Source organism: Vanessa atalanta, chromosome 24, assembly GCF_905147765.1.
Source record: "Vanessa atalanta chromosome 24, ilVanAtal1.2, whole genome shotgun sequence".
NCBI classification, from domain to species: Eukaryota; Metazoa; Arthropoda; class Insecta; order Lepidoptera; family Nymphalidae; genus Vanessa; species Vanessa atalanta.
The window spans coordinates 3,354,245-3,415,192 of NC_061894.1; the positions used below are offsets into that span (position 1 = coordinate 3,354,245).

A 60,948-nucleotide genomic window follows, 5' to 3' on the forward strand; every position below is an offset into this window, starting at 1 on the left:
ATTTTTATGAAATAGGTTGTCGGAGTTGCGGTGACATGGTAAGTGGTCACCACCGTCCATAGACAATAGCGCTGAGACAAGACATTTTAGCCATTCCTTACATCGCAATCACGCCACCGATCTTCGGAACTAAGATATCATGTCCCTTGTGCCTGTAGTTAAACTGGCTCAGTCACCCTTCAAACCGGAACACAACGCAGCTGTTTTACGGTAGAATGTGTGTCGTGTTTCCTACTCAGACTTTTACATAGCCCTACCGTTGAGTAGACTTCAGAATCTCGGTATACATCGAACAGACTATTAATTTACGCTTAATTTAATCTCGTTAAAGTGATGATTCAAAAGTACTTCAAAAGAAACTAGAAACTCATTTGAACGTGTTTAAATTAAGTGTAATAAGATTTTATTGAAAATATTATTTAGTTATAAACTGTAATGTAACATACGTTATTGTGAACATTGTTTCAAACGTATTAAATTGTGATTACCTAGTACATTACTGGATGTAATCTTTTAATGTCTCATAAGAAATTCAATAGCGTAACCTTAATTTTGATAAAATAATTTCTTTGAGACACGCAACATTGTAATTGGGAATTTTAGATAAATAGGGTGAGGTCGTTGCCGTAATAGCCCTAAAATACATTTATGGCTAATGCCTTAAATGGACAAAAAAAAGTATGCGTCATGCGCTTTATTACATAACTGCTATGTCGCCATGAATTCAATGGCGTAAAATAATTATAGGTATTCGTACACTTCTTCAAAACTATTATAAACTGTATATATCTATAACCTTGCTATTAATAGACCCAAATATGAGCAAGTGGTACGTGAATTTTAACTGAGAGTGTGTTGAACACCGGACAAGCCGAACATACATGAATTCACAATTTACACACACGAAAATTCAATGTGGCTTGGTCGGTATGAAGAGCTGGGATGGCTAAGTTGTTAGAAGGTATTTTAACCTATGATCTTACGCGACGCGTCTTAATAAAAACCTTCGTCTCAAATGGAGTTAAGGCTCATCAGCGAGGCTGACAGATTGTTACATTACCTTTTTTGGTTTTTCCGCGGTTTGTATTATCTTGGTATCATCTCGGCTTATGAATATGTCAAGTCTTGTTAAATTATAAAAAGTATGAGCTAAAATAAAAAAAACAGTTTACCTGTACGAGTAAGTCGTGAACTCAAATGAAGATTTTTGATCATTCATCAATTTATTTGTCACGAAGTCAAAACAAACGAAGTTGTGAACGCAGCTTGTAATAAATAAATCTGTTCGAACAATTTTTCATTAATTTATGATCGTTATCATTGTTAGAATATCAATCAACGTCCGTCGCCTCAAAAATCACTTCTCACGAAAGATTTGTATCAATAACGCTCAATCATTCGGGAACTCTTAAAATTGTATTGTTAAAAGGATTTTTTATTAATAATATTAAAATAAATTCCAATAATTTTCCTCATATAAGTATATATATCAACATTGGTAAATGTTCTCGTAAAAACGGTAAACTAAAAAAAAATATCCGTAAAGATCCTTAGTAGTAAAGGTAATGCGCTTTTTGTACTGATAACCAAAAAATAAATAAAGGAATATTGATACATTATTTATACTGACATAAACTTTGTGCAATCTTGATCTCACCCAGAGCAACAACAGAGTTTTGCAAAATGTTACCAATTAAAACTCTTCCATTTTGACTCCTTTTTATAGCGTTGGTAGGCGAACGGGATTTTGTTCCACCAGATATGTGTTCACCGCTGTCCATAGACATTGGCAGCGTATGAACTTTTAACCATTTCTTACGTATCCAATGCGCCACCAAACCAGGGTACTGTGATGTTATGACCTTTGTGCCTGTAGTTACATACTCATTCTTCAAACCGGAGCACAAGTCTCAAGACTAGTTTTGATATTGGCAGTCTTAATAATTTTAAGATTGCATTAAAACTATTTACTCAAAATATGTTGATGACGAATATTTTTTGAATGAATATAACCCGTGGTTCGAATTTGTGACATCTGGAATTACCCTTTTATTAGCTAGCCACTATACCAACAAGGTGGCTTGTATACGATGGGTTAATAACGCCCGACTTCTCTAGGACTACCCTTGCCCCGTCTCGTCACGATAGCATAAAACTTAGCACTGTCGTGTTCTCTGTAAATAAACAACCCTTTTCAAGCTAACGAACACATAAAAGAAGAAGGTACATCATGCTATACATGCTATATACTAAAAAGACATTAAAGTAGCATTTACTATCGTTATTTACTAAACTGCTGAGTTATTTTCTGAGCAAATATTTAATATTTTATAACTGTCTCACTTTATTGGCTTGACGTGCTTTTAAAATTGTTTGTTGAAAAGAACTTTAATAGAAACTCTTCAGTCATACGCCTTTGGTATTCTTGAGCTTGTATGTATTTATTTAATAATGTAAATAATTTTAGATTGCATTAAATATACAAACTCTTGTATAAGATTTTGAATTTGTATGTGTCAGATAAAGTTATGCCACGTGTGTATTGCACTCTATCAGCGTGATGAAATTAAATCCAATCTTTCTGCTCAAGAGAACAGGATTTTTTTGATTTGGATTTTTATTGACTGTTAACTGGTAATCCTGGATGTCAATCAAGGAATACGTATGTCTAAAACATTATTTTGTTGATTGTAGGTCTCCAAATATTCCATTATTATACAGTTTGTGAATTTAAAAAGATACTTTAAAATTCTTCAAGCAATTGATACTGGCTTCAAACAGATTTCTAATATTTTTTTTTAAATAAAATTTATGTCTTGTTTTTTTTTTTATTTATATAACCTATTGTAACCAGTTGTATTGTTGACTAGTAAACACTCCATTTTTTGAAAGTCATCATCCTCCTGCCTTTATTCCAATTTTATTTAGTGTCGGTGCAGCATGTCTTCTTCTTCCATACTTCTCTGTCAGACGTCATCTTACAAGTAACATTCTTTCCATCCATATCGTCTTTCACACAATCCATTCATCGTTTCGTCATCCCCTTTCTCTATATCCATCTATTCCTCCGCATAACATGCCCATACCATGATAGCCGGCTTCCACATAACTTCTCGATTATCAGTACCACTTTCAGACTTCCTTCCTCGGAAAAGTATTTAATAATATTTTAAGGAAAAAATAAATAAAATATTTTTAGTAGTTAATATTTTTAGTCTTTTAAAGATCCAAAGGTAACCAACCCTAAAAGTTGTACCAAACACCTTGGAGAGCGCCATCTAACTCTAATGGAAATAATGATTGGAAAACGTCGAATCGCGTTCTACTCGTCACACTGATTAACTTTGAATTAACGGATATAGGTACTTTCCCGAGAATTTATTTCGAAATATTCAGATTTATTCACAATTCTTTTTTCATTCGTTTTTGATAATTGCATTGCAAGTTCAACTTTTATAAATAAATAATTATTAGAATTGTTGTTGGTGTTATATTTAAACACGAATTTACTTCCTAGTAATATGGCTCTAGTTGATGTTTTAATAATCTATGTTAAATTACTACCTGCTAATTAAAATTTTAAGTAGATTTGACTAAATCTGGACATGGTTGTTTGAATGATGATTGGTTCAATCAGATATTTTTTGGACTTGGAAACTTTTGGATCGACTCGTGGACCGAGGAGCTTGTAGTATTCGAAACCGAATGTGTAACTCAAAATAAATTCATAAATTTGGCAGCATACTAAATTTAATTACACATTAAATAATAGTTTTAACAGTTTACTCGACGGATGTAATATTCACCTTAGCTATATCTGGTCATAGTTAAGTAAAAATTTGGCGTGTCAATGAACCGACCAACTTAATATTCAGCTAGATTGCTTAGAAAAAAAGCCATTGAATAGAGTCATCGTATAATGAAACTGCTATCACAGTATTAGCATACGTTTCAAATTAAAGTGCCTTCAAATTCCAGTTTACATTGACCCACTCTTTTTATTATACCGATTATTATTATGCATTTTATGTTCCCGACCTAAGAGCTATCCGCCTTCAATAATGGAGCGGTCTAGAGGTCTCCTGATATTGGCTTGGTTTTCTTTGATGTTGATTTCTGCTTGTGTCGGCGTAGGGCTCGAAAGACAAATTAGATCCGCTCTTTACAATTTGTGGTTTAATAAACAGCGAAAAGCGAAATTTAGGGTATAAGGTAAAATGATAATAATGGAAGTGTTTACTCTGAATTGTTTGATAAAAGCCCAACACTTAAAAAAGGCGCTAAAGAGCTATACATTTTAGAAATTAGTCTTTTACGTAATTGGAGACATTTATTTATTTTGGGACGGCAGGTGAACAAATGGGTTACAAGATAACACGCGGTGCCTTAATCTTCCTTTTCCCTCTGCCCAAAGACTGGAACTCAGCAATAGACAGTATAATAGCATTGATAAAGTATTGAATAGACCTGCGCAAAGTTGACATTTCAATCCTGTCCAAAATATTGAAAATACAGTACTTAATATCACACAGGCGAGCCCTTGTTTTTTAATATATATTTTCGTAACACTTTTCATTACATCATTGTAATGTAAAAATGTAAATGTTTTGATTTATATTAATTTAGATTATATATGACTAATATTATTACTCATAACTAGTATATTCAGAAAAGTAAATGTACTCGAAAAATGGTACACTAACAGAAAGGGTGATTAAAATAATTAAGTTTGTTAATAATATTTAGTATAAATATGCTTCAGTTCCGTATCATTTGCATGCGTAAATTCAATCATGTACAAATTATATAAAATAAAAGAAAATATACCTTAGAATTTTTCTACAACTAAATCCCATTTGTATATAAGTTCCGCCGTTTGAATATGGTTACGGTCGGGGCGTAACCATATTCAAACGGTGGAACTTTTTGTTTGAGCTCTTTGCGACAGAACAAAAAGGAATTTCTTAGTAAATATTTCAGGTTGGAAACTAATAAGCTTATTTTTCATACTTTATTTCTTTGTACAAATAAAATTTATTTCTATCGGAATCAGAAGGCCAAGTCGTAAGTAATATTTACTTCTATACCGAGCAAATAATATTAGTGAAGTGCAAAAAAAAAAAACAAAGCATTCTCATATTTATTTTGTACAATAATTAATTACAATCAGCAAAAGCTGATTATTACATACACATGTAGATATGCTTTAATATTTTACAAAGTATATGTACATATATGCGTTAGAAAGGTAAAATAAAGTTACATGTCAGTTTTTTTTATTTTAAATAAGATGGCGGATTGGAATGTTCCAGCTGATTGTATTTGGAACTATCGCATAATAATTATCCTAATAATAATCTTTCCTCGCTACGCCAATACGCCACCAGCCTTAGGAATTCAAATGTCATGTTCTATATGTCTGTAGTTATATATATTCTTTTAGTCAACCTTCAAATTGGAACGCAACAATATAAGTATTGCGGTTTCACGATAGAACAAATGATATATGAGACCTTTTAAAATATATTTTTTATCCCCAGGGTTGCCAGGGCCTAAAACATAGAAGTCAGTCTCAGTGTTTAATAAGGCTGAAATATAACATAGAAAAAAATAATGGCACGATGATAACAATATTTAAATAATTATAATGATACGTGTAAGATTTACCAGTGCTGAGAACGGGCCGCTGCTCAATATCAGAAGAATTTATTAATTGTAATTTAAAAATAGTAGAAAAAAGAAATCGTGAAAAAAAATTTATGAACAATATTGATTTTAATATATTTATTAACATAATAATTGATAACATTAAGTGCTTAAATATATACAAATATGAATTAAAAATAGTTACTGTTGTAGATTTTTGGGGAATGTATTAACGTAATTTTTTGTAATATTTTGAATAATCGTCTGTATCTCGAAAATAGAAAGTAGTTAAGTAACAAGTTTTTAAGTATATAAAAATTATATATTATTAATAAATAAAATGTTATTGATTTATATCTATAAAAAATAACGAGCTTACGTTCCGCTGCTCCACTAACTGCGCACAGACTAAAAATAATATTTTTCTTTTATTTTTTAAGAAACGTTATATGCATTTATTCGGCAAATAATTGACCAATCAAAGGTCTTATAAATAAGTGATGGGTAACCTTAATATATAACGCTGAAGAGTTTGTTTCAACGCTAAAATTCCACAAGATATTAGATTTAAAGAAAATTTTCAGTTTCGCACAGCCCATTTATTAATAATAATAACGGCGGCGGAGCAGTAACGTTTAAAGTGGGTTACATCGAGCCGAGTATCTCGTCTATATTATGGAAGCGCTGTCTGCGTTTGCTAGACAAAAAACGACGATAACAATACTTAGCAATACACAGCGCCCATGTCGCTTAAAAAATATCAATATGTTCACAATAAACAGAGTATCATCATTGAGGCATTTGGAATAGCTTATTAATATAGTATCTGTTTTCTTTAAGAGATTCCTTCTCTTTTTGTGAACAACTCTCACAACTGATTTCGATTCTATAAAAAAGTCGCAAACATTTGCATCTTTGCCATCTCATACATTTTTAATAAAAATAAAATCATTATAAGATACGGCACATATTTTCTATATAAGATTTTATATTCTAATATTAGACTTATATGAGAAATAAAATTTGCACTGACTTTTTTACATTTTTACGGTGCACAGTTACGTTACACCCAGGTAAACCACAGTGTAACAAAAAGTATGACATAAGTAGGACATAATGAAATATTTGGCACGCGATCGTATGTATACACGACATTGTTGTCAGCGTATAAGAGATTAATTTTATTATTAAAGTATCAAACTACATAGATCAATCAAAGATCAAAGAGAAGAGATTTAATTCATATTAAATTATGGCGGATGACATTTAATTATATATGTTTTAAAAGAGACATTGTTATTATGTTTATTGCTGATTCTTATGTAACAATTTTACAGATGTTTAGTTTAAAACCCAGATTAAGATTCAAACATGTACTTGAGTACATAGAGTAGGCCTGAGCCTATAAATTATAATAAAATATTGGGTTTTTCGGTCGAATTTTTAGTAGCAGCCCGTATTCGTTGCCTCCGAAAGAACGTTAGCCCTGTTTTTGAACTCTTTCGTCGTAGTCGTGTCGAATTATTATTTTCCTATTTGAATAGGAATCGAGGATGTATCTGTGTCTGTATATACACTTCTGTGTATAATTTGTCCTGCGTATTTGAACAGTTTCCATAAAAAAAATACGTCGTAGCCAAAATCGATCATATGAGGACATAAAAAAAATAGTATTTAATATTCAAAAAAGTATATTTGGATTTATTAATGCGTTCACCAAAGAAAATTGACTACAGAAATACTGTAGAAATAGTATATAGCGTCCAATATCGCTCGGCTACTATTAATAAATTTTTAAATCTGTACAGTAAATTAAGGGCGTTTGAAGCCAGATATCTGTTTCCCTTCACTGAACCCTTGGCATGTTTCTGTCGAAAGTAACGGTGAAAAACTATCTCAATTATATTGATGAAATCCAGTCAGATATTCCTAGTTTCAGATTCCTTAATAACTTTTATTTAAAGACGTTTTACGTAATAATTCAAATAAGACAAAACTTGTATTGATAATAATTTCTTGAAAATAGTGCTATTGAACTTGAAAAACTTTAGACGGAGTGTGGTTCATATTGGATAATTTAAAAGTATTAAATAGTATAAAGTATTTTTTTTTTATATAGAATGCACATAGCGACGTAAAGAACGCAAAGCAAGATATTCCTTCTACGTAGAGTCGAATTTACTTTTCAAAATTTCACGTGTCTAATTTTGGCAGGCAGCATTAAGTTTTCAATTAAACAAAAAGAACCATTATTCATGTGAAGTAAAAATATAATAAGAATTTTGTTTAAATAGTATTAAAAAAATCAGCTTTAAAATAAATGAATTCAAATGTTTTCTTCAAGTTTAAATGGGATCCATCTACTTCTCGTAAACCTCTCATAATATACAAATCGGTACTCGATATCTTTTTTGAATTATTATTATAATTATAATTTTTTCATTGTGTGTTCCGTCATCTTTGATCCTTAGAAAAAAAAACAAATACCTTTATAGACCGTAGCCGAATATTCTAGAAACCAATTCTAATAGAACTTATGTTTGACGTCTTATCCTTTTTGTTTTATCAATTAATATAAAAATTTAAGCACGATTATTAACTTGTTATAATTTTATCCCCTCTGTCAGTTTGTATGTGTACTTATTTTGTATTACTTCATGATAAATTTGACATTTTTATATTTTTTCTATTTCATGAAAATCTATATTATTTTTTATTGATTTTTTAAAAGGTAGGTAAAGGGCAGTTAAATTAACCAACTGATGGTAAGTTTCTACCTCTGGCCCTAGATATTTGCACTGTAAACACTCGAATCACCAATGTGCCACCAACCTGGGTAACTAAAAATTTGTTTCTTGTTCCTGAAATATACTGGTTCAAACTTCAAACTGGAATATAAAACTGAAGATATTTTTCTGTTTGACGATAGGACAAATAATGAGTGGATTGCACATATTTTACCACTAAAGTAATGGAGTGTTAGGGCTGGAGTTACATCAAATAACCAATACAGGTAGAAAAGCCTAATATGTTATTGAAACGGAATAGTAAAAATATATAACATCTGAGCGAGATCATTCTCTTCTATTAAGGGCAACAATTTACTGAATACGTCATTGCTCTGGTCCGATATTGGATATATTAGACCAATTAATTTTATTCCGGCATATATGTATCTTTTCCTTGCCCATGTCCCAATCTATTTTGGGTCGACGCAACATGTACATCCCTTCACCTCCTCTATTATTTGTCATCTGATCGTTCAAATCCATCTCTATCATATCCCTCACACACTCCGTCTATATCTTCTCAGGTCGTCCTCTACCCCTCCCTCCCTCTACGCTCATGCTCATCACTCTTTTAGTTACGTACCATGTATGCATATGTATATATTATAACATCAAATTAGGTAACTAATAATGCTCTCTTCGTGGAGATTTTTTAGGTAAAAATAAACTCTATATTATATATTTGAATAAAGTCGGCAGGGGAAGTTATATTTAATATAACAACGGGACACTAAGTAATACCTACGCAAGTTGTCTCTCAGTTTTTGAAGTTATCTTTTATATAAAAATATACGTGAAATAAATATTTTTTTACCTAATTATTTTACCTATCGTTGAATCTGTTTGCGTAATATTTTTGTAAAATTGCCTTCGTATTTTTACTTTGACGTCACACAATAACTTATTTATAATCGTGTTAAATAACGTTTTTTGCCGGTTCTTCTCGGTAGAATCTACATTCCGAACCGGTGGTAGGTTTACTTTAAATAGTTTGTTAATGACGATTCCAAAGTACTTGTAAAAACCTATTTGAATAAAGTATATTTTGATTTAGATTTTTATATATCTTAATAGATATGGTAACGTTCAGATGTAAGGTCACTTTAAAAATTAGATTTAATAGATATTATATTTAAATATCAGCTCGCTGTTCACACCCGCCGTCTTCACCGCGCGTCAAATTTAAATTATTTTTCGCGCTTTCGCGATGTGTATCACTCGAGATGACAGATGCATAAATACACAGATAATAAATATTAATATAAAATACAAATCCAATAGTAATTAATATGTTATTATAGATCTGTGTACAGTACAGACATAATAGAGTAATTTATGTGTGAATAATTAATATTTTAATCGCAAGTCGACTTTTGACAATTTCTGTACCCAAATTTAACGCAAGCCTTACTCTTCATTGGAGAGAGAATTATTTAAATTTATTAATTCCCTAAACAAGCAAAATTCGTTTTTAATGTAGTTAGAAAAAATTATATTTGTTTAATTTATTTTCTTATATTGGTAACTTTTAAAACAGTAATTAGTAACATTTTTATAAATGGACTATGTTATGATTTTTGTAAACTCGTCGGAATCTCTGTTATGGAGGACCCAGAGTGTTTGCCCCGGCTGCCCTCCCCTAAATGCCTGTATCTAATATTATTAATCTTAAGCCATTAAAGGATTATATTATTTTTACCACACCGCATTTGTGATGTGATGTGACTTTATCCATTTTGAAGAACAACCCGAAAAAACAGACAGACGAAAAAAAAATAATTTAAAAAAAAAACTAATTATTTTAATATCACAGACTGTCTCTTTAATCCTATTTATTTCTAAAGATGTCTTGCGTATATAAAAGTTTTAATACGCAGTCAATTTGTGTGAAAGCCCTTACGACATAATTATCTCGATAACATAATGTACCGCACTCGGCTTTACAATTCACGTTGCTTTTAATTCATTATCAAACAAGACGGGATCGTAACTTAACGAAATTTACTCTCAATTTTTGCGAGTGATTTTAATTATTAACTTCTGACTGATATACGGAGCTATGAAAATTATTCAACCCAACATTCAGTATAAGTTGATTAAATTTCTAATATTAATTATTATTTGTACTGCTATCATTTCTTTTATTTTTTAAAAGGAAAACTTTTTACTTAGACGAAATGCTATTTACAAAATCAAAAGTGTAAAGCTAATATGTATCTCTTTTTTTACAATTTAAATTAGTGTGTCATCTGTGGTCAACATTCGTCCTAATTTTTGAACGAAATATAAACATTTAAAAAAAAAAAAACTTGGCACCGAGTGTAGTCGGTAAATACCTCGTGAAGCTATTAGTTACTTTGATGTTTTATTAAAAAAATCTTCAGTCAATTTATAATGTTATATTTGGTTAATATTAATATTTTTATTTTTATTTTTCTTTAAAATTTGCAACGGAATAAATATCTATTTTATTTTTAAACAATACCTTATTTATAAAGGAAGTAACATTTTATAATAGACAAAAGAGATCAACATTTAAATCCCATAGCTTCAGATGAAAGTTGTGGAACTGCATTGCATTTCAGTGCAAAGAAAAAAGCTAGAAGTCTAGCTGCGTACTTCCTATCTTACATACATACATACAATAGTGTACTAACACGAGATCTAGCTTGAGATTTGCAGATCGAGCTTAAAAAAATTATAAACCCAAAGTTGCTTGCCGGGGTTTCAGGACGTAATTTTGAGTTCTCATTGACTTGGACCATCTATATACTACAGTACTGTTATTTGGTTTTGGTCCTTTTTTCTGCATGTAAGTTAAATATTGGTGTAGACTATGTATCTTTTTATTTAAAACAATCAAGTTTAATATTTTAACTAAAATGGAAGTATTCCATTAAAGAGATAACCTGTTTAAATAACTAATCACATATTGTCATGTAAGGTATAAGATTATATTAATGAGTAGCATGAATAGAATTATTATTTGATGATTTCTAAACGGGATATATATATATAAATTTAATAGTTTTTTATTGACATACTCTGTAAAAAAATGGTGCAAAAGAGTAACTAGTGAATATCTTGCCAGTTGTTCTCGGAAAAATCTTCTTTCCGAACCGGTGGTAGTAGTGTGGTTTACATTTAAATGAGCACTGTAATATGACGATCAAAAAGTGCGTTTACCTTATTTCTGTAATGCAAACGAATAAATTTATAAAATTTTGTGACGTTATGTGCTTATGAGATCTTTTTTTTCTTTTCAGATCTCGAGGAAATGAATCTTACGCCGTGGCGTTAAAGGTGAAAATCTAATAATGGCAGTGAACAGCCCTAGTGGATATCCCCCACTCTCTCCGAAGCCTCTCACTCCAAAAAGTCCCCGACATTTCATTTTTCCTCAAAAGAGTCCATCCATTACTTCCAGTACATCGTCATCTGGGTACTATACTCCTCAATCTGGCTGTAGCTATGATAAACATGTTCCCCCAAAGAGTCCGATCGCTCACGGGCACAGGAGTCCGGTAAGTCCAAGGCACTTCCACTTCCCACAAGTTGCTGAACCACTACCTGAGCGCACGAGTCCATGCAACTTCGAGCGATCCCATCACGGCCTTCATTACACCACATCTCTGAAACACAGCCGCCGTGAGAAGTCTAGATCACCGAAGCCTCCACCAGTGCATATTCATACCAATCCTGGTTACGTATCACCTAATCGAACGAGGAAACTATATAGCTCTACCTCCACAGTGAGCTCACCTCGACTGGTGACATCGCCAAGTATAATCTCAAGCCAAACGGATGATTCTATTGATGCAATGCTTGGCACACCATCTGCGGTCATCAACGACGCTGATGATGAAGCCACAGAAACATCTTCTCGGATTAGAAAGTCCACATCTGATCTGACAGATTTAACAGACGATACTCCCCAAACTCGTTCTACGAGTATAAGTAGACCATGTTCTCCGATGCGTCGAGGGTCGATGAAAGGTGGACTGGCTTATCTGGCGAGTAGACGAGGTTCACGAGAGTCAACGGTATCCAATTGTGATTCGGTAGAAGATATTGGGCCACTCAATTTCCAAAATACTATGCGTGGTCGTCAAAGGCGGACCTCAAACTTTTTGGAGTTGCCAGGTGAGCACATTTAAAAGAAATAAAAGTGATCTTATATTTAATTTAAGCATTATTTACGTTAATTTGCTAACACACACACATTTATACATATACTAGCGACCCGCCCCGGCTTCGCACGGGCTCAATGCTGATACAAAATATACTACAGAATGTCTTACGACGCTCACAGTTTTTAATACAATTAGACAATACAAACCGTTATGTCCCTGCGTTTTAAATCTGTAATTTCTTCGAAAATATTCATTTAAGTTACATGCTGTAAATGCACAATGTATTTAAGGTACTTCTTAATTGGATAAGGACTTATGCTGTATTGCTTAAAATCGCTTTGAAAATAAGCCATTGTTTCTCGTAAAAAGCAAGTTATCGTGGGTTAACCCTAAGAGATAGACATATACCAATTCCGGACTTTTTTGAAGATCTTTTTAAGGTGTATGGTACACTGTAGTACATTATTTTGATGTATCTAGTAGGGCCAGCGTTTGCAATGTAAGCGCAAAAAAATGTGTTTTTTTACGACATCACTCTAAAAACCTCTAAATAATCAGTGTTTCACGACTATACTGAGCATTTATTATACATATAAACCTTCCTCTTGAATCAATTCATCAATTAAAAAAACCGAATCAAAATCCGTTGTGTAATTTTAAAGGTCAAAGCATACACAGACAGCGGTAAGTGAATCTGTTTTATACTATGTAATAATAACAATACATAATAACTAGTTTTTACGTCGAGGATAAAATAAACTTTACCTACACTATGTAAAATTCGTATTAAAAAAAAAATAGTAACCACAAATATATTTAGGTTTCGCCACATTCACCAGGCAAACCAAAATACAACCTTGTATATTTTCGTATTAGTATAGAGTTTCACAACGAAAACTCGTCACTGTATCGGGGACAAATATTTACCTTAGAATTCCATCCAATAATTTTGTCGTTAAGGGCTTTTCGAAGAGGCCAATGCCCTATTCGATCATGGTGAAAGAATTTTATTTGATCAATAAAAACATTTACATTTTCGTTTTACTTTCCACATTATAATTTAATTTTTTTCATTACATTTTTAAATTATTTTTCGTCTACAAAATAAATTAACACAATTTATAAATAACATAATTTTGTTATTTAATTATGAATTATTTAGAACAAAATATGTAAGGGAAAGATTGTCTCATTGGAAAACCATAACTAGCTTCATTTGAATTCAATAGAAATCTATCATTTTATCCTTTTATAAAAATAAATAAAACAAAGTTTACTTACTTTGAGAAAGGCCTTGATGCAGACCCGAATGATAGGTAGGTGACCGGTAGATCCCACCCAATCATCAGATATTCTACCGCCAAAAGCAATTCTTAGTAGTAAATTCATTGTGTCCCGGTTTGAAAGATGATTGATCTAATGTAACTACAAGCATAAGACTTAGCATTTTACCATCCAAGGTTGGTGCCGTTTTATAGTGTCAATATCTATAGGCAGTGGTGACCACTAACCATCAAGTGGCCAATTTGCCCATTCATCTAGGTATATTATAAAAATCATACGCATTCAAAGGATATCAGAAGGAAGAACTTTTACGACTAAGCCACTGAACCGAATTTGATGAAAATTGATATGAAGCAAGGTGGAACAAGGTGCTTCCAGGACGATTTATGCTTAACACTTGACAATCAAACGCGAGCGAAGCCGCAGGCGGCCACTAGTAATTAATAAAAGTTAATTGTGATGTTCTATTGTTCGTAGACGTTACTTCATACACAAAACAAGATTTTCTACAACGACAACATTGTCACTAAAATTGTCATTGATTTACAACTAACAAAAAAAAAACATGTCCAGAAAACAAAATAAAAAAAAAAACTTTAAGTTTAGTAATTTGAATGTAATTGATATTACAGGGCTAAAATTTATTTAGTAAATATATAGCGCGATACTGCGCTATCAGACGCTTTTTTATACTGCATTACTGGTTTTATCCACCTTAGTAAAGGAACTGGAGCATTAAGTTTCTACCCATTGAGTCCATTGTAAATCGTGTTCACGAAACCATATAAGTGTTTTACTAGTTGGGGATAAAACTTAGTTCTATCTGTACTCGTTAGGTCTTTCATAATGCTTCTAAGCGGCCGGTATTATTTTGAAGTAAATTCGAAAAAAATGTTGCGCTTGAAATAAATCTTTAGAATTTATATGAATTTATCTTAGATTATTTGTATATGAAGACTCACATCGCAGTACAACAGAACTGAAAACAAACGAGACAACTTTTTTATCTTGGTGTGCGTGACAACTGTCACTACTTCAACTACGTTTGGACTACGGTCGCCTAATATCACTTTACTAGTGTGCGTGTACTTAATGACCCACTGTTGGGCACGATTTTTTCAACGCTTCAGTCTATCGAGACCTATGTAAATAATCAAAATAATTTATACGGCTTTACCCGTGCGTAAATTGATAAAATTTTACCTGTAACACACAAATCGTGATCGTCACCCCCAATTTTACCCCTTGGGGGGTGAATCAAAAAAGTTACCTATGTCAATCCCCGTACTCAAACTAACTTCATACCAAATTTCATCTAAAGAGGTAGGAAGAGGAAACAGATTTACTTTCGCGTTTATTATAATATTAGTATAAATGTCCGCCTCTGTTACACAAATTAAACTTAAACATCCATCGGTATCTGTCATTATACAATATTGCGTATAACATGAGTTAAATTAAAAGTAATTAATAATAAACCGCGGAAATATTAAACACCCTATATTAAAAAAAGAACATCATTATTTGTAATTAATTGGGCATTAAAGAGCTTTGTTCGTATTTTAAGCGCTCATGCATCGTTCATCCGATCGAGTTGAAACTTTGTGCAGTTAAAACACTCGCATGAAGGTTTCTGGTAAGTAAAAAAAAAATAGAACCTTGTGATATTTAAATTTGGAAAATGGATACGGCATTGCAACTTCTAGGCGTTTGTAATAATGGCACTAAATGAAGATGCCGATATGACAAAGCGGCTGGAACACGTGAACCGTACTCGTAATTTCGGGTTCACAGCCAGATAAACATCACTTATTTTTTAGTCTCCATTGAATTCTATTTACTTATATTCTTTGTACAAGCACTTGTGGCTTGGTACCAACCACTCATCAAATATTCTACCGCCATACAGCAAAATTTAACGTTGTTGAGTCCAGTTTGAATGATGAGGAAGTTAGCGTAACTACAGGCAAAAGGAGCGTAACAGCTTAGTTCGTAAGGTTAGTTGCGCTTTGAATGAAATGGTTAAAATTTCTTGCGGCACTAATGCCTACAGCTGTGACAATTAACGATCAGGTGACCCGCTAGCCCGCTAGCCCGCCTTATCATTAAAACAAAAGAAAATTGATATAGAGCTAAGTTTATGTATCCTATCACCTTTTTATTGTAGAATAGTTTATTCGTAGTGTCACCTTAACTTTCAAAATATCTATAGCAGCAAACTTCAGAAATAAAAATTTACATAACATAGATAAGCAGCCTGTAACTTTCCCACTGCAGGGCTAAGGCCTCCTGTCCCTCTGAGGAGAAGGTTTGGAGCATATTCCCCCACGCTGCTCCAATGCGGGTTGGTGGAATACACATGTAGCAGAATTTCGTTGAAATTAGACACATGCAGGTTTCCTCACGATGTTTTCCTTCACTGCCGAGCACGAGATGAATTATAAACTCAAATTAAGCACATGAAAATTCAGTGGTGCTTGCCTGGGCTTCAACCCCAAAATCATCGCGTAAGATGCACGCATTCTAACCACTGGGCCATCTCAGCTCAATAAATATCAATAGCGATCCTCTTTTCCTACGGGAGTGATTTACAAACAATTCTTTGTTTAGGTTTAAAGTATCTAAATGTTCAGCTTATTTCGGTCTTAAAGCGGCTTATCCGACTTAATGATGAAACGTCGGTATCTCTCTAGTATTCATATATTCAGATGAAAATATTTATTTAAAGCTTGTTGAAAATCTAAACGTTAATATAATTTATACCACATGAAAATTCATCAAGGATTTTGCAAGTCGTATTATAATACGCCAGCTCGGTGACTTCCTTTATATATTTCATCCAAATCAACGTAGGTATAGGTATTTTATGCAAGTATATTCTTTTAAGCACTGTTGAATAGTTTACTTATATTAGGTAGTATTTACTCTACATTTATGCTACCGCTAAGTAGCGATTTATTTTGCTTTGTTTAGGTTTATCGATATCGATATCGATTAGTAAGCCAATTTGATTATAAAACAAGGGATATAATATGCAAGATTTTAAACATCAATTCTAACTGACTTTTAATTGCCTCCAGTAAGATCTTGGCACTTCTGCCAGTCTAAGGTAATTACCGTTATTTTACAAACTACCAAAAAAACTAAAATTAAAAAAAAGTACCCTTTTCTAATTAACAGGCATTCATTAAGCAAAATATATTTCAATATTGTCATTTAACTAACGGATTAACACAAAACACCTAAACATTACATAATTATATAATTTAAAATAAAAATACTTACTGTACAAAACATTTTTCGTATAGGAATTACTACTTATCGAAGAAACGAAGCATTCTTGTTATGCGGCCATGTTTTTGAATTTTGATTTGTATTTTACATGACAAGTTAATCTTTACTATTCTTCATAGTACAAAATTATTTCGCTTAAATTTTAACTACGCAAATAATTTTAATACGGTTTTATTTAATAAACAGAGCGAAGGTAAGATCTGAATGTGAAATACATGAATTTTTATAGTAGAGAAAAGCCAAGAATTTCATCATTTCTGTGCCGGAAAAAGCTAATATTTTTTGTTTTTATATTTATTCTTCAATAAAAAAAAATTATAAATACCCTTATGCTACTCGCGTGAAGTAGGCACTCGGCCCGGGTACCTCGCCCATACTAAAATTATAAATATAAAAGTAACTTTGTCTGTATGTTGTTCTTTTACGACCAAAGTACTGAACCGAATTTAATGAAATTTGATATGGAGCATGTTTGAATTTGAATACTCTATTCCAACCATGAAAAAAGCCAAATAAACAAAATTGGCGCGATATCATTGGTCGAGAGCTTGCTAATCTATGATATTCACTATGGATTTGCGGAAATGGCGTTTTGTACGTCGAAGAAACTGTTATCGGAATTTTGGCAGTAAAATTAAAGTGGAAATAAGTAGTTAAGTGTAATAAATAAATATATATTAATCATAAACTCTTAGTAGAACACAATATGGCTGAGTTATTAGCAAGTCGTACGAAATACGTAAATTTGATTTGTTTATCCTTTTTCCTATTTCCATTGGAATAAGCTATATGGGTTACTATTTTATTCGTAACATCTGACAGCGAACCCCTAAAACACGAACGATGCGGGCGAGTACTATATAATATAAAACCGTTATAAAAACTTATTCCACGAATTCCTACTCGTTCGTACGTATTCTTTATCATTTTTATATACTGACAGTGATAGAAAATAGATACATTTAAGTCGGATTTTTTTAATTTTTATTTTATACATTTATTATAATGACGCGGAAACTTTTTATTAAGACACACAGCTAGTACGACGCGATAACTATTAGAATGAAAATATATGTTCAAAATACTAATTATTGCTAATATGAATAAAAAAACATTACATAACTTAAATATAACATTTTTGGTACTTTTCTGTGTCCAATTATAATTTTACAAATAATTTGTACTCAGTAAAATAATGTAATGTAATTCGTACGAGATGAAAGATTGTTTAATAAGGGAAAAATACACTAATTAGTTTTACAATAAAACACATAAATAATAATAATAAAATAAATATTTCAATTATTATTCTTAATATTATATACATATTTTATTTTCAAAATATTTCATTGTTGTTATGAAAATGTTCTGGATCTTTCTATGATTTGTGTAATTCATAATTAATTTTTAATGAATGTTTTTTTAATTGGAATATTTTTTTACAGTCGTCGAGCACTCCAGACCCAGAGTCTGTTCGCTGCCTGAGAAGCCATATAACCCTAGACTATCGGACGACCTGTACAGGCTTCGGACATTTTCCATTACAACGAAAGGCGGAGTGGTGAACTGTGGTGATTCAATTTGCAACCGTCGCAGTCGTTCTAACACATCCGTTAATTCTACCAATAGCAGGTATATATATGTGTATTTTTTTTAATTTTGTTTCTATTTTTAAATTTATAAGGCCAATGAGCAATACTATAGAGGTCGCTTACTAACTTCTTTAGCTATCGTAGTATTCAATCCTAACACAAACATCTATACTAAAGTTACAAATGCGAAAGCAACTGGGTCTGTCTGTTGCTAATTCACGGCCAAATTACTGAACCGAATTTGATGAAAATTATGAAGCAAGCTTGATATCCTAGGAGGAACATAGGCTTTTACTCTACGGAATACTTTTTACGTCAAAACCTGACGTCCAACGACAAAAAAATCAGAAATGTGACACAGGCGACAAATAGTAGCAATACATATCAGTAGCACTGTTAAAAATCATATTACTAATTTTATTAGACTGTAAATATCTCCTCCAGAGATGGCGAGTTGAGAGTTCATTCAACCACACTGCAGCGGTCACACACACGCTGCAGATTTTAATCCGACACTTACAAGTTTTCTCACGATACCTTCACCGTCCAGCTAGAGATAAATTACGAACACAAATTAAGCATAGTATTCATTTTATTTTCATTGGTAGTACCACTAATACTCAGGAGATCCATCACTAAACAGTAATAGTTAGGATTATTGTGTTTCGATTTGAAGGGTGAGAGCCCGTGTAAATACAGGCTCAAGGGACATAACATCTTAGTTCCCAAGGTTGACGATGTAAGTAATGGTTAATATCTTACAGTCTTAATGTCTAAAGGTAATGGTGACCGCTTACCAACAGGTGATCCATTTGCTTGTCAACATACATACTAAGAAAAGAAAAAAAATCATTTTGCGTAAAAAGTAAGAGCTCCGCCCGTTGTGTTTTGATTAGATTTTATAAAAGGATCAGATATACTAAAATTTAACTGAAACAGAATTATCTATACATATAATAAAATTGGAGTGTCTGTTTGTAATATTAAAATAACCCATTTTTACTAAATGCATATGTATGTATACACGGTACATATACCAAAATAACATAACAATATCCATATAACTTAAATTCAAACAACGCGCATGAAGTCGTGAGCACAGCTAGTCTTTAATAAAATCACTTCAATCCGTCAAAACATTCTGGAAACAAGTCTCACAAAAGGCTATCTAAAAAACTTCTTGCGTATTTTCTTTGATACGCTCGAACCGTTAATCTGATTTTCGTACTTGATTACAAAGTTGCGTGACCACAGCCGACCTATTTGGTTGCTGTTCTCTTTACAAATATACGTAATAGTTCTTTGTAATTGATGATGTCCTGGTATCTTTACCACGATATATTTATTAGAGCTTGAAGACTTACTATTTTTTTCACAAGCAGATTATCATCGTAGCTTTAATTATTATTATATACTAGCGACCCAATACGGCTTCGCTTGGGTGCAATGTATTAATAAAGAAAATTCTATGACATAAATATAATTCATATCGTATAGCACTCAAGTGATGTACTTTTCTACCAGTGATTTTTTTAAATAGATCATTAGTTCGGTAGATAACCTACATTAGAATGACTGTACAAAGCGGCAGATCAGCTTTAAAATAATGCCAGCACTTAGTACCATTTTCATACTATCCTTTTAAATATACGGCACGGTACCTATACAGAAACCAAAAATAATAATAATAAAAATGCTCAATCTTTTTGTCAAGATGATTGGCCATTTATAATTTTCGTATAAGGGCTCTGTGTTGTGCAATTGTAATTACTGAATCATTTCGTACCTGTTTGGTACTGGAACATATATTTTTAGTAGATAAAGAGGCAAAAAATGAATTCTTTAATATTTGAAGGCACTCGGCTATTGGCAGGAGCGCCGTTATCATCTTTGTTACTTAATATATGATTTATTTCATTCATCACGAGGGCGTGGGAATGTTGTAATGAATACCGGAAATAAAAATTGGTATCGTTAAATTATAATGTTGTTATGTTTAAACGCGTTCGTATATAATTTTCAATAGTTAAATCGAATAATTAACTGAGATTCCAATTATTATAGACGTCGGCGATCCGTTCGCGTGACATACACCGCCATTACCGGTTGTTAGCGGCACTGCCCGTCAAACGTTCCACCAGAGCAAGCTTGACTCACCCTCGTCCAATAATCGAAACCTTACAGTTTAATTCGGGATAAATCAAATAGATGGCACCGCATTCTGCGCGCGCCGTCATATATAATTTCTTATCAAAGATTATAATGCATTATTTTTGCGTATATAATGCATTGCGCATAGAAGCTTCTAGTTTATGTGGACAAGACTACCAGTTGATTTGATTATAAGCTCATTTTTTGTCTCAGTGAATAGCAGTGGATCTAAACGTAGGTAGGTTTAAATCCGGACACGTAGTACTAATTTATTCATGTAGTTTCGTGACGTAATTCATTTAGTCCTGTAGGATGAAGGTTAACATCGCAGGTAATCGTAAATTTGGCGAATTTCTTACAGACAAAGCCAAGTCAAAGACATAATCTTATTAAATATATAGAAGTAAAAAGTTTAGCTTGTTTATTGATTGATTGATAGCCTGAGAAAAACCGGTGAAAGGAACAACAATCTAGGTTCTTAACGATTCCACCAAGATATCTTGGTAGAATCTACTCTCCGCACCATTTTACAGTAACTTAATTTTGTCAAATGAAGTATCAAAAGTACTCATTCTTACAAGCCTACTAGAAAGCTTCCAATTTAAATCAGAGTTGGATATAAACAAAACATGATTGCAGTGGTGTTGGAGCAAGTTCCAAATCTTTATCTCAACCTAGTGGATGTTTTTGAGTTATATGGCCTTTTGTGTATATATTTTTTATATCGAAAGATTTTCGCACTCTAGATAGTACTAACTTTAAATATACTATATTGAAATATTTTATTCGCAGAGCATCTGACAGATCACCATTCGATGGTTCGTGCTGCTCCGGCTACCGACCAGTCGACTCCGCCAGCTTAGACACACCTGACGAAGATGACCTTGATCCGGTAACATACAAAGTTAATAAAAACCTCTGTGACATAATAAATAATGATATATCTAATCTGTAGAAAGATTTTAAATACCAGGAACGGGAACAAAACGATACACTTTCAGTTTTACATGCCAACCTTAAATTAATTACCTATCATTCAGTAATAGTTTTTATTTTTTAATTTATTTAGCTAATACAGGCGATTAAAAGTTCTGTCTAATAGAGGAAACCTACCTATAATATTTTGTACAAGAGAGTTGATTGAGTTTATTAAAATAGGGGACGATTGTAAAGCCTACCCGAGCTACCTGTCCCGGCTTTGCACTGGTAGAATGAGGATTTTCATAAAGCGTTTTTAATTGAAGGACGAACATACACAGAAAAATATTCTTTGCCATAGGATTTGGAACCTTTGTGGATGTATGAAGAACAATTCACTTAAGTTTAATCTTGTGATTAAAGGAATCTGGCTTACGAACGCACAAAGGACAGACATACAAACATTCGTTTTTGTTTATATATGTAGAAAGATATCAAATATTTACCTCAAAGGATTTAAATTAAAAACTTATGGTCGTTTAAGTGAATCATTCTTAGTATGATTTTGTAGACTTTTCTAAGATTAGAAAACAAATACTAATAAAAACTACAACTACAGGAACACGAATAGATTAGTTATCACAAGGAAAACTTATTTAAATTGAACGCATCCAAAAGTAACTAATATTGTCAATATTTTGTGTGTGGAGTGTGTGTCTGTGGAGCAATTTAAAAAAATAATTGCACCGATCAAATAACGATCAGTTCACAATCTTGTGAAACTATTACGGAGAATACAATTAAGTAAAACCTGATAAAAGAGGATAATGTCTGATACTGGCAACAATTTTAAAAGTATTTTTATAATCATAACTTTAAATGATATCCTTGTTCATTGTCCATAGCATATTACTCGTTCGTAAAATTCAAGCTGACATACAAAGTTAATCGAGTAGGATAGGAGGTCGTTAAACATAATTTCATATATACAGGGGAAATAAAGTTTTATAAAGGTTTCCAGCGAGACAATATCGTTTTGTTCGCTTTTAAAATTAATGAGCGTAGGTCAGCGAGTTGAGTTACATTGTTAGTTGATATTCTTTCCTCAGTCGTAAATCAATATTAATAGATTATTTAATATACTGTATATTAAAATACAATTCTGAAATAAATATCATGTAAAACTCTAACGAATTTCGGCATGAAGTATATCGGCTACGGCGGCTAAACTCAAGGGAGACCAGCCAACTATGCACGACATTATGCATATAATTATAATGCACAAGCAAACTTAGGTGCACTGTCTATTCCTCCACTTTCATAATCCGATGGGAAGGCAAATCCTTCCGAGACGCGCTAGTGTCACACACTTCAAAATTCCAGACTCCGTGCTGAAAACTTTTCGATAGTAAATCCCTTGTCTATGGATTTCTGTAATAATATTGATAAAGTAAAAATGACGGCCTTTTGTTGTTGTTTTTCATTAAAATAAATAGGTAAACATATTTCTTTAACTATAAACCGCTGAACTAGTGTAGCCTAGCCTTATACTAAGCTATGCTAACTATATCATCATATATTCAATTATATATAAATAGCTGTTTCCTGCCTCCATAGATACCAAAATATCGGGTGGTCTTGCTCGGTGACGCGGGTGTCGGAAAAACAGCCCTCGTATCACAATTCATGACATCAGAGTACATGAACACATACGACGCGAGTCTTGGTAAGTTTTTAAATATAATTTTAAGTGTTTAAAATGTCAAAGGCCGAATTAAGATGTTTAATAACGAACTGTCAAATTTGACAAATATGATTGTCCAACCATCATCGCTAGTCCCAATATTTAAGATTGTGATGTTGCCTGAAAATAAATAAATAGCATAAAAAATATCATTACACTAATTATTGTCAATAATCCTGACTGAAAAGAGTATTGCCAGTTCTCGGGCTTGATGCTATTGGTCAAATTGGATTTAGAGACTCTGATACTGGTCACTCTAATTATACTGGCACTACTACTTGAAATTATTAATCAATCAAATTTAACAACCCAAGTCATAAAGTGCAAACTGATGTCAGGCTAATATTACTTAAACAAATATAATTATAAAGTTCGGAATCATCTTCGACGTGTTTAATTTAATTGAAGATCAACACCACGATATAATCAAAGGTTGATTTATGGTTGGACGATCACATTGTAGATTTGAAATAGTCTGAACCTAGCATAATAATTTATATGACGTATATTTTTTATATAAAGTTTATAAATTTCACGCTTTAAATATTGACACTTTTTTATTTAATTGTTTTCGTCTATGTTCATAAAAAGTAATGTTTTATTAAATAAAATCACAGCTTTTAGAATACACGTAAATTCATAAAATTAATAATAATATATTATAATCAAATCAATAGGTATTAGAATGCATGTCGCACGTCTGGTAATAAACTATTGCTACGCTTTTGATGTGAAACATGCCTATAGTTGTAAACAGAATACTTCTAAAGACAATTACTATCTATAAACATACAGAATTTTATTATTAATATATATTTATTTTGTTGAAATCTCTGGATCTACTTCCTATATTTTATAAGTACACTTATAATCATTTTTAATTTATGAGTTTAATCATTAAATTAAACGTAAAGTTACAACCGTTTTGAATTATAGATTCTACAGATAAAACCAGGTTAAAAAAGAGATGTGTCGTGCAAAACCAGATTGAGACGAAACTGCATTTGCTATATTATAATTTATAAATATTACAACAAAATAAATTAAAATATATAAAATATAAAACCATACATAGTAGAAAAAGACAGAGATAAAGAGAAAGAGAGGAAAAGGTCACCTGAAGGGAGCATAACGCTTTTTCCTTACATGACGATGTCTGCGAGTTCACTGTACCGTAAGCCGCGTAAAAGAACTTCGTTCCAAAAACAAAGTGTTTATATTATTAAAGAGGTGTATTGTAAACAAATATTTCACTACACACACTCTATGGTACAAGTTGAAATCAGTGCAATAAACGCACGCACGCGGTGATGATGCATGTTGCCGCCTTTCCATGTGTTAAATTTCACGTCGATCTTACTATACGTTGAATTAACATAATGAATTGTCAATGGAACGGTTGATTCAATTTGTGGTCAGTTGCGAATGTACATCCTCGTATCTCACTTGTGAAATGTTAGACACTCAGTTGTTATAACATAGACAGTCATGAGACCAGAAGTGAAAGTGGTTTTTCATTATTAAATTAATTATAGAATCATTATTTTTTGTAACTGGGAATTAAGATTATTAACGTTGGTCGCTCCTAGCCAAATGGAACAACTCATTTTTATTTCAGTTATCGTATCGGAGACGCAAAACCAATATTCGCTTAACGCGTTTAAAGAAGTTGTCAATTCAATAAAAAAAGCGAATAGCTTAAAGTATCCAAGACAATTTGAAGATGTTCCAACATTTTTCAGAAATAATATTTTTACAAACAAATTATTTTTATACCTTTGGCGATATCATTAAAGAAAATTTCAAAGTGATCGTAGGTAACTGTCAAGGGCATAACTAAGCATTCTTTTGGTGAAACGCTTTCGAGCATAGAAAAGGTCTTCTTCGTTAATAAAGGAGTTTTCTAGTGACAGTATTTCTTGGAACATTTTCAAACATAGAATCCATTCTTAAGAAAATGCACAAATCTTCGAGTTTTAAAATTAATCATTAAATTATTTTTGTTCCTTAACCATATCTTCATTTCCTTATTTTATATTTGATATAGATTTACAAACCACTGCCAATATTTATGTCAATACTATGCAAATAGTTATAATGAACCATTCAAATCGGACCAGCATTCTACTAAGCATTCCTGCTGTTAATATCTAATAAGTGGGTAGTACCTACTCTGATGGGCTTGCACAAAGCCCTCACGTCATTTTTTATTAGTCTGATTAGTCGCACTCTCTGGTCCAAAAAGTAATGAACGTGTCCTCGGGAGTTTTGATTATGACTTCAAAAAAATTTAATTTAAAACTGAATCAGAGGCAATTCTGCACCCTGAGTGTATATCTGTGTCAACCGTTTTGTATTTACAAACATTTCTCTTGTTATAAAAACTAAACCGTAAAAGGCTGATTATGATTAAAGGCAGATCAAATCCAGGGTTCGGGTTAATCAAAATCAATAAAAGTCTATAGTGTGGAAGTCGGCAGTTGAAAATGCATTGTAATTTCAACCGCATACAGGCGTATTCTGTCCGCACCTGTCGGAAAAAAGTATATAATCACAATTTTTATCTTATGACGGAGCTCAAGTTTAGTAAAAACCATAATTTACTCCTATTTTCACGATAGCGGAAAAAGCCAATAGGAAATATTCGTCCACAATTTAAAGTTAAGTTTCAACCAAGACGGTAAAACATCTATTAAACAGCATTCTCCTTTTACCTTTTTTTTAAATCTATATTGACTTTCTGATCTAATAGTTCTTATAAAAAAAGTCTACTTAAATGAAGTATATTTTCATCAGATTTGTCGATAGAAGCTTCTCTCTCGACATAAAATTATACAATGAATGATTAAAATGCATAATTAACCATGTATTTGATATACATATCGTATCAAATGAAATTGACTCATGTAAATTTCACCTAACAGTATTACGTTTGGGTAATATCAAAATAATAATATTAGCTCCGCCAGTAATTAGCTTATACAGCGTGCTCTAAAACGTTCGCCATGTAATGTCATATTGTTGTTAGTCGTGCTATTTTAGATACATTTACCTTTATTTTTTTATAAATGGTATGAGGTACCACCTAATCAAGTGATCATCTGGTTACCACAAATGTATTGAGTCTGTTAATCCACTAGCGTATGTACTCATACATACATCATATACATCTACTTGGTGGTAGGTTCTACCGCCAAATAACAGTACTCTGTATTGTTGTGTTCCAGTTAGAATGGTGAGTGAGCCAGTGTAATCACAGGCACAAGTGATATAACATCTTAGTTCCCAAGGTTGGTGGCGCATTGGTGATGTACATAAGCAGCCCGTAAATGTCCCACTGCTGGGATAAAGGCCTCCTCTCCCTTTGAGGGGAAGGTTTGGAGCATATTCCACCACGCTGCTCCAATGCGGGTTGGCGGAATACACATGTGGCTGAATTTCGTTGAAATTAGACACATGCACATTGGTGATGTAAGGAATGGTTAATATTTCTTACAGCGCGTTTGTCTATGGGCGGCGGTGACCACTTAGAATCAGGTGCCATCCCATGTGCTCGTCCACTAAACAATGCCATAAAAAAAACCAAGGAATAATAGAATTATGATCATCACCAATACATCGCAGATTCAACCATCATAATGAACCGTTGAACTTCTGCAGGTTACTCTTTGGAGAGTGTGTGGGAGTTCCAGACTGAAAATATATGTTACTCTTCTAATATCGGACACCAAGCGGCCGTAAAGGATTACAAACATACGCCACCGACATAATAATTAAGCACACGAAGCATTTTATTTCTTCATTTCTCACGCGTACAATAAAGATGCGTCTAAGTTTACTGATTAAAATCAAATATCTTTAGAAATATTGTGAATCATCATGAAAGCATGTTCTGGAAAAGTGCAATTCCATCTTAGAAAAAATAAATAAAAAATACTCTCGTTTATGCAATAAATATATTTTTCTTATCAAATATATATGTAGCAATGAAGTTTATACATAGTATACTTACATAATGAGCAGAGAGCGATGGGAGAGAGGGGTCATGCCGGCATAAGAAAGCATCGTGACGTTTGACGTCAAGGTTTACGGGTCGGAAAACTTCTTGTCAGGACAGATAACACCCCGTCAAGCGTTAATAGATGTTTTACATAAAAAATAAAATAAATAGCAGGCGAAACTAATTAAGTTCAATATAATTAATTAAACATACAATTAAAATTTACTTTTATTAAAGATTTACTTGTGCCTCGAGCACATTAATGTTAAGGTAATAGGATACCGAGGGTCGCTTGTGACATATTTATAAAGTGTCAAATGTCCCCGTTTGCTGTCATGTCTTAAGAAGATGTCATAATGACAGGTGACAGCCCAATTCGTATATCAATACTAGCCGTGACTTGTGACTTTTCACGCATTGACATTAAAATAATGAATAATAATATGAAGTAATTCTAAAGAATAACAAATTTTGAGTTGACTATATGCAATTAATTGTAGTCATATTTAATAAATTGGAGTCATATATATTATTAACTGCAAAAAGTATAAAACGGAGACATCTCATATGTCCTTCTATTTTCGGTAATGACAACCATAGTCAAGAACGTAGCTCATATAATAGGACGAAAGTAGTAGGGGGGTTCACCTTATGTAAAGCGACTAATACCGCCCAAGGACGGCTGCAACACCAGGGGCTTGTAGGTGCTTTGCTGGCCTTTAAGAAATGTATGTGCTCCTTTCTTGGCACTGTATTGGTTTTTGCATTTGTTCATTGGTCAAGTATTTGCTCAAATACAAGTGCACTATTTAAAAGATAGTCTCTCTCATAATTCGATAGGAGGACGAATACAGCCTTTAAATGCTTTCCTGTAATTTTACGACAGACTCAACTAGCCAATCAATATATGTAGATATACGTTCATGTATACAGTAATTTAATAGGTATGTACACATATGTATGTTCTTCGATACATAATGTATCGAAGAATGCTTGACATGCTACGGATTGTGGTACCAATCAGATTGTAGTTACTAAGTGTTGTTGATCGTTATGCTTTCAGCGTAGTGGTTACGTGGGTTAATGATATATTTAAAAAAGTTCCTGTAATTTCTGTCCTTCTTGGTAGAATTTACATTTTGACGTACTAGTAGAACTGCCGTGATACTTTGATTATGTGACGTTTAACAAAAGTTCTTGTTGAGACAGGAAAACACAGGACAGACAGACGGTATTATTTGAATTTTTATTAGTTTAATTTAATATTATTGAAGTATTGTTTTATTTAATTTCACTTAACTTTTATGTATATTTATAAAAAAAATATATAATATCCTGTATTCTAATATTAAATAAAATGATATATAAATATAAACACAAGTTACTTCACCTTAATAATTCCATTCCAGCTTTTAGTGAAATATAATTTACGCGCGCCCGATTACGCTAAGCTCTGTCACCCGATATTCTGTTCTACAAAGTCCTGTATCGATTTAATATACCTCACACAAAAAGGAACCTTATGGATATTAGATAAAGTTGAATTTACATTGATACAGCATCGTGGATAAACAATTGAAGAAATAACACACAGCAATTTAAATCATTAACTTAAAGATGAGTCAAAATGGAGTAGTGGCTAGGTAACTCTAATATATAATATACAGTTTTGTAGAAGAGCAATGGCATTGACCTTTTATATACCTACGCTGCCCACTTTGCACACCTTCAGGCTATCCGGTTTAAAGTATTTTATTTATTTTCATGTATTTAATTTGAGTTTATAACTCATCTCGTGTACGGCGGTATGGAAACTATCATGATTCTGATATTCTGCCATATGTTAATCAATATATTAGCATTCGTGCAATATGGTCACATAAGCAATTGACTCGGAATTTGTCCTCGAACCATGAGCGGTGGTAATCACTTCACCAACCTTTTCAGTAGGTATTGCGGTCTTCGTCTGGCAGTAGGGCATTTGAAGGTTTATTTCACACTTTTAGTTTATGGGCTATCCATATGTAATAATTTTGTCGATTCCATTTACTCGAACTTGGACACTGACCCCAAGTAAGTGAGATAAGGTTTTCTCTGCAAGTGTTTCAGTATTAAGCGTGAATTTTGCTTCTAGTTTTGGTCATATGTAACAAAATCTAAATAAATATTATCCAAGTAGACTTTTGTCACATTTGAATCGTCATGTTAAAGGAATCCATTTAATGCTACCACTAATACGAAAACTCTTCTACCAGCAAAAACTCATTAGGTACTCTTTCTGACAATCAGTTACATTGATGAATGAATACAATTGTATTCTTATTTACCATGTATGGAAATCAACGAAGACTAACCCCATATTTTTATTACAAGCTTTTATTTAACTTGCTGAGCAGAGCAGCTTGCTTGGCGGAACACCCAAGATGGCGGATATTATTTTAAAAATCATTCCTATATTATGGGTATCAACTGAAAGGGCTTAATAAGAATAAGTCAAAAAATCAAATGACGTCACTGTAAAATAATATGGGAGAGTAAGTTTCTAGTGCCTGCCTATAATATGTGTATCAATTAAAGGAATTACTGAGAATACGAATGCGAGTTTAATAACTAAAAAGTAAAATCTAGAAGTATATCATCTATATGATCCGTTAAAAATGAATACACCATTATTCAAGATTTTTTCAAAGCTCTCTTGAATATCTTCGACTCAAACACGCGTAAACAAAGTATAATATAAAAAAAAACACAAAAAAAGAAAGGCTCTTATGCTGTGAACAATGAATTAAAGGTAAACAAAATTCGAAGTATTTTTGATTGTAATAAATCTTACGGAGAACAAAATAAACAATTATTGTTTGCTGTTGTGATTAATAAATTAAAATGTATATTCTCTGTTGGTTATTTTAAGTACTATTGAAATTGACATTACATTTACCAGCTACATTGGGGGTTCTACGGTGGCTCGTCCTGATCAGTTTTTCAATTGTGACTGAGCCGACGTATTTAAAGGTACAAGGGACATAAATAACATCTTAGATCCTGTAGTAAGTAGAATTATTGATGGTAGAAAAAATGTTTCAGATGTGCCAGGTGGTTCAATTAATTTCCTATCAAAAATAATTAGAAGGAAACGGGTAGAGAAACTCGATGGCACAAAATTAGAACACGTTTCAATAACGTTTCAGTTACATCGTGTAGTCGTTAATAAAATCCCATCTCATTGCGTTTCCATAAAACATTTTGAGGAAACAATTTCCTCTCAGCCAATATCAATAAGTTTCGGCTATTCCAACCACTCCGCGAAGGAGCCGTAAAATATCGCTTCAGCGACAATTTGCCAGTCACGATCAAGAATGTATTGCCTTTATGTGACAAAAGGATTTTCTTTTCATATTTATTCGGCTCATATGATTCTGGATATTTTATTACAATATGAATTCAATACTATTTATTTATCACGGATTGAAGGTTAGGTTTTTGGTAGGATGAAGATAATAACTCAAACCGTGGTACATTGCCACACAAAATTAATTCCTTTAGCATTATTAAAATAATAAAAAATAATATTCACGTATGACGTCTTTAAACATAAATATATTTATAAATAAATAAGTGTATGGCACATATAAAAATGGAATTTTAACAATCCAATAAAACCAAGATCGAAGGAAGAAAATTATTTTAATATTGGCCATTTGATTTACCATTTATTGAATTTATCTTTTTTTTTTTAATTACGTACTCATAGATAACGTATATGCAACCCACCTGTAAGAAATCATCCTACAAATATATTCTTGAATCCATCGTTAACCACTGCAAGATCATAGGCAGCGTATGATACTGTTCCATCACATTTAATCCTGGTCTCACTTTATTAACTCATCCAGATTACTTGGTTGATTCGTGTACATTTTACTCTTAAAAAATCACAAAAAAAAGGCAAACAGAGAAATCAGGCAATCCAGAGGCAGACAACGTTACCGAATCTTGAGACCACACGATTACCTAACAATTCTCGTACAGCTCACATTGATTGCCGTTCAGATGTTATGTTGCATCGTCTTTTTGAAACCATATTTCGTGTATGTGTCGAGTTCGCATTATAAACTTTTTAATGCGTATTTTAGAACGGTTCCATGATGTTCAAAGTTGTAAAAAAGTCCGAACTTCCTCTGCGCAGCTATCAAACGAACACTCTCAACAGACAAAAAAACCCCGTTCAGTAAAAATTCAGTATCATCCTGTACAAAAAAAGTTTATCGTTATCATTTACCTGTCATAGATAAATATATATACATGCATTATATATAACAAGACTACTCGCATAGAGAACACACTCAAGTACGGCACACTTCCAACGGTTCTGTCCTAGGGCGATGCCAGCCATAGCATCAAATTTTTATATTCTTTATTTATAGTTACTCCAAAAAATAGTACCTCAAATACCAAACTTCCTCATAAATAGAACCGCGAGCAAAGATTTTCTGCTTTTGAACGCTTTAACAGTTAAGGTGTGCCTTAAAACGTAGTAGACCAAGGCGTGTCGTTTGCTGGTGTAACATTTTAAGTGAATTTAATCGATTACTTTTTTTATACCGTAAATAGTTTTTGCTATGGTATCTAGTTGAAATAACATTTTTAAATAGCATATATATTATAAAAAAGTATACAGAATTCACACTTTCATTTTTCAATTCATCCAGTAATAATAAGCAAACGTAATGCTAGAAAACATATGAGCGAGCGACTTTATAAATGGCTTACGTAATATTAATACAATTATAATGATAATTTTTCATCGAAATTGTATGTTATTCTAATTATCGTTAGCTTAGAATACACACAATTATAAAAAAAAATCAATTAATTATTATTTTTATCTGTAGTCATTCATTCAATTGAAAAAACTTCACTAGCTCAATGATATACGGGAAGTCCAGTGACCCATTGTCGTATCCACTTTTGGGTGACGACGGCCATCGCAGTGGTGTCAGTGGATAGAAACTCCACACAACTCATTTGTTTTTATTGTGTGGGATTCCTCTGTGTAAAAAAGAAGGAAATGGTTTTTTAGTAACATTTTTAGAATAGAAACCTTCGTAACATAATACTTTTTACTAAATACTGGCTGTTATTCGACCGCTAGGCATTAAATAAAAAAAATAGAAGCATCAAAAATCACAATTAAATTATCTATCTACGGACACTTACTCGTTGATTGGCCGTTGTCTCGCACCGATATGTTCAGTAACACGTGTAAGCACGTGGTAGGGTTTGCTCAAATCATTAGATATTCGTTCGCGGAACAACAATTTTAAGAGTTTTTGTGTGTCCGGTTTGAAGGGCGAGTGAGCCAGTGTAGTACAGTCGTAACATCTTAGTTTCCATTATTATTAGAGGCACATTGGCTATATAAGTAATGGTTATATGATTAAAGATAGAAGACATTCCTATTTTCAAATTATTTTTGTTAAATATAAACAAATTTACAAATTATACTTGTAATGTGATTTGAATGTGATTTAATCACGCAAAATTATAGTAATTTGATTGATTGCGTAGTATTTGACACGCTTCAATTTTACCTCTGATATTAAATTTTGGCTGTTTCGTAGAAACCTTTTCGGTTCTGATAAAAGATAATCGACATTTTAACCAGTATAATATCGATCAACACTATGGCAGGCTTTATTCAAATACGTAGAATTATCTTTTTAATAATAATTTATTTACATATAAATGGCAGAAATAAATATGAATGACGAAGACTCATATATTTTTTTAACTTCTAATTTTAAATGGCCCGATTTGTAGACTATTACTTGGTGGCAGGACTTTGTTTGCACAAAGTTTGGAAGGTACCACCCACTCATCAGATATTTTACCGCCAAACAGCAGTACTCAGTATTGTTGTGTTCCGGTTTGAAAGGTGAGTTAGCCGGTGTAGTTACATGCACAAGGGACATAACATCTTAGTTCCCAATGTTGGTGGCGCATTGGCGATCTAAGGAATGGTTATATATTTCTTATAGCGCCATTGTCTATAGGCGATGGTGACCACTTACCAATAGGTGGCCCATAAGCTCGTCCTCCAACCTATATCATAAAATAATAATAATAATAATAAATTGGAAATTTGAATATTTCACTCTCTCTCTCTCTCTCTCTCTTACTCTACCTATCCTTGTCCCTTTGTTTGATGTCTCATTGTTTTTAGAACATATATACATGTAGGATATATATATGTATGTATGTATAGTTCTGAATTGGATTAAAGCCTACGTCTTCGGTCGACATTGTACGTAGGTATCGTACAAATAAGATCATATTTTAATAATATCACTGTATTTTCAAATAGTCACAAATAAATACAACATCACTAAAGACCGAGCGTTGAAGTACAGAGCCATTCCAAATGTAGTATTGAAGCCAATGTCCAGTAAGCAACTGTACAAAAATGAAATAAGCAGGCCGCCCACTCGCTATCCAGATTCGACGCCACCCGGTGGCACTAGAGTTTCGCTTGTCGATATTTAGATGACGACTTACAAAGTCCGTATTAATGAAATATGACATGCATATATTCATATGTTAACTTACATATTATATTATTACATATACATGATATATTTAGGAGCTTATCGATTCAAAATCGATTTCATCTGACTTGAAAAGACTTGATTTATAAAAGCTGAAGATTGGTTAATTAAACGCGATTACCTCAGTCAAATTTGAACAAATATTCACAGATAAAATTTATTAGGTACATTTATTAAGAAAAAATATACACAGGTGACAAAATCACGCTATAGCTCTCAGCATAGAAACAGTATTGCTAAAAAAGGGGTGAAGCGGCTCGCTAGCCATGTATAATAAATAAATAGCCACTATTTAGAAAATAACTAATATACTTATGTAATTAAATTCGAATAAAATATTTTTAGAAACAAACTTAATAAAACTGAATTTATATTCAAAATTTACTGATTTTAAACATCGGTACGACAACAGAGATATTTCATAAACAGATACGGTGTCTACATTGAGCTAAAATCCTAATACAGCTAATGGAAACTTAACAACAATATCTGGAGGAAATTCCCTTACTTTGATAAGATAATTTCAGACCCGTAATTAAATGTTTGGAATTAATTAATTACATTAATTTAAGAACGAATATATAGAATACAATCGAAATTTGAATTTGAGATTATTGATTACGTCGCATTCGTTATTAAAATCATTATTGCGGCGTCTAGAATGTTCTTTAAAGTATTTATTACCTTTAGCGTTTGTTAGAGGACGATAAATAATTTGTGATTCTCGGATAAAAGCTTGTCACAACCTGGTCGTTATATCCTGTATATTATTGTGGTATCCTGGATAGGAGAATTGATATTATAATTAAATAATTTAAGTATGAGAAAATTATTGCTTTAAATTTTCATAATTTTGTAGAATATAATGAATTAACTAATGAAGTATAGAGTTACGTAATTCATATGTATTTAAAAAAATCATTAATTCGTCAACGAACTGATATACGGTATGGAAAAACAATGATTTCTGTATAACATTTCCTTTTTGGTAATAGAATAAAAAGGTCCAAACTAATCTTAGCAACAGTCGCAATTTTAAGGGAAATCCAAGAGCAGGATTTAAAAGACTAGGCACTACGTTAACGCTTAGATGCCAAAGTCTCCCAATGTGTAAAAGTTCTTGCCAAGTTAAACTATATGGTAAGGTAAACCTTCTTCTCAAAAGTAAAAACTCCTTAACCAGGCCGTGTTATATTTACAGTTTGATTCAATTTCCAGATGTTAAATATATAATTTTATATTTGATTTAATAAATTTAAAACCCCTTTAGATAGTATCCCTTTGCCTTTGCAGAATTAAATAATACGTTGCCAATATGCCGTTATGTCTTGTACTTACTTTGTATATAAATATATTTACAAACCTATACAAATTACTGATTATATTAGCGATGAGAAAAAGAACAAATATTTTCATAGATATTTTTAACTTTGTTGATATATAAATTCAAATCGTTTATTAACGTTTATTAAAAAACATTCATAATTAAGGCAAATGTATTAATTAAATTTATTAACATAAGAATTGATAGCATTAAGTGCTTAAATATATACAAATATGAATTAAAAATAGTTACTGTATACATCTTGACCGCGTGGAATGGTGGCAAGAAAGCTAGCAGCATTTCCCCGTTGAATCGCAATTCCGATCCTCTGGGCAAATTATTCATTATATAAATTTTGATAATAAATTTGATTATATAGATGATGAAAACCTGTGGAAATAATACTCGTTGACTTTTCGGATATATAATTGTATTCAACTGACATTAATTTGTATGTTTAAAGTTGGAAAAGATGTTCGATTTTTCTTGATACATTTCGAACTCGTCGGTAGCTTTTCGTTTGATACAGTTCCATAAAATGACGATTCAATTTTGCTTGTAAAAGCCTACTTGAATAAAGTATATTTTGATTTTATTGTAGTAATTAATACAATTTCATAAAAACATTAAAGTTTTTATGAAGCATAAGGTTTTTACCAAAAATATTAATAAGCTCAATCGCCCTATACATTTATGAATATCGCCTGTATTATAAAATGTCTTTTGTAAATAGAAGCGGGCAGCATTGTTCTCTATTATTAGACTATGGCTTCTGAACGTGACTTCAAATGTGCTTGGTCACGCCTACCACTATTAGAAAATCGCTTCGTCACGGAGCTTTCATCTCGAATGAAGTAGTTAGTCTACAGAATAATGCCCTTATTTTGTTCATTAAAGTGTTTCTAATGTTTTTTTTCGAATATCTCATTATTTAAAAAATAAATTAATAGTTTAAGTGAGATATTATTTGAATTTGTAAGTAAAACTTATATTTCGCAATATTTTTTCACCAGTACCAAAACTGTTAGAAATATTACGGTTCTATGACATTGGATAGCAGTGGCTTAAAATACCATTGAAATAATTTATAATTATATATAAATTTTATATATTTTAAATTTAAACATAAATTTTAACAGCACAAATTAATTTCTCATTAGATTTATTTATTTTGAACAATTATTGTTAATTTAGAAAACTAATAAAAAAATGAAAACTTAAATTTAAATTCCGTAATTACATATTATGACTTATATTTATAATACTGATGGAGATTCCAATGCGAGTGGGTGGATACATAACACGTATTTGGAAGAATTCCTTCCAACTCAGCTTAATACTTGGTCCTTTATGCAAGCTCGTCTGAGTACCGGCTCATCAGATATTCTCCCGCCAACTGGAAAAACTTAATATTTTTGTGTTCAGGTTTGAAGAGTGAGGGAACCAGTGTTATCCATGTTTGCGGACTGAGACATAATGTCCCTTGTGCACAATAGCTTAGTGGCGAATTGGCAAATTAAGGAATGGTTCATATTACTTACAATGTCACCCGCATCACCTAGATGTCCGAAAATCCACAACAGCGCGATTTTTAAGACATTTTCTGCCTCGCACAACCATACGACTTGGAAACCTTTAAGAAAAGAGCGTACTCTTTCCTGAAAGGCCGGCAACGCACCTGCAAGCCCCTCGGTGTTGCAGATGTCCATGGGCGGTGGTAGTCACTTTCCATCAGGTGAGTCTCCTGCTCGGTTGCCACCTCTGTCATAAAAAAAAAACAATGTCTATGAGTGGTGGTGACGACTTACCAAGAAAATTATTGCTGGCCTATTTGTCACGATTATTTAGTGTTGCTTACCCGGGATCAAACCAACCCAATCTTCGCTTAAGATTCTCAAGTTCTGGACCATCTCAACTCTTTATTCATTATTAATTAAAATTATGAATTAATTAAGTAATAAAAATATAATGTATTAAATTAACAAATAATATATCTAAATTAAAATCTCCGTTTCTTTTATTCACTAAACAAAAACAACAAATATTTACATTGTTCATTATCCAAACAATTTGATATATTGTTTAAGTAAACATTATTGTTTTAACATGTTACGAAAATTGTTTACATAGGAGTTAACTAACCCGGGTTTACGCTTGTTTCAAATTAGATAATAATCCTTTTAACCTAGTTAATTTAATTGTTTTGGATACACTTATTTGAATTTGTTTTGTAGATTAATTCGCTAATGAAAAGCTATTCCACACCGATTTAAAAATTGCATAAGCGTATAATTGTTTATTAATAGTATACACTGCATTTAATCGTTTAGTACCTAGGTTAAAGGTCAAATTCTGTTTCAGTAAAAGGTTATTGGGTTCTTTCGGATTCGTCAAAATATTCTTAAAACAGGAACTTGGCAATACATTTACAGACCGTGCCCTTAAAAGAAAGCACGTGAATCCGTTGTTTCCGTGTCTGAACTCTACTCGGACGTGTCCGATTTGCCGTCATAAGAGATTTTAATAGAGAGGGGATAGTATGTGCCCGTATTTGCGCACACACTCGTGCAAAATATGTCCTGCTCTGTCGGCTAGTGTATTTCAAGGTATAACGGTCGTGGCCGTCAATTACTCAGAAGCATATTATGTAATGCAAGCAAGATGAGAAGTTGTCAATTCATGGGCTGGCTCCTTAGGGTCTTTAAGATGTTGGCTTATGGGACAGATAAGATATTTCCTAGTTTTCTTTGTTTTTCATTTGCAAGTTAAACATAATTGTATATGGTATAATATATATATGTTTTATGGATATTGGACAACATCACATACATTATACTCTGAGCCCAATGTAAGTAGCTTAGCACTTGTGTTATGGAAAATTAGAAGTAACGACGGTACCACAAACACCCACACCCAAGACAACATAGAAAACTAATGAACGTTTTCTACATCGACTCGGCCGTGAATCGAATCCAAGACCTCGGAGTGGCGTACCCATGAAAACCGGTGTACACACTACTCGACCACGGAGATCGTCAAATATCATTGTATATAAAATTGCTTACAATTATTATGATATTTTATTGTGTGGGAGCATCACGATTTGAATTATTGTATTGTATATATTGAAATCACTGATTATATTTTAAACTGATATACAAAACAAATTCTTAAAAGAAGCAAGACTACTGCGTTCTTGGGAATGAGGTCAGTTTCATTTGAAATAAATAATGCTGTACGCCTCGATCGATTCGCTTAAGCACGTTTTTCAATTCCGCAGAGATCAAACGAGAAATTTAAGTTTATGTACATAAATACTTGTAAATGTGGTTTTCTAAAATGTATCTTATGTATAAGAAGGTTGATGTGAAAATCCTGTGATTTTTTAAATAGTAAATAAAACCGAGTCACTTCTCGTGTTTCTTCGTTTGTTCGTTTACTTTGAACTTAAGGATGGACTTTTTGAGATATTAAGCATAATTAAGGTAAATTTTGATGGAGTATTCAATATTTTGCAATTTATTAAGAACCATTAAGGTGTCTTTAGGGCGCTAACATAGCAAACTGAATTTTTATAAAAAAAATCTTTCTTCCAAAACTTTGTTTGTTCAAAAGCGAGAGGTATCGTTGGACTCCCGGCTGGAACGAAATTGTTTTTGCTATGATATGAATTAAAAAATAAATGATAATAAAAATTTTGTTTTATAAAAATCACGTATGAAATAAAGTTTAAATAATTTTGTGAACGTTGATTTAACTCAAAATAAAACGTCAAAAATTTCGATAGTAAACTTTAATTATCTTCGGTAGATTATAATCGTATGTTACGGTTCACAATCTTTTGACAGGTCACAATCTCGCGAGATAGATATATAACCTAAGGGTATTTACAATTTTACGGAGACATATATAAAAGATATATAAAACGTCAAATGAAGCGAAATTTCGTTCCGGAATTAAAAATAATCATAACGTACTTTTTAGAGCAACGTCTATTGATATCAAAGTTTTCAGAGTAACTATTATTGATATCAATGTCATTATTTGATCCTTATTCACTCGAGAAATAAAACTATCTGAAGTTGCGGGCTTTGGTAGGATTGTCGATATCAGACAGTCTAATTAATTCCCTTGTCAATCTTGTTTAATGGATTTTGTTTCCATTCGACCATTACGAATTTCTACATACTTATATGTGCTCAGAATAAAAGCGACTAATAAAACAGCTATCTTTTATTCTTATTGTTTTGAGATTACATAACACATATTATTTACAATTACACACTACAATACATAATAAAGGTCTATATACAACTTTTGGATTGAAAAACAAACATAAAAAGTTTTTTACCGGAGATAAGTTGAAACTTGAAACTTTCGGCTTCCCTATACTATAATATTCATCTATTAGACACAATAAACCTTCATCTTAAATCACTTTGTTTATTGACGAAAGCCGCAATATAATCTCTTGCGTAGTTAAATAGATCTAAGCGTACAGAAGGCGGGAAGCGGCTTCTTTTTATGTATATCTTACATAGTATATGTAGAGATATACAAAGTTCAGGTGCTGAGTGTATTTTTTTTTCCTTGTCTGATATTTATATAAGATAAAAAAAAATAAGGAAATTATATAAATACTTATCAATATACAGATATATAATATATACAATATACAATACATATACAATATATAAGATACACAGTGTTTAAAATATTTATACTTAAAACATTTAAAACAAAAATAATATCAATAAAAAATAGTAATATTTAAAACTACAAGTGTTGCCATTATAATACACGTATAATCAATGATTACCTTCATTTCTAGATAACAAAGATCTTACAATCCATCATGTTGTACAAGTTTCTTGACTTAGTAAATAACTCTTGCTGCGTGGAGTAACTTTATCCAAGTTTCTGTTGGCATTTGAGCTTCTTTGCGGCTTCAGTTGATATTTGTCGTATCTTTGATATAGTGCCTTAAAGGCCGCTTGTATTCAAGGGGATTAAGTCATAGTTTACTTTTGAATAACACAGTTTGACTAACAACTGTCATTTATTGGTTGATTTAATATAACACAATATATATACTGACCGACTTCAGTCCTTCTTACCGTTGATGAACAATTTATAGAGCGTCAAATTAATACTATAAATGTTACTCAATAATTAACACAAACAAATAAACGGAATGGCAATAAGAACAAAAATAAAAACGAAAGAGCCTTACATTTGTCGTATGTAATGTGTAATATATGGCATAATATGTTGATAATAAACATTAACATTATATCCTCACGGAGAATGCGTTGCCAGTGACGACATTATATAGAACAGCTCGCGCTCATTGGTCAAATCAATAGCGCGCGCTTCTCCGGCTTCCTGTTACACAATTCCGTCCCTTTTAACGAAATGACATCCTCAGATTTATAGATAAATATACTAAAAAAAAAAGAAAATAAGTTAAATTTTAATACAAACACAAAAGTCTGATAATATAGATATTTAACTAGTGTCCCACCCCAAATTTGATCGGGTAATGAAATGATATACATAAATATAATTTATACCTTATGGACTCATGTAGCTTTCGCGCGGTTTTTTTTTTTTTAAATATTTTACCTACAAAACAACAAATATTAGTACTTTATAATATTACTATAGAGTATAGACAAATAAACCTAATACTATATATTATGTCACTCAAATATGTATATAATACTAGAAGACATAGCAATGTACATATATGTAATCGTAACATTTAGGATATCGCTACTCAATTTAATATACTATGTTGACAGGAAGTTATGGAAGTTCTGTGATACATATCGCATCGATAACATAAAGCAGTTGCCAAACATACCACGATTAACTTACAAGACATCATATACATATTCAAAGATTATTATTACACAAAAATAAACTATACTTGATTTACTTGAACACTGATATAACTTTTTATTCATCACTTCCACATACACAATAAATAAACGACTGTAAATATTTTATTCCTACTATTAATATTATTAAAAGAAAGGTATTACGCAGTTTTACTATAATAATTATATGTAATCTCTTCGGTATACCATCAAAAGATATTACTCTAATTTATTAATCTAATATTTTATTGTTAATGGTATGTGAAATGATTTAATCTTTTAATAATGATAAGGCTCTGCATTAGGTTTTGTAGCATGCTTACAAAAACGACCAATATATAAAAAGTAAGCTAGTAACTATACCGCCTTCTTGGTATAAAAGCTTGCTTATGGAGTAGATTTGAGAATCAGAGTTGCTTGGACGAATTCCGAGTAGAGTCAATAAAAATTAACCGGTTTTTCTATCGAGGAATTGTGATTAGTAGACCCAAGTTGAGATGTTGGCAATTTATAATGTTATTCCTTGAACAGCGAGTCTTTGTTCCCGTGACTGACATTAGTAGTGGCAGTTTCCCGTCCCAGTTGATAATGAAACTGAGGAAATAGAGTACGTGTACAATATCATTGCGCTGTCTTCGAGTGACCGGTCAGGTTGCAATACAATATAACCCCAAGCTCGTTGATTTTCAATGGCACCCTATGTAGATGTGGACTGTGCCAATCTGTCTTTGTTAAGATTTAAAATAAACATAAAATGACAATATTAATTTTGAAATATAAAATAAATATATAATAACAATAGTAACATTTAAAATTAAACTAAACTGACATTGGGATTCTCTTTTGAAATTGTTATTTAGAGTACATATCATATACAGATGGTATGGAATGTGCTGTTATAGGAATTCTTAACGATTTTGAATGCTGAATTGAGAAGGCCTTTTTAAAGTTACTAAAATTTGAATGTAGTGTTTTTTTATTTTTAAGAAGTTCTCAAAAATAAAAAATCTTGTTGTTTATCTAGTCTAGATATTACTGTGCAAGTAATTGCTGTAGTAATATTTTTTAAGCTTTCAGTGTAGAATGAGCTTTGGCCTCTTTTCTGCTACAACCCTTGTACATCGACTTGACTGTAGTTAGTAGTAGTTTGGAGGAAAATTGCCTAATTGTGGTAATATGTAGAATTCGATTAATTTATTTGATGATGATTTGTGTGGCTTTGTGCAAGCCGGTTTGAGTACCACCCACTCATCACATATGCTACCGTTGAATAGCAATACTTCGTATTGTTGAGTTCCAGTGTGGAGGGTGAGTGAGTCAGTGTAACTACATGAATTAAGATATAAATTATTCAATTGGATTATCAGCTTTTAGGGAGATCGGAGTATCAAGGTCGTTGTCGACGGTGCATGCTCTGACTTAAATTTTGTCAATTCTGGTGTTCCACAAGGCTTCGTTCTATCACCCATTCTGTCTGCATATCAATGCCATGTTGCAAATCAGGAACATTCACTGCCATGCAGACGACAGTGCTGTAGACATCTTATACACCGGCCGTGCTAATATTTCTCCGGAAAATGTTGACGAAAACCGGAACAAACTCTTCGTTACACAAAATCACAGACTGGGGCCGGCTAAACCTTGTCCATTTCAATCCCAAAAAAACGCAAGCTTGCGCTTTAACTGCTAAAAATCACCATTTGTCGTATATCCACGATTTGGGAACATTTCGATAGCAACCACAGCCAGTATCGGAATACTTGGCGTTGATGTTTCGAGCCAAGGCAATTGCAAGGTAAAGCCAAGGCAATTGCAAATTGGCATCAAAAAAGCTCGGTAAAAAGCTCGGAAAAAAGAAAGTCAAGACAATATTCACGTCGGCCCATCGCCTAAGACAAGGCGTAAATTCGGCCTCACATGGAGTACTGCTTTCACCTCTGGGCGGATGCTCCTCAGTACCAGCTCCTTCCATTTGACCATATCCAACGCACAGCGGTTCGAATTATCGACGATCAAGCCCTTTCCGATCTGCTTGATCCTTTGGCTTTGCGTAGAGATGTTGGATCACTCTGCGAATTCTAACGATTTTTTCACTGGCTATGTTCCGAGGAATTGCTTAGATTAATCTTGACTGCTGAATTTCACTTTCGGGCATCTCGTCAAAACTCCAAGTTTCACCCACACCACCTAGATGTACGAAAATCCACAATAGCGCGATTTTTAAGACATTTTCTGCCTCGCACAACCACTCTGTGGAACCAGCTTTCGCTGGCGGTTATTCCGAACCGATACGACTTGGGAACCTTGTAGAAAAGAGCGTACTCATTCCTTAAAGGCCGGCGACCCGTCTGCAAGCCCCCTGGAGTTACAGATGTCAATGGGGGAGGTTTCTTTTATATTACTTCCCATCAGGTGACCCTCCTGAATATATATACAAAAAAACAAGGGTAAATGGACTAACTATCTAACGGTTCACGGTTCATCATGGTTGGTGGTGCATTGGCAATATAAGGAATAGTTAATAGTTCTTACAGTGTCTATATCAAAGAGTTTTGGTGACCACTTACCATGAGCTGGCCGTCCATCTACCTTAATTATGTAAAACAACCGAGATTATTATTATATATATATATAATAATAATTATTACCTATTTAACTAGTTACTTAATATGGCATCAATTGTTGTTCAAGTTTGGTAGTTTGCCTGTTTACTTTCTGAAACTATTGTTTGAGATAAATAATGTTTCATTGTTTAGATAGTTATAATAAGTATTACAAGCATGTTCATCAAACTCCGGTCTACTTCGAAACTTTCAAAATCGAATCGACTAAGAAGCAGTATACTTATTAGATAACATAAATACACAACAATAGAATAAAAATTACGTTACTTTTCTTTATGATTTCAAGGTCGAATTTGAGTACAAAGGTTCTATAAGTAAAGCTGAATGAAATGATTCTGACAGTTCTTTTTTTAAATATATATCTCGATTACCTTTTTACTTTTAGACATCAATCATCGATAAGCGGGCCTAGTCGAATCAAATAGCGTTTGTCGATTTCACTCTTAGACAGGAAAGGTTGGAAATATATGGAAATGACATATTCGTTCGATTTATCACGTAATTGACGTATTGAATTGAATAATGAAGACGAAAGTGAAAAAGCGAAGACATTTGTCGAATGCAAATTGTCTAACTTATTATTATATTGAGATTATTGCTATTTTCTAGTGTACTGTTGGAGTGAGCTAGGGTAATTCATGTTATAGCTTATATAAAACGTAATACTCAGGGTTGGTAGCACATTGGAAATGTAAGGTATGCTTCCTGAAATTCAATATCTATGGGCATACTTGAAGCATTCCTCACGTCGTTTGAAGCTATGATGGTATTTCTCTTGTGCATATAATTACAATGGCTTACTCACACTCAAAGTTTTAATAGGATTATAAATAAAAGTTAAAAAGTTGTAATCAAATGCCCATTTGGCGACCTTAGAAAAAATATTCACGCATAAAAACAAATTAAACTAAAGAGTCCTTTGAAGATAAGGTTTGAAGCTAATTCCACTACGCTGCTACAATGCAATTTGATCCAAATAATTTGGTTGTTGTTATAATTTTAACTGTTTAATATATGTAATAAAAGTTTAATTAATATTTATTACACTATTATACATAGGTTAAACGAGGCGCGTTTTTATATGTACTTGAAATAAATATATATAAACAAATACTTTAATTTGCCTTATGCCTGTATTAATAAGCATTTTAATACATAATCTAAAATAATAAAAAGGTCAAACCTGCGAGTAAATGTGGTAAATTCACAATTTGCATTTAATTATAAACTCTGTCAACCCTGCGTAGCATTGACGTAGCAGTTGTAGAGCTCACGTAGGTTTGACGTAGCGCTTGAAAATTAATTATAAACACAAGCGTATAATTTACAAACATATTTAATATAGTTTGGTTTCTAAGAAAATGTGATAACTTCATCATTGAAAACTCAAATTTAATGCTTCTATATTTATTTTAATTGCATGAAAACTAGAAAAAGGAATTTATTGACGTCGATGTTAAGATTTTTTTGCTTAATTTTTCAGGAAGATTTTGAATAAAAAAGATGATATTAAAAAAATGTATGACCTTTGTAAATCGTCTCAATTACATACATAGCTAATTGGTTCCATTGTAATTGACCACACACATTCGTTTAAATCAATTACTTTTATGTAAAATTTTCCTATTATTACCCTTTGATTAGGAAGGGTCAAATCAATTCAATTTTTAATTGGCTGGAAAAAAGGTCACTAAATATTTTGACCAATCATCAGAATTAAAATTATTGATTTTGACTTACCAGTTAAATCTACCTCAGTACCAAAATCACTGAATACGGTGTCATTTTTTAATGTTTCGTAACAGTTTTGCTTTCACAATCATTAACCTCGACAAAATCGACAGTTCGACTTATGAAAATATTTAGTGTATAATAGTTTTTTTTCATTACGGTTGCTGAATTAGTGTTATAGAATTAAAAAAAAAAACAATATTCAAAAGAATTAAAATGTAATGTTATGTAATATTATCTTTTCTATTAATCTTAACTGGTTTTAGTCATAGAATATTTGCCTGCATGCAAGCATTCTATGACTTATTTGTGTGTTATCTTTGTGCCACTTCTGATTTTTATATAACTTAATTATTTAAAAAAAAAAACCGTACCTACGTATAACATGCGATATTTTAATGTTCGTTTTTTAACGTTAAGTTTTCTGTAGATCCAGAGATTAATATCAAAATAATAACTGTGACTCCAATAACTCGAATGACTAAAATGCCATGTTTATTTAATTTAATATCATCACACTGACATCATAACTAAATTGTTTTGACTCTTATTTAAGTTCTTCATACAGAAAATTCAATAATAATCTAAGAATCATAAATCTAGATTAATTTATATTAGAACTTAGTGACGTAATCAAACGATTAACGCATATGAATTTCTAGCTACGATTGGCTTTGGCTATATATATATATTTGGCTTTGGCAAATAAACATCTCGATAATTTTTAATCCGTCCGTCAATGCTTGACATGAAACGAGACAGCGTTTTAATACATGGCGTGACAACTAGCACTTTCAAACGAGACGAAAGGTAAACAAACTCGAAAGTCCGTGATAGTAAGCTGATCTCTGTTTTGTATGCAGTGATCTTCAAGATTTACATAAACATGCATTAGCACTTAAGATGTTATGCACTAGACATTTTCAGAAGCACGTAATTTTACATGTTTTTTTAAAAGTACTTGAACACGGAATAATCTATGAACTTAAAAATTTCAACAAAGCCATCATTCTAGTACGTGAGTCGTGAGATTTGCTAATTGCTCTTCTCAATTTTTTACTCAAAATTCTTAATAAATATTTCTATTATTTCTAAGAAAATACTGTTGAAAAATGCACAAATACACTTTAATGTTACTTCCAAAGATCCGAAAAAAACTTCGCTGATATTTAAAACATCATTATTTCCCTGGTCAATCTTTTCAAAGATAATTTAAAGCGCGGCGACTATACTATATAATGATGTATTATAATATAATTTTATTACATAAAAAAACACTAATGTGCACCTTGTATTCAAGCTGAATTCCATTAAGCTAAAATACACACATCTTTTTCACACATGTTACCGAAACAAGTATTAGAGCAGGACATCAATATATTACCACCATATTTTACCGAGCGTCGTTAATGGTACATTAAACATTTTTCAAGGAAATCTAACGAACAAAATACAATTATTTAGTAATGGAATTTAGCTTACCGCATTGTTGACTTCCGTGTATTTTATCTTTCCCTTGTGTTATTCCTGCTTAGACACGTAATAACACGTAAGCTAGTAAAAATAATAGGAGCAATGCCCCTTTTTTATTAATTACTAATATACCCTTAATTGAGCTTAAAGCTTATGCTAGGAATAGGACAATAGAATACCAAATCTGCCAACAGGTCAGGATCAAACCTGTAACAAGTTTACATCGCTAGGTGACCCTTAAATTGCGCTATTGACTCTTGTTCAATAATGCTTATAATCAATTTTACTTTAATTGACCCCTGGTTCTATTATTATTTAGAAGGGAAACAAGTAAATGGGCCACCTGAGAGGTCTCTCGCTCGTATACGAAGGATAAATCATTCCTTAAACCATTTATGTGTCTGGTTCCAGTAATTACACTGGTTATTCACCTTTCTAACTGGAACAGAGCAATTACATGGGAAAGAGTAAATACTGTGTTTCTTGCCGGTACTTCTTTGCAAAATTTAAATAACGAACCCGTTGTAGCTTTGCATTTGATATAATCCTGTTTAATGAAGGTCAAAAATGCCAAGTAGGTAACTTAAAGTACGTATGTTTTAATTTTGATGGAATACTGGTTTATTGCAATAACATGACCGATGTGTATGTGGTCTAAGGCTCTAAATCTACTATCGAGAAATATAATTTACCTATGTATCTTTATTTTTTAAAATTGATAATAAAAAAGGCAAAGTAAATTTCTTAATTCATATAACCCTATATAACATGTTAAGTGACATACAGTAATTACTTACCTAGTGTTTTAATGCTTTAGTAAAACTTGGATTACATTTGTTCGCGCACAAAGTCTATGAAACATTTTAAGTCAATAAAATGATTAGCTATGTAATCTGGGCGTTTTTTATTTGCGACTTATGAAATATATAAATTTTTGTCTGATTTAATTATAAGTTAAATTTAAAATGTATTTTAAATAAAATTACGTTTTTTTTAACTGTTATTGTATTAAAAATGCATAATATAATATTCCTGGTTTTATTGTAAGACTAGTAAACTATGCTGAAATGGTCACAGATTAAATAACACAATGGAAAGATTATAAATATGTGTAATATTCTTAGTGTTTAGTTGTATCTTGTATTTGGCTGGCTATTGCTCTTTTGTAAATAACATTACTTCTTTTTACTTGCTATCTGGTGAAGCTAAACGCGGTAAGTTCAGTTTCCTTTTGAATGTTTGTGTTTAACTCACACATGTAGACTTTTTTTGTAATGTTAAAATGTTTATTTCTGCATGAATCTGCGTTTTATTTTGGCTTGAATATTACCGATTCTTGTAATCGATAAAGTTTCATGAGATCAGTTTGTTTGTTTTTTTTTTTTAATTATTTCGCGTGACGTTTTGACAAACACATCACTACCGTGGTCAGAATCTGACTAAATATTTTTAATGTTCATATGTTAATCTTTCAAGTAAGTATAGATTCATTATTATTATTTTTTTTAATATTGTTTTTTTTTGTTTTATCAATTTCTCGTGTGCCAGCATCATATTTTATTTTACAAAATCTAACAGAATACAGTAGAACGTTAATGCTTTATTTCAATATTTTTATTGATACTGCGATCGAATTTTTGCTTTAGATCTGATGTTATCTGTGTTTATTTCAGATAATAGATTATATTTATATTTTCGTGTTTCATAATAAGTCCATCTTCGTATTCCTGGTCACCGTCTGTATAAAACATAGGGACATTAACATTTATTTTAATAACTTGTTTAATTATGTCGATGTATTGTCCTCACGTCCAAGCTCGTATTTCCCTTGTGTCTTGATTTACGAATAAAAGAACATAAATTATTAGCAATGAATCAAATGGTGGTCATTAGTAGTTTAATCTTATTAGACATCTAAATTACTGATCAATTAAATCTTAGACTTTTTTCTATGTAACTTAGGATATGACATACATTGACTGCCTGTAAATTTCCCACTGCTGGGCTAAGGCCTCCTCTCCCTTTGAGAGGAGATGAATTATAAACACAAATTAAGCACATGAAAATTCAGTAGTGCCTGCCTGGGTTTGAACTCGAAATTATCGGTTAAGATGCACGCGTTCTAACCACTGGGCCATCTCGGCTCATATATGATATGACACCAAAAAATAATTATAATAAAACTACGCGAAATTCATAAAACTTTATAGCGCACTTACCCCATTTTACTCTCATACATACATATGTCGATTCATTCTCCATACAAAATTCGATTTCCTTTCCACACCCTTACTCAATCTGTTTTCATACAAAATTTCATCTAAATCGGTTCAGCAGTTTAAGCGTGAAGAGATAACACACAGAGTTACTTTCGCATTTATAATATTAGTTTTGATAGGGATAGTGTATTTCAATTGTTTTTTATCAGTACCCACACATAAACGTACGATCACACACACACGCATCCCTCTCACACATGTCAAATGTCTCTTTAGGTAAATGCAAATGTACGTTAGTTAATAGTGTATCTTTATGCATATTTACAACATAATTGAACAGAGCCGCTTAGCATAACTGTACAATGTGTCAATTGTGTTTCGATAGCGTGTCGATAAATTGAGTTCAGATTTCCATTTATATTTTCAGTATTTTACACACACATTGCTACCGCATACAGTGCCAAAACGTCATAAAAGCCTCGGGTTTGATTCGGGTTAGGGAAAAATCAATGGTATTTTTCGTTAAGAAATTATCACTAAATAATTCGATGCTATGTTGACTTAAGTAACGAAAGCACGTACTCTCACAATTTATTTTGATATAGTCTTAAAATTGAGATTGTTAAAGTCTTTAGTTCTAATTATATCTATTCAGATAGACAAATATAAGAGATACGCATTTCTGAGAAAAACATGAATTTATCATTATTCGATAAAACGAAGTTTTTTAGCATCCTTGAAGCGAACTCCGACCTAATGAAGGTATAAAGTACTTCAGTCGAGATGAGAACTTATAATGTATTTCTCTTTTAAAGTATCGAGTAGACTTGAAAACTTTGCTTAGGAAATATTACAAAATAAACTCCCGCGTTTGTCTGTCTGTTGACTAAACTCAGAAGCTACGGAACGGATTTTCACACGGCTCACCAATTTTCATCAATGGAATTTCTCCATCCATAGATATATATTATGAAGAGATTAGGTGTATAATTTACATCGGTTTTGTGTAATTTGCTACTGAGAGCTTTATTGGCATGTGGTATATACATTAGTATTAAACGTATAAGGGTTTTATGTTGGTATTTATTCTATATATTAATTTTCTCGAAAACCCAGTTTCGCACGACGCAAGTGGTATTGCTGTGAAAATAAACCTCTACCTTATACAATACTTTGTTTCCCCAAAATCGTGCGGCGCATTTCTATTGCTATGCGGCTATTTTAAGTGAGATATTTTTGAGATTATGATATAGATTTGTAGTATTATAATATAGTACGATTGCATAACTAGATGTTTTACTTAGCTATACTTAGCTTTACTTTATAAGTCTTTGTAATTGATCTCGTGCTCAGCAAAGGAAAACATCGTGAGTAAACCTGCATGTGTTCGATGTATATCCATTAACTAACTGGAGTCGCGTGATGGAATAAACTCTAAAACTTTTAAAGAGAGAATTTATCCAGTCGTATAAAATTTGTGTGACATCACGGCTCACAGCTTTGTTGCTCTGTTTTAATTTTATTAATAATACCGTCTACACGATACGAATAAAATTATACAATAAATCATATCTCGTGATGTAAGTAATAAGAAATACAACTTTAGCTAAATCGTACATGTGTCTGTGTATACATATAATAAAACAACACACACTCGTATATGTGGTGTAGGCGATTGTACATGTGTGATAAAATTATACACACACATATACATATATTATAAGTATCTCATTAGCAGCAACTAGAATACCCAATTAGTGGTTAAGAGAAAACACTCTGCTGCTGTCGAATGTAAAGCTTAGACTGCCTGCGTAGTATTTCACGAAAACTTTTGAATGTTTAAGCATTTAATTTTAGCTTAAAAATTAAACGTATAGTTTTTAAGCAAATATTTTATAAAATATTTTACGTAAGTCAATTGTTTTTTTTTATGTTTGAAAATAATTGAATATTACGCCAGGATTTTTTTTTATTTCTTTTCACCTTCGTCTATAAACATTGTGAATATTATTTTAAATGTTTAATTATATTATCTGTAATTCATTTTATATTATTGTAAAACACGATATTTGACACAAGATAGGATTATTTTTATATATTTTATCTTGAACTGTTTGCTTATAAAACAAATGAAATGACGAGAATAAATTGAATTCTTCTTTATATTTCAGTTATTATTAACGCTCGGAAAAACTGAGAGCGTTAATTCATGACGTGGGTAAGCGGCAAGCGGCTGTGGGTAGACAAATGCCACTTTATATACCATATTGTTTTTCAGTTTATGTGACCTTTTTGAACATAATTGTTTTTTTTTATTTTGTTTTTGAAACCACCTACAGAGTATAAAATTACAACAAATTCAATGGTGTCTTAATTATCTGTATTCATATTATAAAGAGGTCAAATATGTTCGCTTGTCTGTAGGGGATAACTATATTATTCCTGAATGCTTTAGTGTATTAATAAATTGTTCCCATGCGAAACCGGGGCGGCTCGCTAGTAGTTGATAAAAACATAACATCATGTTGTCCTTACGGAGTTTTGGCATACCTTTCTTATGATATAGCTAGCTTAAGATCAAATAGGTCACCTGATGGTAAGTGACCAGAACCACCCATAGCAATTGACTGTTAGGAATATTAATCAAACCAACAAATTTCGGAACTAAGAAGTTGTGCGTGTAGTTGCGCTTACTCACCCTATAAACTGGATCACACCGATAGTATTGTTGTTTAGTAGTAGTATGTTTGATTACCCACCCAACCTACCCACCTACCCAAACGGGCTTCCACAAACCCCTATCACTAAGTTAGACTCAAGTAAGATTTATTACACATATTATTTAGAGCACAATTATGTGTCTACAAGTTAACTTTCTGAGGAATCCTCACAAATATTTTTGTTTGTCAGACCCGGGCTTGAACCCAGGACTTCTAGCCGCGGCCTCAGTATTGTTTAAAAACGTCAAAAGTCTGACATTCCATTACATGTGTAGGACGCCTTTTCCCTATATGTCAATTCGAATATACTATAGAACGATATAGCATAATTATAATTGTTTGCATATAGCCAAAAACTATATGCAAACAATTATACGAATGTTACGTTCTGGTAATTTCGGATGAAACGCTCAAAATTGTTCCAATCTTGTAATTAGTGGGCGGCCGTTCGCATGATTAGTATTAACTTGTTAGTAATGAGGAACTATCAATTAATTGGAAACGTTGTTCTATCTATTGACTACGGTTCGATTTCAAAATTATTTCAATATTTCATTCATTCATTCAAATGTTCATTAATTCAATCAATCAATGAAGAATGCCTCAGTATCAATTTTGCAATCCAAAAATTTATTTTGTGATGGCTGGCAATAAAAACATACACATTAAAATAACTTAAATAAGATATATCAACGGCACGGAGGTCGTATAACTCTGCGATATATATTTAAAAAAATAAAAATATTCTTAAATTACTCACAAGTTTGCATGAGAACCTTTCCGCTGAACCTTTATATGATGTTTTTTTTTATGTTTATCCACGATGTCTTTGTCAATTCACAAGTGATTTTCAGTGGTGTAAACTAGCACAAAGGTAGGGTTGAGAAGGATTACATACACACAAGGTAGAATTACGCCAAACGCAGGCACGGCAGGCATTACTTACGCCTTTTAAAATGAATTATAATTATGAATTAAGCATATGTACATCACATTATGAGTCTGTATCGTGTATTGAATTGATAATGTTCGGTTAAGATCCCACTAAGTCATATCCGCTTTTGGTAATTCCGGCTATTTATTTGTCGTGCCTTTAAAAATCGTCACAGATTTTGTTCTTATAAAATGTTTTCTTTTTGGCCGATAGTTTGCAGTAATATATGTAAACTAGTAATACATAAGTAGAGATTCAGACCGTTTACCACATATTATTATTACCTAGTACATTTAATTACACATACATGCACATGGAATCAAAGATAACACGAGCAGAGCAAGATCAAGCGCAATTTAATTGATACAAGCTGCAATGTGTTTGCAAGGTGCAAATTGGTTTGGAAAATTACCCTGTTAAGAATAATCGCTATAAGTGTAGACCTATAACGATTAGTTCCAGGAGAAAAATCGAAATACTGTAGAACTGATATCATATATGGTGATTTTAACTACTTCATTTCATACATTTGTTTTTCCTTGATATGTAATTATTAACACAGTGTCGAATTTTTCGATCATATTTTGATAATGTTGTTGTTTCAGATGACGAGTTCGGCGAGAAATCTGTGTCGGTGCTGTTGGATGGCGAAGAATCAGAGCTCATATTTATTGACCATCCCAGCACTGAGATGTCGGTAAGAAATTAAACCATGTGGTCCAATCGTAATTATATCATGTTATCGTTAATGTTTTATATAATTACGTACAAACCTTTTTCCTTTAGATTATAGTGGTTTTAAATATTCGTCTGGCATTCGTTTATGTAAATTTTCAAAAATAAAAAAAATACTTTAGAGAAAGAACATACATACTAACGAACACGCACACTAATACGTATAAACGAACATGCATAAGACATCTCACTAAGGAACATCGTCTAATCAAAATATATTTTTTAAAAAATGGAACCTCCTGTGGAATCCCAATAATACGAATGACAATTAATTAAATAAATTAGGTAATAAATAATATATAAAAAAATTTACTTGGTGTGAAAATATATTTGTCTTTCAAAATCTATCTCGACAAAGGAAACGATCTGACAGCAGTAAAGCGGCATTGTTTTCATTATAACTTACGGATTATGAATGACGTGTGTCGTTTAGTTTGTGTTTCTAATAAATAGGTCATAGGTCATTACCCTTTAACCGACTGTTTTCTTGTTTTGAGAAACAGGAGAAATATCGGATCGCGTATATATTTATAAATCGTATTCGTATAAGTTTAAGTTCAGTACCTTCGAATACCAAACCAAAGGATATAAAACTTATTGAATTCAACGACACTTAGCTGGTACTTTTGGCTGCAATATTCCTTCATACAAAAAACTTACTTTACTTCGACAATAGCGAAGTCGCGTAGAATATAGATACTTCTAGAGCACAAATGGCAACCAAGGAGTTCCCTTATTTAATTAATCCAATTACGAATAATAAAAAAACAGACATTACCGTAATACAACGTTTAAAAATGATTAAATATATAAGTGATTAAATTAAGGTTACAAAAAAATTATAGACTGTTTCGTGTAATGTCAAACTGTGATTATTGTGTTTTTTACGCTGACATAGTCAGTCTGACGACTAAACTCCCAGGTATAAAAAAAGTTTAAAAAAAAGAAATATATTTAAACTGATATTTTTATTATTTTTATCAGATTGGTTAGATGGTTAGTTAATAATATTAACATAGAATCATTTGTTAATGGTGGTTTATGATGAAGGCTATCATAATTCTTAGTTTTATTTAGCATTTAATAGCTTAATACATCATAATTGAATAAACAAAAACACGAAATCTTCAAGTTTTCTTCGTTCTCCATGTGTACCTTAAACCTCTTCCTGTTAGTTTTATTTTATATATGTATAATTGTATATGTTACTGTAAAAGCTCGAACTAAGGTAAATGTTAAGATTTACCGATCGTGAATGGTAAATGTCCATAAAACTTTGGGATTCGAACTTTTACCATTATTCACTTGGTAAATCTTAGGATTTACATGTTAGGTTAGGTTAGGTTGGAATGGTAATCACCCTGGCGTGCCTTCGAACTTTTACAGTTATATATACATTAATGCAACAATGGGATAAATTAAAAATCTCACATCGTCGAGACAAGCATTTACCCGAGGATAAGAAATTAGCTGTCCCTGTCTAACGATCGTCTGCAACTTGGAGGCATTGATCTAGAAACTTCTTTATAAATAACTACATAAAGTTTATTATTATTTTTAATTAATCTTCACTACCCGAAAACTTACAGGTCCTATGGAATATTAATAAAATTCATGTAAAAAAACTCGGCAAGTACGAGTCAGAGGCGCGCACTGAGGTTTCCGTATTACCAATGATTATCATAACTAATTAATTCCCTTGCGAGTGCGAGTTATATTCATTTGAATTCAAAAAATAACATCACATTTCCGGGTAAATTTAAATCAACGGTTATTATGGTAGAAGCTAAAAGTGTAAATATTTACAGTTAAAATATAATATTTCAAGTAAATCCTTTTTCATTACGGTTATATTTATATTTTCCCTTTGCTTATATTTTTATAAAAAAAAAAAAAATCAAATTGAATAATGTTTCTACATAATTTAAATTTAGAACATAAATATCCTTTGAGAACAGCATATATACAGAATAAAAATGTCATATTAAAAATATTATACGCATTGGGTTTATTTGTGTCACGTTTAGCCAATTTGTCCTTAACAATAATAAATTTTATTTCAATATCGTCCCTTAAAACGTGCATTACGAAGAATAAGAGATGTAGAATATAAGTAAGAATGTGTAAATGGAAGTGTAAGAACATTCCTTAACTCTAAACCCTAGTAAAGGATAAGATCCTATGAACTTGCAATACCAATAAAGAGGTGACATTTCAAAGATTAAAATAAATATGTTTAACATAACATCTTAAATAAAAATATAATTAAATATATTGGAGTAAAAGTTAAAATATTTCACGCTAATAATTATTCAATAATAAGGTGAAAATATACCATATATTTCTCATAGGTTGAAAACTGTCTGTCGACGTATGAGCCGCACGCGTGCGTGGTTGTATACTCCGTTGTGGCCAAGAGTTCCTTCGTCAGAGCTGGAGAACTTCTATCCTACTTGGCCAGAGAGCAATTCACAGTGGACAGAACTGTGGTCCTCGTCGGTAATAAGGCCGACTTGGCGAGAGCGAGACAAGTATCTACAAATGGTGAGTGATTTGCATTTATATTTGGTAGAATTTAAATTTATGTATCATTACAATTATTCATGACCAAAGTTGGCATAGTTTAAATGAACCACTTCATGGTTAGTGGCCGATGAATATGAAGCAGTATCTAGCTAATTCTTTATAGCTAATATTTGCATAGCTAGATTCACACTACTCTACCCAACAATCCTGTAGGAAGTATTGTGTGTTTAGATATCAGATCTTGTGTTCTTAAATAAACATGAAAATTGTAAAAATAAAAAAAAAAAAATTACTCGAGAAAACTGACGTTTTAATTGGAGACTCAATTCTAATTAAATACGATACGATAAAACAATCATTACGAAAAATTAAATTCTCGAAAAGTAAATTATTTTTTCACGGTCTGGCGCGTAATTATATTAGGCTTATTATTGCAGAGGGCAAAGCTCTGGCGACGACAAAGGACTGCAAATTCATTGAGACATCATCCGGGATCCAGCATAATGTGGACGAGCTGCTTGTCGGAATCCTGAAACAGATACGATTGAAAGAGAGCCGTGATAAAAAACATGCAAAGAAAAGTGGAAAACAGGTAAATATTAAACTCATTAGACGTAAGAAAGGTAGAAGAAAATTACGAAAAATGATTTTCTCCTTCAATATTTTTAACGTGGAATTTTGAATATTACGGATCGTGATCATGCTTAAAACATAAATTTCTTTTAAATATATTTTGCAAAATGTTCACTCATATTGCAAAAATAGTAGCTTAAATACTTTTTGGAGACGAAATGAGATTGAAATGCACAATTGTTTACTAGTGTCACCTAAATAGGTCTATTTCTAAATATGACATATGAAAAAAAAATGGTATAATTAAATAAAAACGTTTTAATGAATATTTAACTCATTTCCTTATGTCGCTTGAAGGTCTTTGCCTATTAAACTTGTATTATTTTATCGAAAATACGTCAATCCCTGACGGTCGGCCCGCCTATGCGGGCCTCCAACACCTAGAGGGGGTTCTCGGGGTTTGAGTTACGTACCTAAGTTAACATATAATAACTAAATTGTATTTTAACTGTGTAAAGAGCTTCCAGCAAAGGAGAATGTAGCCACATCATAACAAATTCTAGATGTCGTGTCGACTAAGGGATTTTTTGTTAAGCAGAAACATTTGGCACGTATACACCTAAACCACCCGTATCGGGACAATCCCCTAGCAAAAGCTTTCTCAAGGAGAGTTAGGATCTGAGAGCCGACAGTAAAATTTAAAACGACTACTAGTAAATAAATCATATAACAGAAACCTTAGAAATTAATTAATAAAACAGATCTCTAGGTTTAAATTTATAACTTTTATAGAGCAATGTATTATTGTGGTTGACCTTTTTAAAGTTACATCTGAAATCACTTCGAGATACTACGATAATATCATTTATGAATTAAAGTAAGTTAGTTTTAACCGAAAATAAACATTAAATTCATTTAGTTCTCATTGGTTATTTTTTTTGGTTTTCCAACGTACAGAAATATATCCATTTATTTTCATATCAAGTGTAATAAATGTGCCTTTATGTCCGTTCCAAAAAGTGTGTTTTTGACGTTGAAAATATATTTCAGCACTCTTTTAGCAAATGCAAAGGATGAATGAGATAGTTAAAAGGGGAGTACCCGTCTAGGTCGTTTTTTTATTCAGTAAAAATGTAGATTTAAAAAATGAGGTTTCATTTCTAGTAAATTATACAAAGTAGGAATTCTTGTTTTTTTGAACAGTTACAAACCTCTTCTACGTCCGTAACCTAGCTAATAAAGAATGCTTCTAGGATTAAACTTACCTTTGTTAAATATGTACTTTTGTGTATTACAATATAGTAAAATTTTAAGTAGTTAACATTTCAAAAAAAGCTTCAATTTAATTTTCTTTTAATAATCTTATGAAATATATGGCGTAAGCAATGTTGCGTCTTTTTCTTTTGAACGTCAAATCAATGGTGACAGAAAGAGAGAGAGAGAAAAAGAGATCAGAACATAATTACTCTTCATATGATCAATGTACCGCAAAACACGGAATCTAAGATGTTCCATAAACCAGTTTACTCTACAACTCGAAGCACAGTAATAACAGTGTTGATTTTTGGCGATAGAACAATTATAGGTGTGTGACCTGCACAAAGCCATATCAACTTATGGCGCAATAGTTTAAGCGCTTTCTAGCGATGTAAAAAGTCGCAGGTTCAACAAACACATACTTTATTCCCGTCCAAGAAAGATCACGTCATGCACAAGAGGCTGTCATATCGCTAAAACAGCGATCTCTTCCAAGTAAAGGAAAGAAATAGAGATAGAAAGAGAAAGAAATATACCCCCTATATGAATTATTTGTAATTCCTTATAATGGAGCATCGATACAAATTATACATATTGTTTATATTTCCTTTATTAATTTTGAAGGCAACACTTCATATAATTTTAATAAATATTTTTAATTAAATTAACAAAATTCATGAGAAGCATTCTCTGAATAAAGGCGTTCCATTTGTTCGATTAATTAAATCAAACTTGATCGAATTTCATTAAAATTAACGAAAGAGCTTCTGTCAAAAGCTTGACGTAAGCCTTTGTTTGTAAATGTTTCCTCCCACGATGCTTTCAAGGTCACCACAATGATGGAAATGAAAATTTACTTTAGTAAATTTTGACACGTTTAATACACACATATTTATGTATGTATATGGTATTGTCTAGTTTAGTAGCTTTTAAATTTAATTCGACACTGTAACGTATTGCTTTTAAGAGCCTACTTGAATAAAGAAAATTTTGATTTTGTTATAATTAATTTTTCAGTACCTTACAAATGTATTATATTTAATTATGTATTTTACATTTAACGAATTTAAAGTTAATAAAAAAAAAACGAAACTCATTAGGATATGACATAATACCAACACCAGGGAAAATCTTTTGAAATAAAAATTGATCTTAAAACAGCTTATACATAAAATATAACTAATATAATAATTTACAACCAACTATTTCAGAACACAATTGATTGTTCAGTTTCGTAATTTTTAGAAACATTTACCTGAAGGAATAAGTTTTCTCATTATATAAGAAAACACTTAAACATATGTTTATTGGAAATCATTTATTTTCTTTGATCACAGGATGCCAAACCATCGAAACTAGCTAGTTCCCGCACACACATATCACTCAGCATCGCTCGGGAACTTCTCCAGAAAATCTGCATAAACGACATATCGAAATCGAAGTCATGTGAGAACTTACACGTGTTGTAAAATCGTATCCAGTTCATTTTAAAACACAATCGCAAACTGCTGATGCTTATCATTTTATGAAAAAGGTTTAATAAATTTAAAAAAAATCTAAAGTTTCCATAAAATCTCACGATTTTTATATCGGGCGGATGAAACAGATTTTGTTCTGTATGGTGTTGAAGATTGTCGTATGCGACAAATTGAATAGAGAAAAAACTAATAGAGCCATCTTGAAGCAACTATGACTCAACATTAAATTAATATAGACATCTCGTTTCCAAGAAGTACTTACTTTATTCTGTCAGACTTTTAAGAGAAAACTCTATAACTTGGAAACATTGATTTGATGCCCTATATCAACTGCTATTAGAAAAGCCAAAAACAACGATGGCTCTTGAAGCTGGACTATTTATCAGCAATGAAGAATGAAGATCGACGGCTACAAAGAACAATGGAAAAATATTGTAATTGCGAATATGTTTGATAAAATTGAATGTATGAAAAGAAACTTGTTGAAATTCTTTGCCTATTATCCTATTGGGGATCTTTACATGTAAAAGAAACAATCCTTAAAGGATTTCTATGTACCTACATTTATAACTAATTTTAAGCTGTTTTCGTTTTCTTCAATTCTTACAATTCTGTCTTATTTATGAATAAGTTTATTTCTTGATATTTAAATTACTTACAAAAGAGATATTCTAGATAAATAGTTCCGACGATAAACTTCGAGATGATATAACTGACCTTTCTTTTAACAAAGAGGATGCTTTCTTGGACCAAATATTTCTGATCAGCGATCCGGATACTTAAAAATTGCTGTCTGATTGTCGTCTTTCAATTTTCCAATATTTCTTTTGTTGTTTAGCTAATTAAGTATACTTATGAATAAACAGTACTTATTTGGTATCGTTTTAAGAACTTAAAAAATCTATTGTTGCGACTGATTGTTTCATAAAATAAAAATACTAAAGTTCTCTGGTTTTAAGCGTAATCTTCTCTTTCTTTCAAATTAGACGTGTAATTTGTAAATGAAACAAAACATGTGTAGTTGAAATACGTTACATAGTTTTCATGAACTGAAATAGCTGTCAATAAAATAAATGAACATGAATAAAACAGTCATAAACTCTTTATTTATGCGGCGATGAATATAGCTATTATTATTTCTATAAACATTCACATTCTATGAAATATTTCACCCGGATAATACCTTCGAAGGTATAATCCTATTCCTTAGAAACATAAAAAACTTTTGTACTGTTTTACAACTCGTAATACTCTAAGGAAAAAACATATTCAATTTAAATTTATGATTATTTTAAATCAGATATTTTTTTTATTAT

General features: G+C 31.9%; 1 protein-coding gene across 1 annotated transcript; it reads left to right on the forward strand.

The window, feature by feature from the left end:
- Positions 1 to 11,752: 11,752 nt before the first annotated feature.
- LOC125073452 lies at positions 11,753 to 59,884 on the forward strand. The gene is made up of 8 exons (XM_047684288.1): positions 11,753 to 12,578; positions 18,592 to 18,778; positions 21,682 to 21,781; positions 23,425 to 23,533; positions 53,669 to 53,760; positions 56,150 to 56,342; positions 56,762 to 56,916; positions 59,492 to 59,884. The coding sequence occupies exons 1-8, from the start codon at positions 11,753 to 11,755 to the stop codon at positions 59,621 to 59,623; spliced, it is 1,794 nt and encodes a 597-aa protein (XP_047540244.1). The 3' UTR covers positions 59,624 to 59,884.
- Positions 59,885 to 60,948: the final 1,064 nt, after the last annotated feature.

Coding starts and splice junctions, on each gene's coding strand:
- LOC125073452 (XM_047684288.1), top strand. CDS start 11,753: ATGGCAGTGAACAGCCCTAGTGGATATCCCCCACTCTCTCCGAAGCCT. Junction 12,579..18,591: donor AAACTTTTTGGAGTTGCCAG/GTGAGCACATTT, acceptor ATTTTTTTACAG/TCGTCGAGCACTCCAGACCC. Junction 21,782..23,424: donor ACGAAGATGACCTTGATCCG/GTAACATACAAA, acceptor CTGCCTCCATAG/ATACCAAAATATCGGGTGGT.